This window comes from Arvicanthis niloticus, chromosome 11 (genome assembly GCF_011762505.2).
Source record: "Arvicanthis niloticus isolate mArvNil1 chromosome 11, mArvNil1.pat.X, whole genome shotgun sequence".
Taxonomy (NCBI): domain Eukaryota; kingdom Metazoa; phylum Chordata; class Mammalia; order Rodentia; family Muridae; genus Arvicanthis; species Arvicanthis niloticus.
This window is the reverse complement of record NC_047668.1, coordinates 48,898,004-48,970,092: the sequence shown is the minus strand read 5'-3', so window position 1 is coordinate 48,970,092 and position 72,089 is coordinate 48,898,004.

Sequence of the window (72,089 nt, the reverse complement as noted above, 5' to 3'; positions counted from 1 at the left end):
GGTACACGAGACAGGATGGTGCTAGGGCTTTCTAGCCAGCCAGTTTAGCTGAATTAGTGAACTCCAGGTTCAGTGAGAGAACTTGTCTCAAAAACATAAGGCAAAAAGGGCTGCTAATACAGTGCTGTGAGTAAAAGAACTTGACTTCAGTCCATGGATCCCATAGTTGAATGAGAAAATTGACTCCTTAAATTGACCACCATTTTCTTGGCATGGTATGCACACATGCATGTAGTCTCTCTCACACACATGCATGTACAATCATGAATCACAGTCTTGGGCACATACAATAATAACCAAATATAAGAAAAGCAACAAGGAAAATACCCAAACACTAAACTTCTAACCTCTAAACACACACACACACACACACACACACACACACACACACACACAAGGAAAATACCTAAACACTAAACTTCTAACCTCTAAACACACACACACACACACACACACACACACACACACACACACACACACAGAAGATACTTAACCACTAAACCTCTAGCCTCTACACACACACCACACTTTATTTATAGTCACAGGATATGACTATAGGAACAACAGTGTTCTAGACTGCTCTAGTTCTTTCCTTTGTGTTTGTACACTTATTTTCCATTGGAAAACATACTATTTAGTTTCCTCTTCCAAAAAAGAAGACAGAGAGTGATGTGAGGTACCAGGAAGAAAAAGCTTTGAGAGTCACAGTGTTGAAATTGTTGTTAGCACTCCAAGAAGTTTTCTCTTCAGGTTGCTTCTTTGGGTTTTTCTTCCTTTATCAGTGGTTTCTCCCCATGATTCATTTCTTGTCAATCCCTCAAGACCTCTGTCTTACACTTCACCTCCACATGGCCCAGTGGAGCAGGACTCTGTATATGTGTAGTCTTGTCCTGGATAGCTTACTTCTCACCTGCCTATTGAGTGTCTTCTTAAGGCTTCATTTCTTTCTTTTTTAAATTTACTTTCCTCAAGGACTAAACAGAAGCTAGGTATCATCATAACACTTTAATCTTAGCTCAGTTCACCATTGCCTACTGATTTTTAGCTTACAAAGTAGTTTTGAAAGTCATATGCACAGAGTAAAAGGAGCAATGATATTGCAAAGATATAACTGAACAGGAATATAAATTTGATTTTTGGGGATATTAGACATGACTGACACTGTAGAGGTTGTGCCAGATAGCTCCAGGGTTCCCTGAGACTTTTTGCTTACTTTAAAGTACATAAAAGCTGATCAAAGCCCTTCCTTAACCATATATATGGAAGCTGGTTCTCCTTCCTTCTCTCGTGTGTGTGTGTGTGTGTGTGTGTGTGTGTCTGCAAAATAAATGACATATTGACATTAAATAATTAAATACAAAATCATTGACAATTTGAAAATAAATTTAGCAGTTCAAATAAAAGCCAAAGAATCTTAAGAATAATTGTGCCAACAAGGTTGCTAGATAAGAAATTCAGATATCCCTAATTTGCTGAATAAGTCTTCAATTACAGAAAATGAAGGTTTATAAAAACAGGAGTAAATAAGAACCTCTATTCTAAAATATTTTTCTGTCTTTTATGAAAGTTTGCTTGTTGAATGTTTTCTTCACCTACAGATATATAAATAGCCACAAAACTTTATTCTACATATATTTCATAGTAGAGAAATTGTTTCTACAATCTTATGATTCTATTCTATATCATGGTTCTAAATTTCTCAGAATCATGTTATGGTTCTTTATAATAGGGGCCAGGCCATTGTTTTCAAATCACTACTGTAAAAGTCCAAATTAGAAGTACTTCTTATGTAATGCATAAAAATGTTCAACCTTGTTTGAAGTTTTAAATTTTTAAATGTTTTTTCCTCTTTTGCTCTCTTTCTTATTGTGTGTGTGTGTGTATGTGTGTGCATGTGTGTATGCATGCATTCATCCATGTGTGCATATGTGCATGTATGTAAGCACGTTGCAATATGGGTGGAGATCAAAGACAACTCCTGCAATCTGGTTCTCTACTTCCACTGTGTTGAGGTGACTTTTCTCCTGTTTCTCCCACTCAGGATCCTCTAGACAGGATTAGGAGTTTCAGGGTATTTCTCCCACTTCACTGTAGGATTGCTGGCATTACAGGAAGTCACAGATGTCTTTTAACTTTTAGTTGCTTCTTTGTGAATTTCACATCATGTGCCCTAATCCCACTCATCTTCCTGTGCCCTACTTCCTGTCCTCTGACCTCAAAAACTTCCAACCCCTCCCCCCAAAAAAAAGTCTCATCAGAGAAGCTGTAGTGTGTCAGTGTGTCCCACAGTATACCATTTTGTTTAAATTGCTTGCAAATGTTGATTGCAAAGAGTCATTGTTCTGGTTCAATTCCTTTGGCTTCTGTAACACTATGAATATAGTAACCTCATTGGGACTCCTCTGGGATATCCTGCTGTCCTTTGTCATGGAGAGCCTGTAGTGTTTTATCTGTAGGACTGACCCCATTCACCAGCTCCAGCAGCAGAAAATTTTTAAGCCTTCTCTTCCAGGGATCAAATTTAGGTTTTTCAGGCTTGCCCAGCAGGTGCTCTGACCCCTTGAGCCATCTCCCAGGCCCTGCTGTTCCTTGCATGAGTTCACAGATTTACATAGTTTGGATTCTAAAATATTATTATGAACTAAAAATAATTATTCCGTATATGAGGAATGGACTATTAAAAGAATAAATATTTGCTCAGTGTCATACTGTAAATAGGAAAGATATGCATGCACATCCTTCATCAATAATATGCTATCTTGGGCAATGTGGTAAGATACCACAAATAAAAATGTTCCTGTCAATTATCTATTGATTTTCACTATCATGCATGCAGCCAGACATTTTTCACTTCCACTAATTAGAGCTGAAACTGCCAACTGAAGCCAATGCTTCGTCTATAGCATGCTACATCTGTCTGTTTCCTTTCTAAAATTGTGCACATTTTTAAACTCAATTTTTACATAATCTGAAAATTGCATACAATAAGAAATGTATAAATCTGGCTGCCACTTATTTCTAATCTCTTCCCTCTCACTTCCTCTTTTAAACAGCCAACAGCTTGAACCACAAGACAGAATGAATTAAAAATCCAATGTAAGTACTTTTTGTTTATATCAGTTTCAGTACTGGCCCCCAAAATACTAACTAGTATCAACAACTTGAAATTACTGTGTTGACATTTTCTGTTTTTAAGCTAAACTAAACACCCAGAGAAAATTGTATTGCAACACACACTTGTTTTAACTCCAACACAACTGAGATTCTTATCTAAGACATGTTAACAAGCTTTTCCATAGTTAGCCATATAATAAGGAAATGGAGTTTTATGGAGCATTGTTGTTTACAATTTGGAGTTAGAAAGAGAATTTTTTATAATTTTTAAGTAAAAAATTGTGGTTTCTTTTTATTATTAAATAAATGGGCTGTGCCTCAGATATAAACAGGACTGCCTGAACATGAGCTGAACAAGGACAACAATGGGATAGTCATGATAACATGGAAACTACTGGAAAGTCCAGGAGCCCTAGCCCTACATAAGGAATTACAAGTGACTAAAGATTGCTGAAGCTGGGAAAACAGTCTTCCCCAAGGAAGAGCACATCAATTAGTTATCCTTATACCAAATGGTCAGCCCTGAAAATATATATACAAGTAATACTATACAGATCGACTGGAATATGTATTGTCTATGACTATGTCTACATCTGTCTGTCTGTCTGTCTATCATCTGTACACACACACACACATACACACACAGACACAGACACAGACACAGACACAGACACAGACACAGACACAGACACAGACACAGACACACACATACACACGCATCTTAATGGCTAGTTGGGCACAGGAGAGAACCTAGCACCATTAATCTGCTAAATTGACTACATAACAACAACAAAAAAACTACTGCTCCAATAAAGTCTTATCTTTATACTCACAGATTATTGTATTTCTCAACTCTTAGTAGAGAGTTTTTTTAATTTTTATTTTTGTACAGTGTATGATAATTAGTACAAAGATTCATAACTAGTCAACTTACAAAGACTGAGAGTTTGAGGAGTACTCATCTCTAAATAATTAAACACCTATATCACTCATACAAGGCTTCAGAATCATCAAGGAAGAGAGATAAGAAAGATTATAACAGACAGAGGCGATAGCTCTCTGTGGCAAAACATATTTTCCAGACCTAACAGGGCTAACGTACTCATGAACACACAAGAGCTTTATTTCCAGGTACAATATTAGCATTCAATTAAGTCAGATAAAATATTAGTATAGCTGGGTGAAATACTCATGAAGCCCCATTGCTCTAGAATAAGAACTATTGGCAATTGAAATTTTTGGGGTGATAAAGAGTTATGTTTCTTCAGAGAGATGGCCCCTAAGAAGCTACTCATGGACCAGTAGATTGTTTTAGATTCAAGCACATACAAGTACCTCTAAGTAACCACAGGTTAAAATTTTAAATTATATTTTTTGTTTTCACAGAATACTTAATCAAATTAGCCACAAATATATTTTAAGTTCACAGCAAAAATCAAATTTTTAGACAAGAGCAGAAGTAAATATCTGGAAAGTGTGGGATCGAGTAAAAATAGATATAATATAAAAAGAAAATCAGTAAAATGATTATTCAAATTGAAATTTATCAAACTAAAACACTTATTATGCAAAACCTATTAGAAGTATAAAGAACAGGCTGTCAATTGGTATAAATATTTAACAATCATGCATCTAGCCAAAGACTTATAAACATAATATAAAAAGAGCTCTCAAATCCCAATATGTGCTGCCTTCAAGATGTGCAAGGACAAAGATAGATGAGAGACAGAAGGAATGGCCAACCAATGGCTGCCCCAAATTGATCAAGAACCAATCCCATGATCAAGAACCAATCCCTGACACTATTAGTGATATTCTGTTATGTTCTCAGACAGGAACCTAGCATAACTGTCCTCTGAGAGGCTCTATTCAGCAGTCAATAAAAATAGTTGCAGACCCTCACACCCAAACATTAGATGGAGTACAGGGAGCACACTTGGGAGAACACTTGAGACGAGCAGCTTGGACTTCATGCAGGTCCTCCAACAACTAGAGGAAGGGTTGTCACTGAACCTGTTGCCTGCCTATCTGTGGACCACCTTGTCTGGCCTTAGTGGGAAAAAAATGTGTCTAGTTCCTCAGCAACTTGATATACAGGAGTAGAGGATAGGGGATGGGGCTGATTAGTGGAGGGTGACACCCAGAGGGGGTGCTTTATCTTCTCAAAAGCAGAATGTAGAATTGAGGGAGGAATTTCATGAGGGGGTACTGGGATGAGAGGAAGGACTGATAATAGGATTATAAAGTGAATAAATACATAAATTTTGGGTGGCTTTGAATGTCTTTTTTAAAAATTGGATATTTTATTTATTTACAATACATATGTCATCCCCTTTTTCCATTTTCCCTCCCTAGAACAACTTATCCCATCCCTCCTCCTCCTTTATGAGTTTATACCATCTAAATTACATGCATGTATTAAGGTCACCTCTAGGTTGAGGGTCTAGCAATACAATAGATGCAAATAGTCAAGTAACAAACAAGATAATAAACACAAATAGCCAAAGAAAAAGCAAGGCATTAAACCCAATTAAGTGAACACTCCTGTGATCACCTTTTCTAAAGACTTATCAGAATGACCAAAGTATCTGAGCCCACTTCCTTGTCCTAGACCAAGTCATTTTCATGTTTGAAGCCTACTTTCTTGTTCTAGCCTAAAATTTATATTCCTGTCTGAAATTATTTCTTTGTTCTAGCCTAATATTGAGGTTCTTGCCTGAGATTACTTCTTTGTTTTAGCCTAAGATTTAGATTTCTACCTGAAATTACTTCTTTGTTCTAGCCTAATGTCAGATTCCTGCGTGAAGTCAACTTCCTTCTACTTGAATGTCATATTCCTGCCAAGCAGCCATTTCCTTGTCTTTGGCCCATGTCAGATTCTTGCCAAGTAGCTCCAAAGGCTTTCTGCCTCTATCCCTTTTTTATTTCATTAACAAGACTAAGCCTGCTTTAGGTCATTCTGAAAAAAAAAAAAAAATGCCTTTCTTACCCATCATGGAATATGTATTATCAAAAGTAATGCATTTCTGTCTTAGGTTGGTAAGGCTCTTTGCAGAATCTTACCTGTCCTTGGCTTGCCAGCCTGTTAATTCAATAACTCTGTCTGGGGGTCCATTTGGAAATAACAGTCTTCATTTGGAAGTCTGGTTTAAGGCATTTTCAGAGACATATATGGAAATTAGCTGCAGTTCTCTAATGATGTTGTGTTAGCAAGAGATAAAGTTGGGGCAGGATCTGGATTTCAAACAAGTGTTAGTACACATGTTAAGGCTCTTTTAATTGTCAAGTTAAAAATACTTTTGTTTCTTCTACAGTATTTAATGTAAATTGCATTGATTTTACACCTTCTAATTGTATTTGTGTTTTGAAATTCAGCATGTAAATTATGGAGGTCTATCAGCCAGCTTTTGTTTTTAGTGCCCTGAGTACCATAGAACCTTGGTATTCTAAAAATTGCTTGCAAGTACTAGAAGAAATGAGTCAGGCTTTAAGCAAAGCAAGAGGGTAGTGGGCTTGATTATTGCTGGTATAATAGATTTAATTACATTAGCCATTAAAAAATCTAAAATAAAGATAAAGTTTAAATATACCTATGAAAATATCTGAATTAATAATAATAATAACAAACTTGATACACAAATTTGACAATATCAGGTGCTAATATATTTGAGGAGCTACTGGAACTCGAATATCTTGATGATATAAATGAACTTATGCATGAATTCCAGAATACATGTTGTTTATTTTTTATGAACTGCCATTTTCCAGGCGAACTGGAATTTTCACTTTAGAATATTTATCCTAGATAAGTATTCCTTGAACTTTTTCTACTCCTGATTCATTTATGCCTAAGAACATTTAATCCAATCCCATATGTTTAATTATTTAAGTATATAAAATAAATATACAAATTCAACATTTACTAGTAGTAAATTGCAAAGAAAGTTGTTTTAAAATAATTCATCATAATAGTACATTTTTAGTGTTTATTTAGGAGAAAAGAAAGTTTACATGCTGATATGATGGATATGATGATTTATTTTACACAAAGAATCTTGGGTGAATGCTTGATACTGTAAAGTGTTAAGCATCTACAATAATTTTCAGAATGACCAAGATTTTGGGTTTGTAATTGTCATTGTAAAAAATATTTTTTTCTTATAAAATTTCAGAGGATAGAATGACAGAAGCTTGTTTGAGGTTAATTTTAGAAAATGTTGGAAATTGTCTTCTAACCTTAAATCAATTTTTAATTAATGATTGCAGCGATTTGAATGAGAAATGTCCGTCATATGGTAGGATGTTTGAATGTTTGGTCCCCAGTAGCTGGTGTTTTTGGTGATTGGTGTTTTAGGAGATGCAGGCTTGCTGGAGGAAATGTGTCACTGAGGGTTGGCTTTGAGAGTAGGAATCTTCATGTTATTCTAGTTTATTTTGCTTTGTTTCTGTAGCTAATATGTGCCTTCTTAGCTTCTCACTTCTGCTGCCATGCTTTCTACTTGCTGCCATGCCTCCCCATTATGAACATGATCATCTTTCTTGTAGTATGAGCAATGTAAACTCTTCTATAAGTCCCTATGGTCATAGCGTTTTGTTGCAGAAGAAAATTAATATAGTTTTTTAAAAATGAAATACAGGTCAACAATTTAAATTTTGAGCCTATATTTTTATATCAAATATTCTAACAATATTATATAAAGAAACACCTTTGATAGTTGTATCCTGGGAAATGATGGTAGGAAAATAATAAAAGTGTGTGTTTTCTACAGTTAAACATATTTTATAAGAACAAAAAGTTTTGTGTATACAGAAGAGTATAGTTTATGATATAGTAGTCTCAAATCTAAAGTTATGTTCATTGGAGTTGCATGGTATGAAGTCATTCACAGTCAAATGTATGTATGTGTTCAAAACAAAGACTACATGAAAAAAGTCACGTGATACAGCATAGCACTGCCAGAAGAAACATTTATTATTGTTTGGGTAAAACTCATATTTGGTCGTTACACAATCAGAAACACTTTGCTCTTCCTAAATATGTCAAGGCTCCTACACTCAATTACATAAGCCAATTAAGAGCCATGACTCTTAATTTTAAAAGCTGGGCCCCAGAGGGATGAATAATTAAATTTACATAAAAATCTGAACATAAATATTTGTATCTTCTTTCTTTATCATCACACACAGTCAGGAAAACCCTTAAATACCTTTCATGATGAATGGTTTTACAAACTTTCTACATATACAGAATATAGTGTTACTCAAGATGTAAAGGAATAGCAGTAATACATAGAACAGGAATCAATTCAATTCCAAGGCTGTATGATGAGTTATAGTCAAAAAGATGTCAGAGTTTAAGACTGCATACTTTAACAATTGTATTCTGATGACATTCTTATGACTACAAAGGAATAACAACAGATGACAAATCTGTGGTTATCAGAGCCTTGATATGAGAGAGGTTGCATTTGAAAAGTGTGAGGTGGCAGCCATGAGGCATTCTTTGGGAGGTGGACTTGTGGTGGTTCTACAAACCACAGAAGCATATATTCTCCAAAGATCAATTTTATTTTATATTATTTTAAAGTAACAAAACTATCCAATCTACATCTCTAGGATGGTACAATGAAATGAAAGGCAATTTCTTTTCAAAAAAACACCATCTCATATGTTTTATTGATGGCATATGATCTTTAAAATCCCATTAATGTATACTAATCACATTGCTGATTGTGACAAATGACTCTTATTATTTCTTTGGTAGTGGGCCTTCTTGGTGCCTTGAGTATAAAATTTCTTTCATTAGCCTTAGTGCCAATGAACTCTCAGCTATACCTTTCTCCAGTATCATTTCCTTGTTGTTTTCCAAGCATGAGCATAATATGGAAATGAACATTGGTTATGAGAGATACTCAGGATTTTATTACTTGCTGTATGGAAATATATAAGGAAAACCAATATAGAGTGAGAGTTCGCTGAAGAACATGATGCCCATATGCCAGTCAATGCAAAGTACCTTTTCCCAGCTGTTCAGAAGAAGAGAAAGAACTTAGTGTCTGACACTGTGACATCCTTGTCATCCACTAGTGAGTTTTGTGTAATTATTCAAACATTTCTCAAGCCAATTGTGGTTTAGGCTTTATACATTAACAGTGGATAGTCATACAACTATTCTGGTTATTACTTATCTGGTTATCTAGAATTCAGTAAATTACATAACCTATTCATTAATAAAAAAAAAAACAACCTTTAATTTAATGAATTATGTCTATATGCATCATCATTAAAATGTCCATATAGACAAAAATATTATTTGAAGTGACAATAGTGGTTGTTTAAATTGTGTGATATACATTATTTTAAATATGTTTAAAGATATTTTTTGTTTTTTTTTTTTGACAATTCATAAGAATTCCTCTTAAGATGTGAAAAATAATGACAAAATAAATTCCTGAGGAAGTAAGAAGAACAAAGATTTATGAAAGTGAGCTCTGCTTGTTCTGATTTTTCAAACAGTGTCTCATCCATGATGAGGTGATTGGTTGAACTTGGAGCTCCCTGAAGACAAATTTAGTTCTTATTACTCACACCTATCCTATCAGCAGATAATTCTTCAAGATACTAGACATCAGGAACAATCTGCAAAGCAATAATCAACTTGGAATTATTTTTGGCAATGGTGAGTGTGTTATAGTTGGAGAACCATCCACAAAAGTTTTACTCTTTTGTTTTAAAAAGAATTGTTATCTTTATTGGGAAACAGAGTACTGCCCATGGATGCTTTCTTTTTCTTTCTTTCTTTCTTTCTTTCTTTCTTTCTTTCTTTCTTTCTTTCTTTTTTTTTAAAACAATTCTTTCAAATTGTGGGATGTGATGAGAAATTCAATTCTTGAGGAAATGTGTGAGGATGTGGACAGTAGATGCCCATTCGTTTTCTATCTGTCCCTCATCTATTCCCATTGCCACGTGTTGGCTCTGAAACCAAAGGCGACCCTCCTCTCTCTGAACTCTGTCGGTAATGACTCCAGTAACAATAACTGTCAGGGGCTGGAATAGTAAACATTTTCTAAAGGCAAATGGCTTCCAAATGTGGACTTTTGCTCTATAAGCACATCTCTCATGGGCCTGACAGGGAATGCTGTTGAAATGAATCAAAACTCCCAGCCTCAAGCTTAAGGATAGAGACAGGCTACTGGAATGTGTGACTGCGACCCTGGCTTACCTGTGGTTTCCTCTTCCTATTCTCAGGTGGCCCGACTTTGCCTGTGGATCCGAGAACTAAAAGTGAGACTCTACTAACATGGTGTCATGATTCCTACAGATACTGTTTTTAAAGCCACTCAGTATTTAAGCACAACTTTACCAACAGCTCAAAGGTAAATCAGTAGGGGTCAGTAACAGATCCACCCCTATGATCTGGAACCTTGTCTACAAGAAAGTATTTTAGCTGTTTCAAGACTAAATATCTCTTGTTGAGAACAGATAATAACTCTGAAAATGTGCCCTTTGACTAATGACCACTGACTCAGACTTGTCCAAGCCGTCTGTCTATTTCTGCATTTCAGGGAACTCATAATATTGTAGAATATTTATAAAATGCAATACATTTTAATAAAATTAAAAGACTTCTCTGCAAAAATTTCACAGCTAAGGAATTAGTCAGTGACAAAGGACTTATATATAGCCTCAAAACACACCATATAATTAATTCTGATGTCTATACTAAACAAAAGTCAGAAGAGCAATGACTATTTTGCTGCTTTGTCTAAGGACTTTTATATTTTATACTGCTTATGAACTCTCAATTCATTGAGAATAATTTTTATCATTAAATTTCCCTAAAGTGCTTAAAATGTAATGTTAATGTTATCTCTATATTTTGGAATTAGACTGTATCTTTATACATTTTATAGTGGGATTAGTTCATCTTCCACTGGTATGTTATTTTAAAAGTGTACATGATATCAGGATAAAAACGTTCACCCTTCCTTAATATTAAGACGGAAATGTTTTTATCGGCATCTCAGTGAAAGAGAAAAACAACTCATTTGTATCTTCTAGTCATTTTTAAGGTGCCCAGAGAGTACCTTTCTTTCAAATTCTTGCAGTGTATTCCGGGACCTGTGTGAGACAGCGTGTTCCAAAGATTTTGGAGTTCCTAGGGAATTTTCAAGTTGTTCCCTGCTGGCCAAAAGCTTTTTGTGTCAATATAGGACCAGCTCTTGTTACCAAAGCGGAGGAATTGTTTTTAAGAGAAAATAATCTCTAGTTTCCAGCACAGCTTCTGGGCACCAGAGTGACTGAATGAAGTTTGGAAAACTCCCAGCTATTTGAAGGTGCTTGCAAGAATCAATGCAATACTGAAAGTTCTTGAGCCAGGGGGCTTAGTGTCCCAAACAAACAGCTTCCCCCAGGCCTGCAACATCTGGCTGAGCTGTGTTAGGCGAAAACAAGAAGCAGCACTGAACTTGAACCTTTGAGTAATTCACGTGGTTGCTGACACTTCTGCTGACTCTGCTAGCCTCATAGAGTCTTCAAAGTACCCCTGCTGCATACATCCCTTTGAAGAGCCTACTTTACTAACAACCAAATATCAAAATTCTTGCTGTTTAATTGTTCACAGGAAGCCAAGGGTCTGATAAATGAGAGCTTATCCATACATGTTTTTACTCTGTTACCTAAGAAACTGACTTCAAAACAGAAGTCCTCATAAATACTCTGGTGATGCATCAGCTTCTCTCCGGTGCTGCGCGACACTGTGTATATTGTTTGGCAGCAGTTCATGGGGGGAAGATAAACTAGCAGGTTCTGCCAGGATTCTATTACTCTTGACCCTGACCTTGACTGTACGCTGTTTCCAGTTATACTCGTCTTAGGGAAAGAGAGTACTAGTTCCATTCCGGTTGCTTTCCTTCTTTTCTCTCCTGTGTCCACTGCCCAAGCACAAGCTGTGTTCTGCCACATATGATAGGACTGCACAAAATTGCAAATACCAACTGTCAATTATCATTTGAGGAAGGACCCAGGAGATTCCTCCCTGCCAAACCATTGGCTACTGACAGATTTGGGAGCAGAGGAGACCATTGTTGGTAGTGTACTCACTGAAAAACCCACCGGAAAACCTTGGGTCTTAGTGGATCACCAAACAAAAGACAGAAGAGTGGAAAAGGCAGTGTAAGGGGTAGTTTATAATGCTGACGAGAGAGAGAGAGAGAGAGAGAGAGAGAGAGAGAGAGAGAGAGAGAGAGAGAGAGAGAGAGAGAGAGAAAGTTTTGGTGGGAAAGTTACAGGGATCAGAATGTATTATCTAAATATATGAAATTTTCAAAGAAGGAATTCCTGTAAAAACTGTTTTTAAAAGAGAAACCTGTTCTGCTTCTCACCCATAAGTTTCTCATTTTAACACAGCAGAATAAATGAATCCAAAAAAAGTCTTACTGGTAGCAACAAATATTCTCTCTCAGTGGGGCTTACCTTTGCTTGCTGTGATTTTTTTCCGTTAGAGCAGTTCCTCTATTCATGATGACCTCCTGTTTAACATGACTTTTCTCAGCTTCTAGAGTGTGCTCTAATTAGGGTGGAGTGACAATGCTGATTCAGAGCCACCCTTTCTACCTAATTAATTTGCACAGCTTCTCAAGTGTATGGGCCTGCATAAGACTCCTGCTGCTAACAGTCAGAGACCTGGAAAAGGCTTCTGAGTCCTATCTGTGATAGCTAAACTACTGGCTACTGATCGAATCTAGGAGATGCACAGCCATTTTTTTTCAGTGTATACTCACTAGGCTCCAAAAGAAAGTTCCAAACCTATGGCTAAGCACAGGATCCCAGTTAAAGTCAGTGGTTCACAAATCAAAACAAAACAAACAAACAAAACAAACAAGCAAACAAAGAGATATGAACTTAAGAGGTAGATAAGAGGGATTGAAGCGGAAATAATTAAAATGCATTAGACAAAGAACAAATTTAATTCAAAATAAAATAATCCAGGATGGTAGGTATTGTACCAATTTTATGCAGAAGAAAACAAAAGTTTTGTAAGTAAAACCAGTCTTCCTATCAACACTCAAAGGGTGTCAGAAAAGGGTGGCAGAAAAAGGCTTTCAACACATTATTTCATTCCAAGCAAGTCTCTGGTTTTGCTTCACCAATTTTTGGTATGACACTCAGAGAATTCTGAAGCAGTCTTTTGTTTTTTAAGATATATGAGTATGCACATATATGTGTAGGTGTTCAGAGAGGCCAGGAGAGGACATCAGACCCCTAGAGTAGTGTTACAAGCAGTTGTGAATCATTCAACATGGGTGTGGCAAGCTGAATTTGGGTCTTCTGCAAAGAGTTTTAAACATTCAACTGCTTACCCATGTTTCCATCCCTAAAACAAGAAGGAAATCACTATGCATAAATTATCTTAATATTATTAAATAGTGTATAAAATAAGCAATTTAAAAATATCATGTGTGTGTATTTGTGTGTGTATATGTGTGTGTATGTGTGTATGCATACAAAATGAAATGGCAAAGTATACGCCAAAAGCAGTTAGTAACTATTTAAATTTAATTATGAGAACACTTATCATGCATAGGGACTCTACTCTTCAAGTATACAGTAGAAATTCAATCCACATCTAAAAGATACTGGTAATAGTATTATCTTAGTATGGTAGATACAAATGCAGTTATATATGAAATGAAATTTTATGAGAAAAATTATTATCATTTATTTCTTTAATCTTATGCTATGTCCTTTTTGGCTGTCACTTTGCATTATTTACCTCAAGATTAGGAATTTGTTTTTTTTTTGTCATTGTTTTCTTTTTCTATATTTAAATTCATATCACCATAGAATTATTAGTGATATATAAAATGTGTTAAGATTTATAGTTCTATATATAGTTATATATAAATATAATTATATATATATAAATATAGTTATATTTTTATAGTCTTCTCTCCAAATTAGTTGTGACACTTATTTATTATCACTGGTGAATAAACACTAATCTGATAATTAAGGGCATCTATAAAACTCAAGCTCCTCACTTAGAAGCAAGTTCAAAATATTTAATCCAACAATATAGCTGCTCTGGCTAGGAACCACATCCAAAAACCTTCTAGATCTGTGTGCACTAGTTGGCCATTTGGCTGGAATGACACATCCTTAACTCTTCTGGCTGGAATACACACACTCTCTTAGTTGGTAGGTGGAAACAGTTATGTTTGAAAGTGATGCCTAATTAAGGGGCAGACAAAGTGATGAATCAGAAAAAATATTTGACAAAATGAATCAAAAATATGATATGCTCAACACTTCCAAGAATAGCACAGGAAAGAGAGACAACTTAAAAGAGTACCTCAGAACCTTAGAGAGGGAGAGAGGAAAAGAGAGAGAGAGAGAGAGAGAGAGAGAGAGAGAGAGAGAGAGAGCACTTTTGCTGGACAGTTTCACAGAGACATGCTGCAGGTGAAGACAGAATGAGTCAGAGAGTGAGAAGGAGCCTGAAGATTACTGGAGTTAGTTTAAGGTCAAGCAGAACAATTCAATGAAAAGCCAAAAGAAGCCAGTTTGAGTCAGTCAGGTTGGAGAAGAGTTTGAACTAGAAACAGCTAAGTTGAGCCAACCAGGCAGAGTTCAGAAAAAGCTTGAAAGGATGGATTTATTTAGCAATAAGCCTCTGAGACTACAATTATATCTGACAAATACAAGTTATTTTTACAGGAACAGAATGTGTCTTTACTGTTTTTCTGTCTTAAAATTATTTTATTATAGTTTTATTGTATTTTAAAGCTTATGGGCATGTTTCTGTCAGAATGGGTATTTTGTGTTTTTCCTCTTGGTATGAATAGATTACTTGCTAAATTCTTCTAACTCATTTGCATATTTCCATAGAAATAGATCATTTTATTTATGTTGTTTCACTAATTAAATTTTAAGCTATAAATAATTACAAGAATATTTATTTTATTAACTATAACTTTCATTATTTTACTGGAGTTTTACAAAAATTATTATTGATAAATATCTATATGTTTTATTTCATTGAATAAATTTTAGTATGTGCTATCTTTATTATCATCAAAGTTATACCTATTATAGACAGTATTGTCTGTCTACTCTTCTAACATTGTGATACTACATTGTCGTTGTCATCCAGAGTTCACACCTGAGAACCACATAACTGAGTTATGAAAAATTCACAAACACAATATTTTAAGTACTTCCAATTTTGTGTTTGGTTTCATTTAGAATTTTCTTCAACTAGGGATTAAATATGTCTGGAGACTTTTTTTTTTCTTTCAGTACCTAATATGACCAAAACAATACTGTATTGGTTTTTAATTTTTAAAAAATATTTAATTGTAATGATATTTTGAGCATTTTTCAAAGACGAATATTTTAGAGGTATATGTGCCAAGTCTTGATATATCATGGATATAGAGATTTTTTAGGATTGGGCCTATGCAAGTAACATAGATAAATACTACTTCCGTATCATTCTTCTATAATCCTTGATCCATGTACACTGGAGACTAATTCAAAACAGAAGAAACAAAAAGCTGGTTCTATTTAAGAAGAGACATTTTGAGGATAATCAGCATACCAAAAGTATTCACTACACAAAAGTATAAGTGCAGCTTTTCCTTTCTTATCTAGTAAGTAAATCCAGTAGATTTTTCACAATGGCTGCTGCTGTACAGCCATTTGAAGCAGCAGGCAGTGGCATTACCAGCTAAATCTTGGAAAATCTTCTGATTCCTTGTTTTCTGAAATTGGCTAACCCCTCACTGCGCATGTCCCCAAGGACTTGTCAATCTAATACTTTAATAATAGTGGCATTCTTGCCCACAGTCAGAAGCCAGAGATTTCCTTTCAGACAGGATAGATTCCCAGAAGCTGATAATTTATACATATAGTTGAATTTCCTCATGTTTTCAAAAGACAAACTATAAATATTTTTATTTGTAAAGGAGTCCCATGTTTTAAGAGCTTCATGATCTATTGTGAGGAGTTAGACATGACTTTTGAAGTCAGAAGCATTTTTAGATTTATCTTGAATGGATTTGTGCCACCTTCTAAATAGAAAGGGCATCTGCCAAAATCTCATTCCCTTGGTACTAAAATGGGAGCTTCCATGAATCAACATATTCCTATAAGAGGAAGAAACTGAAGAACTTCAAAAAAGCTGCAAAGGAAGTACTAGGTTCTGCTTTCACCCAACAAAGCACTTCTGTAATTCTTTATCTGTCTTGTAGAAAGCATTGTGGAGAGGATAAGGACTATGGAAAGATACACAGTCAGAGAGCCAGGGATTTCCTGTCCTTAAGAGAAATGTCATTAAGTGTTGGCAGGAAAAAAATTAGTCAAATGTATTTATCTTCCAACTGGTCTTAAAAAAAAAAGGAATATCTATGACCACATCTTCAATATGCTTCTATGTTCAATACAGAATATATTAGGAGGGATCTCATTAAATAAAATAATAGATCTGGGTGGTAGTGGTGGCTCACACCTTTAATCCCAGTACTTAGGAGGCAGAGGCAGATGGGGGTGAATCTCCGTGAGTTTGAGGCTAGCCTGGTCTACAGAGTGAGTTCCAGAACAGCCAAGGTTACACAAAGAAACAAAACAAAACAAATCAGAGTCTGGGTCACACTTTGATTTTCAGTAAAGGAATAATAAAGAAATTGGATGTTCTCTTGACATATAGATGCCAAAGCAGTCTATGTAACATTTAAAAAAAAATAAGTTAGTCTAAGTATACTTAGGACATTCGATAAATGATAGTGATTACCCTGATTATTTATTAGAAGATAATAAAACTATTATATAAAGTGTATCAAGATTGACAACCTTTAAGAAAAACTTTAAGAATTGTCTTGCCTTTTTGGTTGTGAGTAGCTGAGCCATCCTAATGAGGACAACTTTAGGTAAATTTTTAATTCATTACTGAAATCAATAATAACTCAAGAAAGTCAAAATAGTGAAACTACAGTGAGTGTGCAGTAACTCTTCAGGAAAAATCTAGTGTAGTCAATACAACCTTAAATGTGGCACAGAATCCTACACCTGAATATGAAATTGAAAAATTGATTGCTTAAGCCACGCAAAACACCACTAAGACACCAAAAAGACAAACAGAAAAAATGTGTATACAGCTAATAATCAAACACTGAGCCTATAATACAAATGTGAACAGTTATTACAAAGTAAAATAGCAAAGAATCCAGAAGATCAACTGAGATGTGATATTAGCAGAAAGTTAGTAGATAGTACCACATAGCCAGTAATCACCTAGAACTGATGTCAAAATCTTAATATCAAAGCACATATGGCTTATGGTAGAAAATTAGATATCATGTGGATCTATTGGTTTGACAAAAATAATAAAATTGCTAACATCTGATGATACTTGTATTTGTGACCAGCAGGATCTTAATGGACATGGCACTTTCCATGGTGAACTCATCCCCCGAAACTGTGGAACTGCTTCTTCTGTTGCTCATTGTGTCACAGTGATGAGAAGAGTAGCTTGTAAGAATTGGGATTTGGTGTTCATCCTAACTCCTTTGTCTCTTGTATTATTGTTACAGTAGAGATTGAAAACTAAAACAACACCCCCAAGTTCCAAGACTGGTAGGGTTTGAGGTATGATCAGTGTCTGCCTGCAGTGCTTTTTTATGTAAGAAACATGGCTATCAACGCATTACTACAAGCATTGCAGGTTCTGACAGTATGACAATGATGGCAGTACAGACAGTGAAGGTCGACAGTAGAGGAGCTAGCTGACTTTCTGAGAACTACCATGAACGAATAGCTGAGTATCCTTGTGGCTGACTCAGGAATTGGCAATGATACCAGCAGCTTCTCACTTCAACCAATGGGTCTCTGATAACACAGTCTCTGGAATAGCCCTGTTCTGTTGAAGTCTATGTCTTTTCCTCCAAAACATCCCTCTCTCCTAGGTGATATTCAAATCCTGATCAATTCTCCATAAACTTGATGAAGTTGGTTTTCAGTACTAATTGAGCCTGGTATATAACGAAGCAGGGAGACAGATGTGAAGCATAAACACAAACAAACTATGAAGTAAATGGATAGAAGTTAGCTATCATAAAGTTCTCACTATAAACTTCTATGGTTTGATAAACAGTATGAGTGTGCCATTGCTGATTACCCCTAAAGAGGTTACTAAATTGCAGATTTGGGCTGATATTTGAACATTCCCATATATTAAAGCTTTGGTGGTCAATGAATATGTAACCAGAGGACAACTGCATAATAAATAATAGTCTGAAACATCCGTAAGTTATATTATTTTCCAGTGGTTCTAGAAATGTGTTCATTGCATATTAATTTCTCATAGAAATAATACATGTGATAAACTTTGTTTTGTTTTTTATTTCGTTGCACTATTCTATAATCTATGCCATTCTGAAAAAAAAGCCTTTGCATCTGAGGGATTATAAGATGTGTATTGATCACAAGAAGTTCATCATGAAAAAAATTAGAGGTTTGAGCAGGTCTGCTCAGCTTGCCTGATGAGTAGATACACCAAGGCTATGTATTCTGCATATACAATTCTCAAATCAAATTTTAGTATCATGGTAATTTTTTTTAAAGAGGGCTGACATTTTATTAAAAATGTTGATTCTAACAACTTTTTTTTTACCTTCTTTTTTTACTGGATATTATATTTACATTTCAAAATTTCTCCCCTTACCCCATTCCCCCACCACCCAGGAGCTCCTTATCTCACCCCCCTCCTCCTGCTTCTATGAGGGTGTGCCCCCACCTACTCCCCACTCCCACCTCCCAACCCTCAAATTCCCCCCCCCCACTCAGTGTTCATCCTTCATGGGACCAAAGATCTCCTCTCCCACCTATGCCCAACAAGGCCATCCTCCCCTACATATATAGCTAGAGTCATGTGTTCCTCCCTATGTGCACCTAGGCTGGTGGTTTAGACCCTGGGGAGCTCTGGCTGGTTGGTATTGTTGCTCTCCTCATGGGACCACCAACCCTTCCAGCTAATTCAGTCTTCTCTCTAACTTCTCCATTGGGAACCCTTGATCAGATCGATGGTTAGCTGTGAATATGTGCCTCTGGGTATGTCAGAATCTGGAGGACCTCTAAGGAGACAGCACTATCAGGCTTCTGTCAGCATGTACTTCCTGTCATCCATATCAGCATCTATTTTGAGTGACTGCACATGGGATGAATACCCAGGTGGGATGGTCTCCAGACAGCCTCCCCTAAAGTTTCTGACCCATACTTTGTCTCCATATTTGCTCCATTGGGTATTTTGTTACCCCTTCTAAGTAAGACCTAGGCATCTGTACTTGTTCTTCCTTCTTCATGAGCTTCATGTGGTCTGTTAGTTGAATCTTTGTAGTTTCAAACTTTTGGACTAATATCTGCTAATCAGTGAGTAAATAGCATGTGTGTTCTTTTGTGATTGGGTTACCTCACTCAGGATGATATTTTCTAGTTCCATCCATTTACCTAAGAATTTCTTGAATTCATTATTTTTAATAGCTGAGTAATATTCCATTGTGTAAATGTACCACATTTTTTGTATCCATTCCTCTGTTGAAGGGCATCTGGGTTCTTTCCAGCTTCTGGGTATTATAAATAAGGCTGCTATGAACATAGTGGAACATGTGTCCTTGTTATATGTTGGAGCATTTTCTGGGTATATGCCCAGGAATGGTATAGCTGGGTCCTCAATAGTGCCATGTCCAGTTTTCTGAGGAACCACCAGACTGATTTCCAGAGTGGTTGTACCAGCTTGCAACCCCACCAACAATGGAGGAGTGTTCCTCTTTCTCCACATCCTCACCAGCATCTACTATCACCTGAGTATTTGATCTTAGCCATTCTGACTGGTGTGAGGTGGTATCTCAGGGTTGTTTTGATTTGCATTTCCCTGATGACTAAGAATGTTGAGCATTTCTTAAGGTGCTTCTTGGCCACTCGAGTTTCCTCAGTTGAGAATTTTTTGTTTAGCTCTGTACCCCCTATTTAATGGGGTTCTTTTATTGTCTGGCATCTAATTTCGTGAGTTCTTTGTATATATTCCATATTAGCCCTCTATTGGATGAAGACACAGCGTCAGAGGCTTATCAATTTACTCTTCCTCCAGTCCCTCTTCTAATATCTCAATGCCCATAATCAGGTTGAAGAAGTTAATGAAGAGTCAGCACCCCTATGCCCTGGGCTTGGGTCTAAGGTGGTTAATATTGAGCTGTCTTTCTAGGGGAAAGTAGTGGTTTTGTTGGAACAGGGAGGATTAGCTAGGATTTATTTCATAGCCATAACATAGTGGTATAAATTTGTATAATTGTTATCAAGATAAAGTTATAATTTCTTAAATGGTACAAAATTTTCTTTGATTTCAAATTTAAGGTTTCCATTGTTACGAGCTTCTTATTGATATAAAAGTGGGATGAATATTGTTAGTCTCATAGGCATTATGCCTGTATAATACATTTAGGAATACAAGGCTTAGACCCAGTCCTTCTTTAATGTTCTTAACTAATTTGAGATGGCTAGTCTGTGAGTTAAGGACCTATAGCAAATTCATAGCTTGGAGTTTACTGCTAGGGTGTTTTCCATATTTTAGTTAGAAATAGCTGAGAGTAGTTAACAGACAACAGTCCAGATTACCTTACATGGATAGTTGGTTTTCAAAACGTCAGAAGTCCACAGAATTGACGTTACAAACATTTTTGTATTAATGTTCATTTTGATTAGAGACCTGTCTGCTCCTGACAGCTTCCTGTCTTGGATTCTAAAAAGAAATTGAGCATCTTTGGAGTTACTCCAGTTGTGGTGAGACAGCCACTAGTCAAGAATTGCCTCTTTCCATCGACTGACAAATTACTGTCCAGAAAAGGACACACTTGCAGAATAGTTGACTGATTATATCTGCCTAGACAGAGTAATCAGCTCTTAATAATCCTGCATCACTAAGGTCTGTCAGATGATCCTGGGCCAGAAGGCTGAAGATCAGATGTTCCAACGTTTTGTAGTATAGGGACTGTCCAGGTGTTCAGCAGTATCTATAAATTGGCTAAGTTTTAGAAGCTATGCTTTGTGCTTCCCATAATTTCAGTTAATTCAGTCATTGTGGATTTCTGACGGGGTTGAAAACATATAGTCTCATAGCCAATCCTGGCTATTTACTTTGAGAGAAAAGATTTGAATGGATAGTTTTCAGCTGACATTCATTCGAAAGCCAAGAAAAAAGCCAGGTTCAGAACTAAGTGTTTTAGTTAGGAGAGATGACAGAGGTTCTGGTTAGTCAACAAAATGATGGACTGTGTATTAGGACTATCTTGTACCTCACTGGTACAAATTAGTATAATTATCCTCTAATTGTATTTTGAGAGAAAAGTTTTATTTTAACAGGAAGGGTGATATGTAGGAGGAGCTAAGGTGAGAGGAAGAGAAGGAGTAAAGAGAGAAGGAGAAGAAGGAGAGGAGAAGCTAGGTGATGAGAGAGAGAAAGAGAGGGGGGGGGCATGGAGGCAGATGTTCACATGTCTCCACCAGTCAAAGATAGTTGATATATCTAGGTTGGGTATTGGGTTACACTTCTGATTGAGCATTATCAAAGTTATAAAGCCTTTGATTAACATTTTTTTAAAAAATATATAAAAGCAAAAAAGGAAAAGGGGGTATGGGATAGGGGTTTTCTAGGGAAGGGAATGGGGGAAAGGGAATGGCATCTGAAATGTAAATAAAATATCCAATAAAAAAAGAAATAAGAATGGGTGGAAGAATGGATGTTATATGGAAAAATAAATAAATGAATAAATAAATAAATAAAATAGTAACAATGAAAAAGGAAAAAAGAAAAAAATTAGATTTATGGATTTACTTTCAGACCAAAATAATGTGAACTATGTATTATAGAACTTCTTATTGTTATTGTTAACTTTTTATATCAAGCCCACAGTTTCTTTTCCTTCTCTACTCCAAGTCCTACCTCCCACCTTGCCTCTGACTGGCCCCCATCCACTCCTCCTTAGTTTCCCTTCAAAAAAGGGCAGGCCTCCTACAGATATCAACAAAAACAGGGTATATCAAGTTATGTTAAGACTAGGCACCTCTCCGCATATAAAGGCTGAACAAGACAAATGGATGGAAGTTGGCTTTCATCAATTTCTCACTATAAATTTCTATGGTTTGATAAAGAGCATGAATGAACCTTTACTGATTATCTTTAAGAGGATACTAAATTGCAGATTTAGGGATATATTTGAACATCCAGTATGAGAAAAGGGTTCCAAAAGCCAGAAAAAACAGTTATAGACAGCTCTTGCTTCTCACTGTTAGGAATCCTATCAGAAAAATCAACCTGCACAACTAGAACATATTCAGAGGTCAGTTCCATATTTTCTTGTTTGTAATTAATGATGAGAAAATGAAGACTCCTCTTTCTCACGGAAACTGTTATGTCTTGAATATGGTGCTCAGAAGTCTTGATATGTTTTATAATCATAAAGGATGTCATTGAGGAAGGGCAAAACCCCAAACTCCTTAGATTCCAACAATTAGATAGCTTTTATTGAAGCACAAACAAGAAAAATGATATATGTGATTTTTAAATTCTTGTAAGCATGTAGTAAACACTGCTATTATAGAGTAAATGCATTGCCAGTAACAAGTGACTTGGAGCACATAGGGATCTCTAGGGATCCTGTGGTGAGAGGCTATATGTGGAATGGGATAATGGTATCCACTGTATTATTCTGGATTCCCTCCCTTGAGAAATAGTATACTTCCTTATTGTTTAAGATGATTGGAGGTGAAGTTTTCTTTAACTTGCAGCTGAAAGCAATTTAATTTATACACATTAGTATGTAACAGCAAATTTCAGTTTACCTTGTAGCCTGGTCGCTGATAGACAGGGGCAAGAACTGTAAACTGAGTAAGTACTTACAGGCAGAAGTTAAGTTTGCTTTCCCGAATTAATAGGTCTGCTGGAAGCACCTTTAAAAGAGTGAATATATATATATATATATATATATATATATATATATATATATATATATATATATGGTTTCACTAAGAACCTGGGAGTTTGAACATTTTATCATTGGGAAAATCAAAATGAGAATTCCTTGAGCCCATTTAAGATAAACTGTTGGCATTTAGTTATTTAATCTCTAGCAATGAGGATAATATGGCTCCCCAAATTGCTGCTTGTTGACAGGGAGTGTCATGGTTTATGCACTGGTTGACAGTCATTTAGAAATGTAAATATGAGGTGGACAGCTCATTTAAGGTGTCCTAGGTGTCTACAGTGCAGACAAGGGCAGGATTCTCTCAGCAAAGTCTCTAGTGAGCCTTGTTATTGTGACCTATGACAAATTGTTCCCTATGATGTGCCTCAGGGGCATGCTGAGAAGGCAATTTGTATTTTAGGTACAAATAGTTTTTAAAGATTCATTTAAATAAATATTGCACATAATCCTGTTTCAATTTTACTGGGGGGTTTATGGATTTTATTTCATATACCAACATTTGATTGCAAAGAGAAGTGATGCTTTGTTTCAGTGCAGAGTACAGACAAAAATCCTGCGCTGACAGAAAAAGATGGCCACAGACTCCTCGCTCTATCGTTGCGTCCATTCTCAGCCTTTCAATGGTGCCATAGCCTTCAAGGAACAGTTTCCTAGGTAATGAAGACAAGCTGAGTACATTCATCCAACAATGTGCCTATGCAACGCAAACACCTCTTTACCTTCAACCTGATTGCAATATGAGCACGTTCACTTCTAAATAAAGCTAGTATAAATAGTTTTAGGGGAATCATTAGAGCATAATGACATTGTGACTGAAAGTCTAGTAACGTGTGCTACAGATGGCTCAGCAACACAGCCGTCTATGTACTGTGATCACTCCACCATGAAGCTTGGATTTAAATAGATTTGCCTTTAGCTTTTGTTTTACAAATGCTATGGACTATGCTGCTTATCTGTGTTTTATGGATTGGATTATAAGACTCCCCTCATAAAGACCTTATGTCATAGGATTTTTTTTGGTTATTTTATTTATTTACATTTCAAATGTTATCCCCCTTCCCAGTTTCCCTTTCACAAGCCCCCTATACCCTGTCCCCTGCCCCTGCCCCCTGCCCCCTGCCCCCTGCCCCTGCCCCTGCCCCTGCCCCCTGCCCACTGCCTTTATGAGGGTGCTCCCCATCTGCTTATCCACTCCTGTCTCAGCAGCCTAGCATTCCCTTATCCTGGGTCATAAAGCCTCCACAGGACCAAGGGCCTCCCATCCCAGAGATGCCAGATAAGGCAATCCTCTCTTATATGTGCAGCTGGAGCTATAGGTGCCCCCTGTGTACTCTTTGATTGGTGGTTTAGTCCCTGGGAGCTTTGGAGGTGTCTGGTTAGTTGATATTGTTTTTCTTTTTATGAGGTTGCAAACCACTTCAGCTCCTATAGTCCTTGCCCTAACTTCCCCATTGGGGTCCCCATGCTCAGTTCAATGTTTGGCTGTGTACACTGTCATCTGTATTGGTCTGTCTCTGGCAGAGCCTCTCAGGGGACAGCTATACCGGGCTCCTTGTCAGTAAGCAGCAATAGTGTCTGGGTTTGGTGTCAGCAGATGGGTGGATTCGTAGGTGGAGTAGTCTCTGGATGGCCTTTCCTTAAGTTTCTGCTCCATTCTTTGTTCCTGCATTTCCTTTTGATAGGATAAATTTTGGATTAATATTTTTGAGGTGGGTGTGTGGCCCCATCCCTCAACTCGGGGCCATGCCTATCCACTGGACAAAGTGTCTACAGGTTCTATCCCCCCTTTGTTGGATATTTCAGCTAAAGTCCTCACTGTTGGGTCCTGGAAAGCTCTTGGGTCCCTGGCATCTGGGACTTTTTAGTGGCTACCCCCACTTCCCCCTCCCCCACTGCTAGACACCTACTTTCAATTATTTTAGAAGGTTCTGAAAGTTTAAAGGGGTGAACTGAAAATGTGAGGGGGCATGTATGTTGCCAAGCCCCACCCACTTTTCTGCTTCCTGTCTGCTATGAGATGAGCAGCCTCTGCCCATGCTTCTGTTACCCCAGTGTTCTGCCTTTTCATGAGGCCAGAAGCAACAGAAATAGTACCTATGGACTAAAGCCTTTGAAAATGTGAGGCAAATGTATTGTTTTTCTCTTAATTTGGTTTTCTCAAGAATTTGTCACAGTGGTAGGAAGTCTGATAAATATAGTCTCTCAACAACTTACTTCCTTATTTATAAATCAGGGACAGCAGCAGAAGTATCCATCTATTTACTATACATTTTAGAGTGCCATGTAACTTTGAGCACCATATTGAATAACAGGCATGAGAGGCCATATTATGCAGCAGTTCTTAGATATGGAATAAGATAACACGCAATGGTTACCTAATGGAATACTTACATCAGAAATAGGCACACAAAGGTAGCTGTTAAGTGCAAATTGCTGGTAAAATTCAGAGTCTGTGTTATGGAGTGAATGCTTAGAGGCATGACTCAAGAGGCCACATGGCAGCTTAGGTGATAGGCTCCCTGTGTTAGCCCTCTGTTTTTTCAGACATTAGTCACTTTATACTACACTATGCTAAAACCTCTACAGAGCTAATCTAAGCAAAGAAAATGGGGTAAGGGCACTCATTATTAAATTCATAAGATTTACATGACACAAATTTTATTTGCAAATATATAAAATGTGCAATGAAATATATAAAAACTAAGCTGTTAGCATAAACATGCTCGTGAAGTTGCAGAACAAGGGGACCACATCTTCACCAGAACTGCTTAATAAGCCGTATCTATTTCTCTCTATTTAAACCTAAACTTCATAATAGTAATCTGAAGATAGACTTTGGGAGCCATGGCTACTAGATCTCTTTGTGATTATATTCAGTATGTTTGTAGACACAGAAAAATATACTCAATATCATTAATCATTTAATTATAAAAATATTTAAAACTACCTATTAGGATAAATAAAATGAAAAACACCAATAAACTAAAACCCGGGACTAGATATAGGTAAAGTCTCATACAATGCAGTGTTGAGTGTCAAATGGGAGCACTACACTGTAGAACGTTTTGGTTAGTGTCTTAGATCATGCAATCATTACTGGGCTCAGTTTTTCTTGCCTTATGTGTTGATGAAGGACACATAAAAATGCATTTCTATAAACATTGTGCTAAAACTTGTATCTTCATCCTATGAAATATTACTCACATTAAAGAAATAAACTGTTGATATATTTGATAGCACAGACGTTTCAAAAGATGTATGCTAATTTGGAAAGGACATGGAAAGAATATAAACTTCATTATTTAATAAATAAAAAATTTAAAAATATGTGAAGATTTCCCTGAGGACATATAAAGGAATCAAGAGAGACAGAATCCACTGGTTATGGAATACAAGGAATTATTTATGATTGGTAGATATGCTTATTGCCTGGAAAGAAAAGACAAATAGATAAAGGTGTTAAAATGTATCAAATTATATTATTCATTTGGTCAATTTTCCCTCAGAGAACCTGTTAGAATAGTTTGAAGGTGTGATGTATTTTTACCAGAAGGAAACCTAGACGGTTATGCAAACACTGGCAGCTTTCTCTATTCTCCTTCCAAGAACATATGTCCAGATTAATAAGAGGTCACATAAAGTCTTGGGAACTTTAGGGAATACTAAGAAGGACTCCCCACTGAGGAATCTGAAATCTGAACGACAAGACAATTACTGAGAATAGCTGAACACCCCCCCTCCCCCGGGAAAGCAGGAAAGCATAGGTGTACCATGTCCAAAGAATGGATTCAGCAGGACACTCATTGGTCAGGAACTGAGATGTGATTGATCTAGTTTCCCCTTTACAAGAACTTACTACATGCTAGATAATATCATAAATTCACACTGAAAATGGAAATTTCAGAGTGGACTAAAATGCTTATGCTACCAGGTAAAGCATGGACCCTCGCATACCAGGAAAACAAAACAAACCTGAAAGTGATTCCAACATTATACTTTGTAAAGATGGTTTTACATTTGGGTGAGGGGATAGATGTGTCTTTATCTCTGCAAAGGAATAGAGTTGTCAACACTAAGTCCACTCCATCTGAGAGCTTTCCAAGGGTCACATGGGAGTCATAAACATGTCCATTCCTTCCTCTTCCTTTACACTGTCCAAGTGAACCATCTTTCCTCTGTAAGTACGTATTAAATATGAATTTAATAAAACCATTTTATTCCAAAACTCTGGCAATGCCTCAGAATTTCACCTTATTGACAAGTGGAGTCTTTTTAGGTGATCAAATTAAGATTACTGAGAAAGACCTTTATCCAGAATGGCATACCTGCAGAAATAACACCATTCAGAGATGAAGGCAGGAATTTAGGAATTCTAAAGACATCCAGTAAATTCTTATTCCACTTTGTCTACCTCATTTTCCCAATTTGCCAAATACTTCTAAAGCTGCCCTGTGTTTTCTGAGCCTTCTAAGACTGAATCTCCACAGATCAGTAGCAGTGCAAGGGAAGGGCTGTCCTTGATGGCTCTGAACATGGAGTTGTTGAAAGAAGAGATAACAATAACTAAGAAATGTCTAAAGATATGTTTCACATTCTTAAAATTGGGTACAATTAAAACTTCTCTGAGATTCCAGCTTCTCCCAGTCAAAATGGCTAAGATTAATAAATAATAGTAATAATAACAACAACAAAAACAAAAATAACCAACAACAAATGCTGGCCAAGATATGGGAAAGGAGAACCTGTATCCATTGCTGGGATCACAGGTTGGTACAGTCATTATGGAAGTCAATGTGGTAAATTACCCAAAAAGTGTAGTGACCATAGGGTCCACCAAGTACACTAATTTTAAAAAATATACCCAAAGGGCCTGACAGCCTACTTGACAAATTCTTGTTCAGTCACTTTTTATTGCCACTCTATTCACAACAGCTAGGAAATGAAATGGCATAATTCCATTTACCTAATGAATTTATCATAAAAATATGGTATATATGCACAATGGAATTTTATTCATCAATAAAGAAAAAGTGAGGTTTGCAGATTAAGTAGACAGAATTAAAAATAGTATATTGAGTGGGATATTCCAGACCCATAGACAAATACTACATCCTTTCCCTTCTTTATGGATCCCAGCTCTCAATTGTTAGATGCAAGTATGTCACCAAGAACAACAGACACCAAAATAAGGGAAAATGGACCATGTGTGGGAAGAATGGGGTTTCTCCAGAGGAGCTCTACAGGTGCTAATTCAGGTTCCTTACTGGGAAAAGTCCCCAAGAAACATTTACAATTGGTTCAGCATGGGTGCTGATTCAGAGTAAAGGATTTCAATTGCAAAATCAAAGCATAAACCAAGTTATTCAGAAGTAGGGACTATTAAGAAAAACTACACATAAACTTAAGCAACTTTCACTTAAGTATTTACTTTAACAAGCTAAGTGACAGATGTGAACAAATAAAAAGGGGTGGACTAAATAGTTCATGCCATATGTCCTTTGTTCAGGGATTGAACAGTCTCATTGCTTTGGCTTCTATTGGGACTTTGGTGTTGTTTCCTGGTCTTTACAGTCTTAACACAAATGTGCCAATCAGCAAACAGCCTTGTAGCAATGCAGAGGTTAACTTTCCCAATGCTGTGACTGAGACTGAGCATTCGTATTAAGGACAATCTTAGGAACCCAGAGTCTGTTGATTGGCATCCACACCATCTTCTGACTTCTGACAGCCAATAATGCATTTGTAACTACATAATTGTCTATCTACACTGTATTTCTCTTTTGAATGTTGCTGTGAGATGTAAAATGTCACTCATAGACTCATACATTTGATCACCTTGTCTTCAGCTGGTGTCAATATTTGGAAAGGCTTTAGGATATTTAGGAAATGAAACCTCACTGGAAGAAGTAGGTCATTGTGAGTGAGCCTTGAGACTTTGGAGCCTTACCCCACTTCCTATTAACCCACTGATTCCTTAATACAAATGGAAGACCAGTTTTCTGCTCCTTGTCACCATGCCTTTTTCTACCTGCCTCTATGTCTTTTCTGGAGCCATAGACTATGTTTCCTTTGAAATCTAAGTTAAAAACAATTCTTCCCTAAATTGCCTTTGCCAGAGTACTTTTTATATTTCCTTTTATAATTTAATCTTTTTTTTTACACTCTAGATTTTATTTTCCTCCTGGTCCACCCTTGAACTGTTCCACATCCTGTACCTCCTTCATGCCTTCTGTCTCTACAAGGATGTCCCCACTCCCCCCCCCACCCCATCCCATCAGACCTCTAAACTCCCAGGGGCCCCTGGTCTCTTGAGGATTAGGTGCATCTTCTCTGACTGAAGCCAGAACCAGCCTTTGCTATACATGTGTTGGGGGCCTCATATCAGCTGGAGTATGCTGCCTGGTTGGCGATCCAGTGTCTGAGAGATCTCAAGAGTTCAGGTTGGTTGAGACTGCTGTTGCCAGAGTCTTTTATCAAAACAACAGGAAAAGAAACTAAGATAAATTCATATCAGTTATAGTTCCTATGAAGGAAATAGGCAAACACACAGACACAAACACACAGACACACACAGACACACACAGACACACACACACACACACACACACACACACACACACATATTTGATATAGTTCCTTTGAATGTTAGTGAAGACTTGTTTATAGTAGGTACAAGCCCATACCAGGCAGGGAAGCATACTGATGACTATTAAGCTGAGCAAACAGGTTTTTATTTACTCTCATTATAATGTTGGATTTCAACTACTGGGGAAAAAAAGCAACAAATGTAATAGGACAATTAATGGCAATTCAGTGTGCTGAATGGGATTCTGAAAAACAAAAGGAACATCAGAGGACTCTAAAAACATGTAGATACACTATGGATACTAGTTCAGACGGATATATCAATATTATTCATTAAGTAACACAAGTGTAGCCCCAACAGTATACAACATTATAAAAAGGAACACTGAGCATAGATGTGTACCATGTGTAATAAGTGGGTTGTACTTACATATTTAGTAATATATACATGTGTGTGTGTGTGTGTGTGTGTGTGTGTGTGTGTATAAAAACAAAGAAAAGGAGGCCATGAATTTGAAAAAGAGTGGTGAAGCACACAAGAGAGTTAGGAGAGAAGACATGGAAGGTAGAAATAACACAATAGTAATCTCAAAAAAATTAAAGTGTATTTGATACAATCTAGAAGTTATTCTTCAAAAAAATTTAATTTTGTACAACCAGGTGAACCAGGTGACATTTTTGCCCAATCACCAAAGTCAGGATTGTGGATTCTGATTAAGAAGTGGCAAAAAAAAAAAAAAAAAAAGATATTCTTGGTTCTACAAAAGAATAAAAACAACATATGAAGTGACAGCATCAAATGTAGCCAGGATATACTGATCAATGATCAGTGATATAATGATCAATGATACACAGGAGAACCAAAATGCCTCAGTGATAAACTGATAACAAATCTGAGAGAGCAAACACTGGTTTGGGGATTGCAGAATTGCTTTCCTCACATGAAAGCTGAATGTTGACCTTGTGGTTCTGAGATTCCTTTCTCACCTCATTTTGTCCCCTTCTGCTTAGCTCTTCCATTAGTATCTCTTGAGCCTTTGCTCTGATCCACACAGCCTGCTTTGTCACCCTCAAGAAACCCAGCATACAGAAATGGATCTTTATCATGTCAGCCTGAAAATATCATTAGAGACACTCTCTTTTGAAAAATGTTTTTACAAGTATGCCTTCCTAAAATTTAACTTTTCAATGGAAGTAGATTGAGATGAAATAGCAAACTTCGGCTGTCATTGAGAAAGCTTGGTATGGGATGGAGCAACGTAGAAGCCCCATAGTATCCATGTGGGCATGACCAGCCCCAGGAATCCATTTTCTCTCATGGCTTGTTTCTCATGGGCTCATAGGATAGAGATGTTTCAAATCTAGCCTCTTAGAATGTAAGTGCCAGTGGCCCTTTAAAAGACATTTTCTCCATATAACATTTAAAGCCTTTTAATTCCCCAAGGACTGGCCAAGGAGGGCTTTTCCTGTTTTTCCAAGCTGCCCTGCAGAACATATTATAATGTCCAGAAATGATGTTTAAAGTTTCAATAGCTTCTGGTTCTCTGGGCCACATCACCTTGCAGTTGCCCTCAAATTGTTTCTGAATCACGCTTCCTCTGGCACGAAGCAGAAGCCCTCGGTTCACATTATGCCTTACAATGCACAGCGCTCTCACCCGCTGCAGAGAAGCTCTTATGTCAGAATGAAAAATGATAAAGCATAAATGAAATCGCAACCACATGTGCTCAGCAGTGTGGCCCTGGTCTGAGTGGCTTTTCAAAGCAGAGAGTAAGCCATCTTTGCAGCTGTCTGGAACAGAGATAGGGGCTGCTAGAAGGAAGGCTCTGTGGTCAGGGTCCAAAATCTGGGGGATCTGAGCATGAGGTTGGAAGCCCTGCTGATCAGATTCACACCAGAAGGGATCCCTGTATGCATCTGGAAGTACAGTGAGCTAGGGAAAGGAGGTATACAGAATATACAGGATAGACAGGACAGGGGACCAGATTTAAGCCTCTATGCCCAGTCAATTTAGTGGCAGGTTGCCCGACTCTTCATTCTCATTCCTAGCTCTCTTTGTCCTCAACCAGATTACTACACATCTTTTGACCGTGTTCTTATTATATGAGTCTTATAGTTTTAGATTCACTCCCCTCCCCACTGGTAAATATGAATTTGTTTAAATTCCTTCATGTTAAAGTAGCCAGATTTCTTAACAAGACTTTGTTTCCTTGTGATTATACCTTCTAGCTCTGAGAAAATTTCTAGATTTTCTTGCTCACAGTTCTCATTACATACATGCCATGCTCTTGGGGACTCACCCATACTCATGTCTGTTCTTCAGCCTTTGAAGTTCTGGCCTCATGTTGACTGACTGGAGATGTAATAATTCTTCTTCAGTGCTCAACTGAAATGTTTTCTCCTGTGTGAAGTCTATCTGGTAATGATCCTAGGAAAATGAGTAGTTTTCCCCATAGACCTCTGGATTTGCATTTAGTGTATAGTTTATTAGGAGATTATAGCATGGATTTTTATTTACATATAATTGTTCACCTTGCCTAACACTCTGGGCAAACCAAACACGGACGATCTTCTTTATACCCTGTCAACTATGGGGATGACAGGGATCATTGTATACTTCTATCCTATCTTTTTGACTTCTAAGTTCAGGAGTAGTTACAAATTTGCCACTGTGAGACACTATGTACCATGGTAATTAGCTAACATTAGAAATCTGGCTTTAGCAACTTCAAAACCATCTGTTAAATGTGTGTGTGTGTGTGTGTGTGTGTGTGTGTGTGTGTGTGTGTGTGTACACATATCTATACATATATACTTCTTTACATATTATCTATGAAATACTTTCTACAAAAATCTGAATGAACACATTTATGAATGAACACTAAAGATAATGAATCAGTAAATCAAAGAACAAATATCAGTAAATCAAATCAGTAGACCCTGTCATCTTTTCAATGCTTTCATCCTATATCCCACTCATACAAGAAGGATATTGTACCTACAAATGAGAAAAAGAAGTTGATAAAGATAAGAAATATTAAAATTCACATATCATAATACAGTGGATTAAAAATTGCTAGAAAAACTGCCAAGTGAATGTTACTGGAAAGCCAATGGCCAGTGATTTACACAAAGCCATCCTTGACCAATTATCAACATGGTGTAGTTTCAGTACTTGCCTTTAAGAGCTACTACTGGTCAGAAGATGGGGACAGGTGTGGAATGGTGCTTATCCTTAATGAGTTCCAACTCATTTTTATATCATAACCTATCTAGCATGATAAGAAGCAAGGTAAACATATTTTTTCTAAGAATATGGTGAAAACTTCCAAAGTTGGTGAGAAATTCCCCAGATGCTGAGCAAATTCACTCCTATGGAAGACTCAAGTTTTCAAAACTTTTATTTTTTTCATAGGAAATGTAGTTGCATTGTACATCCTTTATGCAGCATATACACTGCTGGATGAAAGCAGGGCACAGTTTCTCATAACACTGTATTACATAACTTCTCATGATGCTGTGTTTTGTGAACCACTGGCTTGTTTAGGTGGCTATGGAAAGCAACTGTTACATGAAAGTCTGTTTCAGGCATAACATGAAAGGGAAAACAGCCAAACATTGGGAAATTTCATAGAATTTATCAAGAACAGATGTCTTGTGAAAAATTATATTTTCTGAAAAATAAAAATCATATACTTTATATATGATAAAATAAATATGATAAAAATCATATATAAAGTATATGATTTTTAAAGAACTTCCAAATTGTTAAGTGTAGATATTTATGAAGTTTTCAAACCTATTTAACAAATGAATAATTAGTATTTCTTTCAGTTAAGGGTTACCAGGAATAAATTTACTGAACCATTGAAAGTCATTGTGGTTGAAGTATTGGGACCTTCTGCACTAGACAAAAAATGGTTGATGTTGTTGAAAAGGGCTGACAGGGAGAGAGAACACTCCAAATGCTATGAGGTGGTGCAGAGAGCTGGGTAACATAGTTTCTCATTTGATATCACAACTTATAAATTACTCTTGTTATTAAAACTGAATAAATAAGCAAAGACTGCCTAGTATATCTCCATTTAATTCTATATGTGTATATATTTTTATGCTTCTGAACACTGTAGGAGAACCATGTTCTGTTTTGCCCACAGTCAGGGCCTAAGGAACTACAGTCACAACCCAATCGAAACTCAGGAATGATTCATTCAGCTCTGTATTGCTATCACCTAATGTATCCATAAACCGCTAGCACAAATGCCTGGCATTCTTAAGATATTTCTGCTTCAATCAAGCATAACTATTTACATAAAATATTTAGATATTACATTTCTAATGCTTTTAAAGAGAAAAAAATGTTCAGGGAAGTATGCCTTTCTTAACCTCATTTGTTTAGAGAGAGAGAGAGAGAGAGAGAGAGAGAGAGAGAGAGAGAGAGAATGAGAAAGAAAAGCATCATGTTTTACATAAAGAGAAACAGCCCCAGGCAAACCTTGCTAAATATTTTAATGGTTTAAACATTCATTTTAGCAAGTTTTCTTGAATTTTCTTAACTTTGTTCCTTTTGAACTGGCTCAACCTTCATGTTTAATCCTTAGAGCTTTCAAGGAACAGCTCACAGAAAGTTATATACACAAATACAGCAAACATTTCAAATAAAGCACAACGCATGAAACAGAGAACAGGGGAACTCTGACAACAGCTGCTAGATTTAACACTAATAGTTTTGAAAGATTTTGGCTGAAGGTTAAGAGAATCTTAGGACAATAAGCAGGCTTTGTATATAATGTCAACAGTCCTGTTGCAAAATGTCGGGGTTTAATTTATTCCTTTTCATTTGTATAAGACAAATAATATAATTATGAATGTCTGGTTCATGACATTCAATTTTTAAAAAAATCTCCAAAATCAATCACATTTTAAAGAAATAACAACCTTTAGAAACCTCTAGCCTGCATTTCTGGTAATAGCTAAGATTTGGTCTAAATGTGATAATAAAGTTCAAGCCTTTATACATTTATTTTATTCAAATGACTGTTGGTTCATTGGTGCTTCTGCATATCTGCAAGAGGCTGAATTTTCCACTCAATTTGTTACTTCATATAAGGTGTTGTGACTGATATAATCTGTGTTTGTAGATTGGGGATTGGGTACCCTGATCCACCCTGCAATGAGGCACACACAGAAATTTCCTACTCTCTGCCTTGTTTCAGCAAAGATTCTGAAACCACCCTGGGTAGATCAGACAGGGGATTATAAATATGTGAGCACAAAGCAGAAAAGTACATGTATGTATACACACAAACTTATAAAGGATGCCCTTTGTCAGTGTTGGTTTAAATACAGATAAGAAACCTGGTTATCCCATGGTAAGATAATCAAAACAAGTGCATGCCAGGTTGGTGCATGGAGAAAGATGAGGTTGTAGTATGGCTTTTCAAAGGAAGAAGGATCCTATCACGTAATAGATAAGATGCTCTCAAGAATGCACATGGGAGTAAACATGGAAGCAAGATGATAAAATGATTAGTGGTGATACTGTTTTTCATATGTTCTTGTATTAAGGGGCAATAGGAATTTTTCTACATTCAGGTAGACAGTACAACAATTACAGTTCAGTGTTCACAATTAGGCACCATGCTTTAGAAGAAATTGCCATATTAAGACATGGACAGCATTAATCATTTTTCTGAGTATACAACAGACTGCAATGGGTAGCTCACTCATGTTGCAATCACTAATTTAGCCCCAATGTCCTGTGGATGGATCACTGCCAATTTGCACATACGAATTAAGGATTTTCCCTAAATAAGAGACAAATAGTGAACTCACACTTAGCACTTTCTCCTTTAAGATGAACAATAGTTTGCAGTACTTCTTTTTATCACTGCAAATGTTAGCCACTGGACAAAGGATATCCAAATATATGATGTGATATTCTTTTTTTTCACATGGAGATTCAAGAGCTTATCTTGTAACTATCTCTATTCTCTGAGGTTTTCTTAGATGTGATCTAGAAAAACTCTGTTAACTTAATTTTGGAGCAGACGTCACTGTCATAAGAAACTGAGTTAATTGAGCCTGCCAGGAACACATACAAGCACAAAGGTCTACAGGCACATACACATAGGCTCATGTGTCTACATGGACAGACACATAGGCATGTACACATAGGTCATGTACACATAGAAACATGTACCAAAATCATAGAAACTTTGATATCTCATTTAATATCAACAGTAGATGGGAGAGCTTATATCCTATAAAATGGTCACTCACTCATTTACTGGTATTTTTATGTCCATTGATTGGAAAATAAAAAGAAGGTCTAAAAACCTCATCTCTTTTCTTCTATCAGGCCTTTCGGGCATTTTGTTATATGTATAGGACTGTGTTTGGTTCAGGAAATAAAAGGGTTGAGTACAAATTTAGACACTCTTGTGCTGACAGTGATGGGCAGGTCAATGGTAAATCAGTATCAGTGCTACACAGAGTACAATTCTTCCTAGGAGAAGCACCCATGCTAAGACATGAGGGAAATGGCCAGTGGGTCAGTTCAAATCTAAACCTCCTGCTTTCCAGTTTTATAACTGGGTAAAAATAAGTTATAACATGACTTAGTGACATTGTCAAGACTTATAGAAATTGATACTCTGGGGATTTTATTTCTCCAACAACAGTAAGAGTAAAAACTTATCTACCATCCATACTAGAGAAGAGTACATATTCATTTTCTACAGTATGAATGGACTTACATAGTCCTTACCATATGTCATTAGAAGATAAGATTCATGAGGACAGTAGTTGTTTCCTTTGTATTAAATTTAGAATGTTTGCATGGGTTTGGTACCAAGAAAGTGTCAGTAAAAATGTGTTGAATGAATGGAGGCCACAATTAGAAAGTCAGCATCAAAGCACATTGTGACATCAGTCTGGGGTGGCCTGTCCTGCACTGCATGCAGATTCAGCACCAAACACACACCTATAGAGTTGTAGTCTTTGCCCCTGCTAGGACTCTGTGGTCTCTGACACAATGATCTCACTAAACTTCCCTTATTATCCAAATTTCCAAACAGGACAATCCCTACCCAGTCTTCATGCAGGGGACATGTCTCTGGGCTGTGTGTTGTATGACACAGTGACAGAAGAGCAACTGTCACCGTAGGACACAGTGAGATAACTGTTAAGTCCTATAAGAAAGGTAAATGTTGGGCACACTTCCCTTGATGCCCCAGAGCAAAACAATGGAGAAAGTAGTTGGAAGATGTTTTCTATAGCCTCCCCTTACACTGACATCTTGTGGCTCCATTGTATACACAGTGAGCTATAGCAGAATACAGGAGCTTCTCTGCACCATGAAGTTAAATAACACTCTGAAAACCCACAAGAAGACTAAAGTATTTTATCCTGAGATCCTTACCATATATCATTAGACTATAAATTTCATGAGAACAATAATCATTTCTTTTGTATTAAATCAGAGAGAGAGAGAGAGAGAGAGAGAGAGAGAGAGAGAGAGAGAGACTCTGCTCATCTCATGAAAAACCATATTGGCTGAGATGTAAAAGGCCAAATATTTTGAGATCCAGAATGAGAATGTAAGAGCTGCCAACACTTTCTTAAGGTCAACAGAAAGAGCATACATAAGTCAAGTACAAAGTCTGCCTAAACCTTCTTTGCTTAGATTCTGACCAATCACTCCAGACTCTAGGAAACTTGTGGTGTTTCCTGTAGTCAGGCAACTTATTCCCCCAAATTGTCAACGATACCCATTTCCCAAGCTTCTTCCACCAAAACTACAATAATGAAAGGTTCAAGGGCCTATTATTTGAAGTTGGAGAGCAATCCCAGGAAATTTGATGTCTTATAGAAGCACACATAGCCAGAAAAGAATATAACTCATGGTGACTGTTTATTCTAAAGTTTTCTCGGGGATCAAAGAATGAGGGGTATGTTTGATGAGACAATCTCCAGTAAGTATTGGAGAGAATATGGGAATCTTATGTTAGTCAGATATGTTCACTTAGTTTCTAAACTTTCACTTTTTCTGGACCATGGTACTTAATTTTATCTTTTATTCCTTTTTACATGAATATAATCAAGTTCATAATATACTATATAAGTTTATCTATTATTGGTGGCTTCTATGGTTTGGGTATAATTTTATCTTGGAAAGGTTTTATGGGTTGGAGGCTTGGTCCCTAAGGCAGTGGTCACTTTTAAGATATGGAAGATTTTTTACACTGAGACCATTTCCCTTGAGCAAGGATTAAGAGAATTCCAATGAAATCCATCAATGTTTCTAGAGAAAAGTTTGTTGTAATAGCTGGAGTCAGGATGCAGAAGCTTACCTGCTTCTTATCTTGCTCCTATGTTATACTTTTGCCCCTTTTTTTCTGCCATGATATGACTCAGTAAAGAAGTCACACCAGAAAACAACCAATTAAGGCACCAAGCCCTTGAGTCTCCATCATTATAAGCTAAAGAAACCTTTTTGTTCTTCATATGCTCCTAGCCTTGGCTATTTCGTTATAACAAAGAAAACCAGACTAATCTAATTGCATGCTTATATAGAATTAAAACAGCTCAGACTAGAAAAAATGCACTCAAAAATCCAGAGAAATATTTGGCACAAAACTCAAAATTATATCTCAGTTTTTATGTAATCTTCTTTTTGAGTGATAGGATAGACTGACCATTTATTAAATGTAATCATTTAATATACTGGATTACAATTCTGATGCATATGAAAATAAGGACATGTCTGAATGAGAGAAATGGGACTCATGAACACTTACACCTATTAAATAGAAGTAAGCCAAGGATAGTTGTAAAAGATTTTGGTGCATGTCAAATTGTAAGTTGTTAGGTTCCAACAGACAAAATTCCTTGAGTGACTGGATTCTTCTAGTTTTCAAATTTTACCATATGCTGGCAATTATGTTCTTTGGAACAATTCAAACTTATGAAGAAACACTTGAACACCACTAGAAAACAATGTGTGAGAGCAGGAAAACATTGTGGCAATTCACAGAGGTTCTAAAGGATTAAAATAGCTTGAAGACTGTTGTTGACACCGATTTCCTGTTGGAAGCCTGGCTTCATACATCTCCTAATGCAGTAGGGAGATTTTCGTGTCTAAAATCCTGCTGATGCCAGCATGGTTACTCGAGATGGATCCTCCCTGCTGCATGTTTTTACAGCATTTTTCTTTTTCACACATTCTGATATGCTGGTCAGTCAAGTTTTAGAGTGATGTGACAAAATGTGGACCCAGATTTGTTTTAACATATATTCATGGTAAGGATTGATGGAATCTCACAGATTCAAATCAAGAGTTGCAGTAACAGGAAAACTCTTCTGGGCTGATGGCTCTGTGTCTTCCTTCAGCATCATCCTGTGCAGAGTCAGTTGCATCCTTATCAAGGTCTCTATTATATAAGGGTGTGGTTGCAGCTGTCACACAATATGTAGTGAATAAGGACTACTCTGCTAAGTGATCAAAAATTAAAGGGATTAATTTTTTAATTTTTTACTTAATCCTTTTAAGAGTCCTAGGAATCCTAAGAAATCCTAGGAGAACACTGATTACTTTAGCAGGGTGGTATCCTTATTCATATACCAATCACTCTCATGAAAGGGATGTAATTGTTTAGATCTCAAAATTAATAGATGAATTAATGCTATAAATTAATACTATATCTTGGGAATGTAGCATAAAGAATCTTTCTTTAGGGACTTGAGATTCTGTCTGTCTTAGGGGCTTCTATCTGTCTTAGTTAGCATTATTATTGCTATGATGAAAAGCCATGAACAAAGCTACTTGGGACTGAAAGGATTTATTCAGTTCTGCTTCCATGCTACAGTTCATCATCAAAGGAATTCAGGACAGGAACTTAAGCTGGGCAGGACCTGGAGGCAGAAGCTAATGCAGAAACTATGGAGGACTGACTCTTGTTGGCTTGTTCCTCATGGCATTCTCAACCTGCTTTTTTTCAGAATCTAGGACTACCAACACATGGATAGCTTCACCCATAATGGGCTGGACCCTACTTCATCAATCACTAATTAAGGAAATGCCCTATAGCCTTGCCTACAGCCTGATCTTATGGAGTCATTTCCTTAATTGATGCTACCTTCTCTGTGATGAATCTAGCTTGTGTCAAGTTGTCATTAAACTAATCAGTACACTACTTTCAAACTGAGAGAGTAAAGTTATTGAGTATAAGAAACAACAAACTCATATTGTCAACAATGCTTTCAGCATTGCATGCAATGTAACTTAGATACCTTTCTAGCCAATACATTAAAGAAGGATTTATAAGAGTAGCTTAGTCTGTGGCCCAGTTAGTCACCCAATAACATTAAACTAATCAGTACACTACTTTCAAACTGAGAGAGTAAAGTTATTGAGTATAAGAAACAACAAACTCATATTGTCAACAATGCTTTCAGTATTGCATGCAATGTAATTTAGATACCTTTCTAGACAATACATTAAAGAAGGATTTATAAGAGTAGCTTAGTCTGTGGCCTAGTTAGTCACCCAATAATGGCTGTCCCCAAATTGAAAATCCAGTTGTCCAGTAGTTTTTCACTCCATGAGACTGGATGTCTTAGCTAGCTTGTCTTTAGTTTACACTGGAAGTTTGTAGCAGTAGGTTCTAACACCAGGGGCGAAATGCCTCAGCAACAGGAGAGATAAACTTGGCAGTGAAGGTTGTGGAAAGCATGCAAAAGCTTTCTTCTTCCATATCCTTTTATGTGGGCTGCCACCAGAAGGCATGGCCAAGATTTAGGGTAGGTCTTCCCACTTCAAATGGTCCAATCAAGAAAATACCTCATACTCATATGCAGCTACATGGGATTTTGTTGATTCCAGATGTAGTCAAATTGGCATCTAAGATTATCCATCACACTGTAAATTAATGAAGAGACAAAGGATAAAGAAAATAAAGTACTTTAAAACCCAGAGCTTCATTTTAAGTTAAATAATAAGTTGTTTAATAGTTCATTGTGTGAACCACAGTTTAGAGATAAAATGTAAAAGGGATACAAAACTTATGTGAATTTTAAAACTTAAAGAAGTATTAACAAATTTCTGTAGAATAATAGTAATCAAAACAGAGCAATATAATGTTCATAAACTAATCCAAGAATTCATGCTTAAGGTCAATAACTATGTACATATAATGTTAATATTTGAGACAGAGATATTTGAGCTGAGTTGCTAAATCAAACTTTATACATTGCAAAGAATATAAGAAAATATTAATCCCATTAATGATAGAATTGACATGAATGATTAGAGATATGGCTCAGTGCTAACATGTACAGCATTCTTGGTCTATTCTCTATATTGCAGAAAACAAACAAACAAAATAACCTGATGTTAAAATATATTATATTCCTTATTGAATTCATGACACAGTTAATTAAAGGTTATCAGAAATGTGTGTCTATGCCAATGACAAAGCAAATCGGCTAAGAAATATTATTTAGAAATCTTCAAAAGAATGGTTATATGAGAGAGAATGAGCCCGAAATTTTAAAAGTTTAGATGAATGTCAAACAATGATTCATAGGGGTACAGGGTGAAGTTAGATTTGTTTAGTGTGTGCTGTATGCATGATTCTGAAACATCAGAATCAAAGCCACTAATAAAAATAATTAAAGATCAATAAAAGTTAAATTAAAAAATTATAATAAAATGTCTCAACATCAGTATGACTTATATAGCTTTAAATGACTGTAAAATAACCTGTACATCAATTGTACATCACTTGGCATACTATGATATATTTAAAGAAGTTTATTTACAGGATAAAAATATCTTGAAGGCTTTTTTTCATATATTTGTTTGTCCCTAATGGTAGTGAAGTAATTTACTATCTGTGTATTTCTGGACAAGGATTTAAGAGGTCATAAAGAATATTCTCTAGCTAGAGACATGTTGAAATGTTAGTCTGTAGAAGGGATAATTCAAGTGGTGAGAAAGTGGAAAATTCCAGTAGACAAAAATCAATAAGAATAAGAATATATATTAGATATAAAAAAACACCATTAATAATGACTATGTCAACTGTTTGATGGTTATCTCTAGGCTTAATGAGTTTTAATACAAAACATAAATATTATAATCAAGAAAGAAAGCTTCATGAGGAAGTTAGGGGCCTTATTATTAGGCCCTTAATAGTCACTTGCAACCAATAGATCCATCTTGCTTTTGTTCATTATTGATTGTTTAATTTTAGCAGAATACTACATTGAGACCTTAATTTCTGTATCAGTACAAAGAGATAAATAATTTCTTAAAAGTTACATTAGCACTAAATGCATGAACGAACCTCACACAGAGCTTTGCCTTTGGCAAATGGATTTTAAAAACTAATTTTTGGCCTATGAAAGTAACCCATCTAGATAGAAAGCATAAGTCTCTTTCCAAGATTACTAGAGACACTAAAACAAAGAGTTCATGATTAATAGGAAAAAATTTCTAAAGAGCATAAACCTACCTTTAATCTGTTCAATAAACTATTATTTTGCCCTAAAAAGAACAGTAATAAAGGAATCCCTCCAAACTCGATAAGATTGACTTGCATGAGCACAAATGACCCAGTTGCCCTCCTTCATTATGACACGCCATATATAGTTTTGCTTCCATGTGTAGTCACAATGTTGTGCTGAGCTTCAGAAGACTGCATTGGTTGTATATTTTTTGGCTCACATGAAACCAAAGGTAATGAGCTTTAACACTACAAAGGCTCTGGAATGCTTTAAAAAACATTTGCTTCCCACAAGACAAATTAGTTGAACCAAGCAATAAAATGTGACATTAAGCATTCAATACTCCCATTTTTATGTAGTCCCAGGTCAGCAAAAAATGACCCCATTGGGGGCATTTCTCTAATGCTCTTGTTCAGAGTTCTACTAAAATTCTGTCTGTATGAAGCTAATCAATAGTTATTTATGCCCCACAGACCTCCAAAGAAAGCTTACCTCATAAATTGCACTCAGGGCATTTTGGAAGCTTCTGGATCTAATGCAGTTTATAAGGACCTTCTGTCAAGTGGACCACCCTGTATGCACACACATGTCTATATATGTATATGTGTTCTTTTATAGTTCATCACTTTTACTTTTTCAAATTATATCCTAAAGCTTTTAGAACAATTTCAAAGTTAGATGACATTTTATTGTGACATTATTAGCCATTTTTGTTTAGGCTGCCGGTTTGTTAAGAGTCCCACTTTTAGAATGAAGGATATGTCTGTCTCATCTGGACTATCATGTTCTAATATGGAGAAGTTATCTAAATAAACTATTAGAGGGATCTAAAGAACAGAGTCCAGGAGAGTAAATAAAAATCAAAACAAGGTCTTAGTCAATTTTCTGCTGTTATATCGTAATAATCCAGATAAGATAATTCAGAAATAATAGTTTGTTTCATCATTTTTGGAGGCTGAAGGATCTAAGATCATGGTTCCAGTTTCTTCTGGGGCCTTTATGACTGTGGCATAACATGAAAGAATGACAACATCATGTGATGAGTGACATGTGACTCCAGCCTCTCAATTTCTGCTATGTTGGCAGTATTGTCACGACTTAAACGTGTTGTAATCTTACTACCTCTGAGTGAGAGACCAGATCTTTGGTTCAGACTTCATCTTAAAGAACCAGACCTAAGGTTACCCCCCAACAGGACCTACATCTAACACCAATTTCTAGGTTAGCCCCCAACAAGACATACATCTAACACCAGTTTCCAGGTTATTCCCCAACAAATCTGTACCTCCACTTTACAAGCCAACCCCTGACACTTCACTTCCTAACAACCACCAATCAGGAGAAAAGCAGAAGTTAAGTTTATGGTTTTACGCATAACACCAGCCAATTATGTTAAAGGACAACAGTAGCTTCCCAATTAGATGTTTGGAAGGCTAGAAACCCCCACCTCTTGCTTGCTGTCTCCTGTAAAATCTTTTCCCGATGAGAGTTCAGGGCTGCTTCTCTGAGCCATCCCATGGGTTGGCAGTGAGCAAGCCCAAACTTGAGTTGTAATAAAGAGACCCTAATATTATTACATTGGAGTGGGCTCCTGGTTGGTCTTTTGGGTTCTTGAACACTTCTTGGTACCAAATGAGTACATTTACAGTAGCAATTAAATTTTAATATGATCAATCATAGCAACCATTTTTATACTTAAGAGTTGTCGAGTGTGTGTAGAAACAGAAGAATTGAGGGCTGGAGGGCATGGGCATACTATGCAAGAGTAGACATTTCTGTCTTTCTGCAAAGAAAAGTTATTAAATAACATTAAATTCACAAGCTAAATTGGGTTCAGTAATTAAAATTTGTCAAGTAGTCCTGATTGCCCTTGATATCAGACCAATGAGACATTTTTCTTCTTTTCTTACCTTAAACACTATTATTAATTTTCAGATTACACATTATACTTCATCTAGTACTTTTCTCTATATGTGTACATAGATGCACATTGCAGAATGGCAAAATGAGACTTATAAAGATCTCATGATTCACAGAGTTCAAAGAGATCTTACAGATGGAGGGCTAATAAAAATGCAAAAATCACTGCATCCATTTAGATCATAAAGAACCCAATTGGAAAACTGCAGAAAGTGTGCATAGGAGATTAGCAGGGTCCCACAGTTAAGATTTAGGATAACAAGACATGACCTGACTGAGGAAGAGATGGATGATAATGCAAGAAGATGATATAAAGTGGTGAAGAATCAGCTGACCTGCAGCCATGGGAAGAATAAGGAGTTCTGTATTAGTCCTTATATAAAAATAGCAGATAGATAGATGCTCGGTTAGTAGGTCCATCATCACAGTTTAACACACCTTCTGTTGAGTGGGTCCAGGTGAAAAACTTGCATCCTTCCTCAGTCTGGTGTATTTAACAAGGCTTCTGTCCTGTTTTATTTTTACTTTGTTTCTTTTTCTATTATAGTGTTTTTGTTTTTTAAGTGGAATGAGCATGTCCATGAACCCATCCACTACCAATCTTTATGGTATATAAATGTGGCACTTTTTTACTTTTCCGATTGATTTTTTTTTTTTTTTTAGTCTGTGCCTCATAGTTTACGCCAGACATCTACATGTGTAAACAAACACATATAAAAACAATTTCCTCTGCATTTGTCATCAAAATGGAGTGAACTGATACTTTATAAAATGGACTCACTCAGGGTACAACTGCAGACCCTGTTTTACACTATATGGAACAACTTGGAGCAAGGTCCCAAATAACAAGCCCAGAAAAGAAGAAAGGGCTGCATCTTCATGTCTTCATGGTAGCTGTTAGCTTGAAGTAACTCTCCAGTCAGTAAATGAGAAGGAATCAGCAAGATTAGCCAAGGTAAGAATGTTCTAAAATAATGTATTGAAGTGGAATTAACAACTTCAATAGAAATTAGACAGCAAAGGAGAGAAGTGGGGATGTTTCATGTCCTTTCTGCCCTGGGATAAAATATCTCATGAAAGTCCACCCTACAGCTCTGTTCTGCCTACGAGATAGGAGGATATCCTGACCGAACATGTGGTTCTCACATCAAGTTTACCTTGCCTCAGGTAGTGTTTGCTCTAAGGATTCTAAAAATGCTTTTATTCCAAGGTAAACTTAAAATGTTTTTATAAGACAAAGTAGAAAATGAGGACATTTACTTTTGGAAATTTTACTTATTTTGAAGAAATGTTATGTTAAGTGATTTTGAGACTCAAAAAAAAAATTTTACTAGAAAAACTGAAAAAATTACTCAATTAGGTTGGTGACCCTGATAATTAGAATCCCTTCCAACTGCTGCCTGCTTCATGATCTATCACAATTCCAAGACTTCCTCCCCTCAGGCTACTCCATACCTGACTCATTAACAACAAGGAGATCTGAATACACCAAGGGCTGGGCTGGCCTATCAGCTTTATGTGTCATTTGTTCCTTCTGAAATGTAATAGCCTAATACTTTACAGATGCGCTCTCTCAGCTATTCTCAGCTACTGCTCAGAAAGATGCAACAAGTCCTCATCAAAACCAGAGAGGTTTTTATAACTTTAGCCAAGTTGTTCTAGAAAATGCTGAAGTTGCTGCTACGTCAAGGTGCCCTTTATCCTCTATTATAGCTACAAATTAACTGCTTCTCCTGGCTAAATGTTGGTAGCATCTCTTCATTTTGCAAATTTCTTATCCTATGGATTTTCTATTTGCATAGGTTTTCCTCCCCCTCTCTGTATAGTGTATATATGTGTTGTGTTTCTCTCTCTCTCTCTCTCTCTCTCTCTCTCTCTCTCTCTCTCTCTCTCTCTCTCTCTCTGTCTCTCTCTCTCTTTCTCTCTTGGGAACCACACTAGCCCCACGTTCGGGCGGCCAAAAATGTTGTGGCCCAAGCAAAATGTTGAGGCCCAGGCTGCCCCGCGTTTGGCGGCCACTGTATCCCGGTCCAAGCTGCTGCTCCGGTCCACGGGTCGGGGTTCAGCAAGAGAGAGAGTGAAGACAGTCGCGAGGAATGGAGACCAGAGTGTGTTTCAATCCCATTTATTCTTCAGTCTCTCTTTCTCTAAGTGTCTCCTAAAAGTGTCTCTTCTGTCTGATTCTCTCCCTCCTGTCTGATTCTCAGTTCTGTTCTGTCTCTGCCTTTTATATGTCTCACTTCTAAGCCATGCCTCTAAGTCACACCTATAATCATGCCCTTAGGTCTTGTCTCTAAATATGATCTCTAGGTCACTCTTAAGTCACACACCTTTAATCTCACACACCTAAGGTATCTAAACCAAGATTTTCGGAGTGTGCTCAGCTGTTGTAGGCTATTGTAATCCAAGTCTCATGTCAGGGTATATGGCTCAAGATGGCTGCAAAACTGATAGCCGCTTTCTGCTAAAAGTCGGCCCCCAACATCTCTCCCTGTGTTCGCGTGTGTAAAGGCCAGAGTTTCTCCCCCTCTCTGTATGGTGTGTATATGTGTTGTGTGTTTGAGTCTCTCTCTCTCTCTCTCTCTCTCTCTCTCTCTCTCTCTCTCTCTCTCTCTCTCTCTCTCTCTCTCTCTCTTTGTGTGTGTGTGTTTGTGTGTGTTTGTGTGTATAAAGGCCAGAGTTTGATATTGCATATTTTCCTCAACTGCTTTCCTCATTATTTTTTGAGACAGGGATTCTTGTTAACTTTAAGTTCACTGACTTGGCTAGACTAGCTATTGAGCTAGCTACAAGGATTCTCCAGGTTCTGTCTCCCTGGTGCTGTGCTGTGATTACCAGAGTGCAATATTGCCCTACATTTTTACAAGAATACTTGGATCTAAACTGAGATCCTCATGTTTGGAAGTCAAGCACTTTACCAACTGAACTATTTCCCCATAGTTTTCTGAGAACATTTAGGGGACATGTTTCCCTCATGTGTTTGAGCATCTAAGAGGACTTTCACAATCTGGTTACAAGTCCTCTTCAAGACTTCATTTGGTGGGAAGGGAAATAGTAGCTCCGACAATGGTAGAGAGACTGAGACCTCTTTTATATAGATCTAAAGATTCTGGAAGAACACCATGAGTCCAAAATTCTACTTCTAGTCAAGAAGTTGTCTAGAAAGATAGCTATTGGAGAATGGAAAATCAGTTTCCTTCAATGCACTGGCAATCAGTATATCAAGCTCATTTCAAGACAGGTCCCATACTCAGGGGTAGATGGCCAATACAAATAAAATGCCATTTTTTAGCTGCTTTTTTATTTCTCTCTCTTTTTTTTAAATTTTAAGATAGTGGAGGAACATGAAGTTGGGTGGATAGGAGATAAGAGAGTATCTGAAAGTAGTTGAGGAACAGGAAAAGTTATGATAAAGTATACTTTATAAAAGTTTCCAGGAACAAAGTATTGTTCTTGTTAAGTTAATAGTTTTAAAAAGAATTAAAGATGAAACAAGGGAGGAGTTATCAAAATTCTGGTGAAGCTGTTAAGAGAGCAGAAACTATCCAGGAGGAAATGATCATGTATGACCTCACTTCTTAGCTGTGATTCCCAGTCATTTTGGTGTAAGTTGCCAAAGTTTTGACTCTGAAATCCTCAGGACTCCTTCCAAATCAAGACATCTTTAAGGGTCCAGTTTCATTCTACTCTTCTCTTTGCTCAATATCTTTAGGTTTAGCTTACAACAATCCTCAATTTAAAAATCAATGCATCAATCAACCAGCTAAAGCTTGGTCTCTGCTTGTTCATACTTGGAGAAAGTCGGGAAGGACTACTTTCAATCTTGGCTTAATCTAAAATAAGAGGCAAACTGATTGAAAAAAAAATTTGGAGTCTGTTTGTAGGCACCCTGGTTGCCTAAAGAACAAAACTAAAGACTGTAGATAGGCAGTGTGTGTCCTCATTTTAAGCACATCTTTAAAGAACTTTTGCTTGGGGAGACAAAGAAGTCTTTGAAAGAACAAATATTTGAAACAGGGTTCAATGAATCCAGTAGATCTAACATTTGTTTGGCTGACATAGTTCCTCATTATTCTATAACTTCTGTGAAATACAAATAGGATTTTTATGTGTGTGAATGCATAGAAATGTGTTATTTTGTAATATATGCTATAGTAGAACATATATGTATATATTATATCATCTTAATAGAATATTCTTTCAGTGGTAGCTCTTTCAATTGTGAAATAAAAAATATATAAATAAACATAAAACAATAATTATGAAGTAAGTCCCAGTCATTTAAAGGTAGCACAATAAGAACTGATGTTAGTTTTCTGAAGTCAGATGTTATTAAAGCAAGAACTAATGTAAATGCTGACAATTGGTGTACCATTGTACATATAATAACATGTAGTGACTTTGCTAGAGCCAGCAATATTGGAAGAGTTAAAAAATATATGAAATACTTCTTCACCTCATTCTTGCTTATGTGAGAGTATAAAGGATAGGTTAGAGTAATTGTGTGTGATTTGCCTGCATGCAGATATAATTTTTATGCCATGCCCTGCTCTCTCACCCTGATCAAGAGGCAAAGTACCATCTCTGTTCCATGTAGAACCTAAATTGGAAAGTAAGAACCTATTTACTCATCCTGTAACTTTCACCTGTTTGAAGGTCATCCAAATGAAAGATGGGGTAAAGAATTTGCTATATACATGGTAAGCAGGCGTAAGAAGGGTGTCAAAGGCATGTGGACTTGTGCTAACACATTCATCTATCTTGTTTCAAGAACTTCAAGTGGCCTTGCTATGACTGCTGTTGTCACAGGTGATACGTTATATGTTACCTAGCCTCCAGCTGTTGTACTCAACAACACCCTGGTCCATTATTCATATTCATCATACTTTCCCCTCATTTAGTTTCCTTCATGACTTTACTCCTACCAATACACAGCCACACACTATATCAGGCTCCAAAAATGTCGGTTGATTTGGTCTACTGAGCACTTAACCAACCTCAAGTTATTCTTACTGCATTAGCAAGACTACTTCCGATATATTTTCCACATGTAATAGTGTGCAGAACATGCAATGGGCTGAGTCTTTAAGCCTCAGTGCTAGCTGATCTTGGGCTCCCAGTCAAGTACTGTGATAAATAAACTGTTATTTATAAGCAATATAGTTTGTGAGTTTTTACAGATACCTGAATGGACTAAATGTTAAGATAAGACTGATTTCAAACACGATCAATATTGGTATTAAACATAAGTCTTGCTGTTCAAAGAACAGTAAGTTTTTATAGTCTATAAAATATAATCATACACTATTTAAAATTCATATAATATATGTTAATTATATTTCTAAATTTTAAATATATTTATGGTTCTTTCTTTTTTTGATCCTATTATTATAATTGGAATGTACTAAGTACTTACATGAATACCCTACTCATCTGCAAATCACCTATCTAAAATGCCATGGTATTCTGGAAGAATATACAATTCCCACTTTTGATAATGTAGCTATAGGATACATTTCCTTTAAAAACAATTTAATTATATGCTTGCTCATCTAAGGCATTCAGTATTTTATAATAGACTTAATTGTTCTGTTAAAGTGCAAAGGACTAACTGCAAAATTCATCTGAGCTTCTTTGTTCCCTCTTTTAGACTTTTGCTTGCCTATCACATAATAATAATCATGCTTTTTCTGAGAGACAAAATATATCTCAAAAGCACTTAGGATAACCCTGAATATACAGTCATTATCAAATATTCTGAAGAACCAACACATCCCACCATCAACAATCAACAAAAGGCATACTCTTAGTATTTTCCTCTTGGAAGCTCAGGCTCTCCATCACAAAATGAAAGCCTTCAAAAATATAATCTTAAATTCATTTTTAGTGCTAGAAATCTGGTAAGAACGGGGAGTGGAGAAGGAAAGGGAAAGTGAGAGGAGGAGACAGAGAGACTGGCCTAGCAGGGGATTTTGAAACCTCAAAATCTACTTCCAGTGGCATACTTCTCCAACAAGACTAACCCTAATTCTTCTCTAATAGTGCCACTCCTTGGTGCTGAGGTTTCGGGAAACCTCCACTAGCAAAGCTTCCTATTCCTGCCAAGCTCTGTACATAAAAGATAAGGGAGTTAGCTATTTGCAAAGATAGAGAGCTCCAAGTATGATTCTGTCAAAGTCACCAGAGATTCTGGGGCTCAGACAGAGGAAGCCAGAGTTTGTTTCTCCACCACTTTAACTATGCTCAGTTAACAATCTGCCTATAGGTCCTGAAACAGCACCAGTTGGAAGGTCTTTTCTGTGGACAATTCCTCCTCTTTGTCCCTGACTTTCATCTCATAGTTGCTATTTTGTGTTCAGTTTGTGCTTTCATGCATCCCCTGAAATTCCAACTCATCCATGGAAGCCGTTGGATTCTGTCATGCACCACCTGACTGTTAAAAGCATGGGACATATATAGCCTAAGCAGATTTTGTACTCCAGTCTAAAAGAAGGATGTATACCCCTGCAGTGCTCAGAAGGAGAGACTAAAATTTCCTGTTCCCCTGCTCTGACACATAATACAAAACAAGCAGTTTCCTTACCATCAGACCACAAGGTGGATTTACTGATACTCCCCCTGCAACTCTGCCTTGCCTTGTAGGATCCACTACTCTGCAGCAGAGGGTTTGCTGGTCTGCATTCCACATGTGCCCTCTATCAAGGAGGTAGGGCTCATAACACTCAGCAATGTCTTATGAGGCTTTTTCTAAAGACCTTGCACATCCCAAAATTAGCAGAGGCAAATCTGCTTCTCATTATCCCGATAGTCAATGATTTATACTCTCCTACTGGGGGAGGGGAAAGTTCTAAAGAAGGCCAGCCATGTGGCATGTTATTAACCCTTCTCAGAGAATGTGCTTCCAGCCATCCTCTGGAGTCACTTAGGTTACCCTTCTGAGCCTCCCATCCTAGTGAACTGCTCCCTCTCTTGGGTAAACACACATTTGTTTCATTTTCTTGAACTCCTGACATTGTAACTATAGGTATAGATGGAAACAAAATCCTTAGCCCACCCCTTGGCAACCTAAAACATGTTCCTCTAGTGAAGCCCATTATGTGAGCTTTACTTTCCTCCCATTACTTGAAAACATGTAGGGCTTTCTCTTATTCATCCACACATTCAAGAACAAGTCATCTGGAGCTAAAGAGATAGCTCAATTAGCAGTGAAAACCTGAGTTCTGATCCTCCAAGACTCATATAAAAGGCTGTGTGTTATAGACTACTGTAATCTCAGCAAAGGGAGATAAGACAGAATACCTACTGAGTCATATAGGTTAAACAGATGAACTGAATTAATAAACTTCAGACTAATGATAGATTTTTATCTCAAATATTAAGGTAGAAAGAGACTAAGAAAAATGCTATGTTAATCTCTGGTCTTCATATGCACATAAACTCCCATATGTATGCATACCACACACAGGAGAATGTATATGCAAACATAAATGCAAATACATATACTCAAAATTAGTTGAGTGAAATATAGGTAACTTTTTGATGGAAAAGAATTTCTAATAAAAAGAATCTATCATTTAAAAATCTCACCTATTCTACATGTCAGAAGGTATTTAATTTTAGAAAGTATCTTCTTTGAGGTTTTACAGATACCAGGAAGCATATTTGTGATGGATCAATATGAATGAGAGAGAGAGAGAGAGAGAGAGGGAGAGAGAGAGAGAGAGAGAGAGAGAGAGAGAGAGAGAGGTAATTAGAAGGAAGCCAAGGAAATATTATTTTCTTCAATGTACATTAACCATAACATAGAACATAGAGGAATTGTGTAAGTTCAAAGTCTTGTAGAGACACAGATATGAAAATTCTTGTTCATTTTAGATTCGAACTTAATGTGGTATGCTGTAGAGCATTAACAGTGAGATAGTTGGAAAAATTAAGGGTTTTTTGATGATGTACAACTATGTCTTGCTCATACAGTGAGAGATATAAGAGGAGTATGATCTGGAATATTGGGTCTGGGAACACGTCAGATACTAGAAGCCATCACGATGTGGCTTCTATGTTGTCTTGGATCCAGGGAAAAATGGCTGTGCTAGTGAAACCTCTAGAACCTGCTGGGTTATGATTCAGTGATTAGCCAAACTCGCTCAACTCTTGGGTTGTTAACCCTAACCCCATACACTTTGGAGACTCAATACAATAAGACCAGGGATGCCTGAAAGCCTTGCCCATATCAGCAGCCTCAGCCCCATGTTTTCTAAGGTGACCATTACTGTTCTGTAGCTACAGCATGAGGGACCACACCATGTCTATATGAAATAAGATACAGTATTGCTTTGTGTGAGCACCAGATTTAGGCTACATGGGAGCCTAAAAAGAAACAAAGCCTTTAAAGAATTACAGTAACCCAGGGAATTGTTCACTTGGACATCTATAGGAGTATTATGGGCAAATGTCAGTCTGTCCATACTACTGCAGATATGGCTCTACCCTCTATCCTAGGATCTACAGAACAGTCATTATTAAGGTCATTCAGAAACAAACAGGTAAAAACTTGGATGATCTCCCTTATAGCAGTGATACTGGTAATACAGAAGTGATCTCATCTTCCAGTATAAGTGTGAATAATTAACTTACAAGAAAAGGCAAAGATGAAGCAGTGCTTACTAATCAGATGGAAAGTAGTCACCAGTGAAATCCTAGACAAAGAAATAAAGGTAGGAGGTTGAGAAAACAGATCCTATGCTTACCTTGGCACCTTAGCGCCTGGGTTTGCTCTTTGGAGTACTATTGCCTGGATATGGAATGACTACCAATTATTAGCTAGAGTGGTAAACCGAGAGATTCTAGTTGCACTTTATTTCTTCTATTAATATCATAATGTACTACGGATTAGTGCCTTAACATTACAAATATTTGTTTTCTTGTGATGCTATAAGTCAGAAACTTTAGCTCAAAGCAATGAGAAGGATGATGATTAATTCCTTCCTGAAAGTCCCACGGACACTTCTTTGCCATCTCCATTGTTCTAGTTCATAAAGATTGCATGCTTCTTGGCCTTTAGCTTCATTCCTCCATATTCACTGCAGGCCATGGAAGGTGGAGCCCCTGACACATAGCAAGTAGGAGCTTTTATGTTTCCTTTTACAATTAAAAACCTTTGTGGTTATACTGGACCTGTCTAAATAAGCAGAATAACCTCACCAGACTAAGGTCAGATGATTAACAATATTAACTCATTCTGACCTTCTTTGCCAGACATCCTAACATATCCATGGCTTTCAAGAATGAGGACATGAGCATCTTTGAGGGTGAAAGACTCCTTTGATTCCATCTAAGCACTTACATCACAAGGTTAAACATTAGATTTGCAAAATAAATAAACAAATAAATCTCAAAGCCTTCCTCAGTCTAGCAGACAGGGAAAACATAATAAAACATAATAAAACATAATAAAAACAGTTTGGGACAGTAAAAGAAGCAGATTAAAATTAGATTACTCATTACAACCACTGTTGGGCTGATGGGATCTGATAATTACAAGACTGTTAGTAGCAGAACAGGGAACTTCTATTCATTTGTAGAATCTTGTCAACAGGCTAGGAGATGTGCAAGTATTGATGGCCACCAAAACTGCAGCGATGTGTGAAATGCATAAACCTCCTATCATTTCGGTGCTTACAGGTCTCTAGGCTAAGCAGGGAAGCACTCATGTGTAAAACTACTTCATGTACATGAGACTTTTGAAATTGTCCAGAAAGATGATACTTTTCAGATCCTGAAGCCTACAGGAAGAGAACAAATCTTCCATCTCCCCAAATTTCTGATGAACAACAGACACTCCTGAATACTGTCATCACAGACCAACGTGATGGAAAATCTGCAGTTCAACAACTTGGGTGTAGTTCTGGCAGAAGAGAATCAAGCCATGACAGAGCTGCTAGAATTGACAGAGACCACTGTCATACCCTGCCTGTGACCTCAGATTCTGACTTGGCACTTCCCCATGAAATGGCTATTTGGCCCTGGTCCTGATGCCAGTACTATTCCCTTTCATGGCTATGAAGTGTTATAGACTCTCATGAGTTATCCCCAAAGGCATTTTTTTCTGTCACTTTTCTTGGAAAAGATTCTGTAAATGGCTTTTTAACCCAATTCTAGTTGTTTTATAATATGAGCATCTGCAATTAAGAAAACTCTGTTGGGGTTGAAAGCATATTCCTACAAGGAAAAGAAAAAGAAACACATTCCAAAAATGAGAAGCAAATAATAAGAATGACAATTACTTTAGACTAATGAATAAGATGACTGTAATAAATCTTTCAAGGTAGGTGTTATGTGTATGTATATTTAAAATGTGAGAATACAGAGGCATAATGAAATGGACACTGTGGACAGACAATGCTCCTGGGAGGCAGGTATTTAACACTCTCAAAACCTACAGTAACATCTCAGCTCTGAACGACTCCTACTACAGTACCGATGCCTTTTCCCACTCCAGGCTTTCTAGGGACTATTAAAGTAATGGAGATTTGTATAAATCATACATAATTTTATGTACCATCCTAGAATTGGGATTCTTCAAGTATCAGCTTTATGTTTTGTTCCTAGATAGTGAATTCTTCTAAGCCTGGAGAAAGAACATATTGGGCTCTTTGTCACAGACTGTCACCACTGTCGATATCTCTGTCTGTGTTGCTGCTCTGCCTAGATCTTTTTAGGGGTGGGAGAAGCTTGCTTTCCAGTTGGGGTTTCTCCATGAAGATAGTGATTGCATTTGACTCTTTCATCCTGGGACATTTCCAAGCTATAGAAAAAGGTAGGTGCTTCATAAAAATTAATGCACATATACATGACTCACCTGAAGACAACATTCATACCTTACACGTATTGGTAATCTGGTACTATTCACACTCAGAATCTGCTTTGTATGTTTTGAATGAGTAAATTAATTAGCAAGTCAATGAATGAGCAAGTGAGTGAATGAACATGCATGCAAATGAGCAAATGTCTAATCTAAGGAGTGGCAAGATAAATAAATGTGGCAGGCAGATGTTCCTGAGATTGAGGATTCAGCCAGGAGTAGTTTCTGTGATCAAAACCAATTTGATACCCTTACACTCAAAGGCTCTGACTACTGAGTTCACTAGAATACAATCCTGAGCATACTCTTCTATTTGAGACATTTACTTGTCATTATTCTGGACTTCTGAAATTCACACTTGCATTTTAGAAATTCTGTGTATAAATGGAAGATATTTACATTTCATGAGAGCCTACAATTGTTTTCATTGATAACAGTACTTAATTAAGCTGTTGTTAATTAGATCCAAATACTACTCATTGTAACTGTACAATATTGTGATTGTACAGCATCTATTAATGTATACTCAATAACCAGGTATATTTGTAGCAATGAAAATGGAAAATAGAAATAATATGTGCTTTGAAGTCCATGAATGTCTGCTCAAATAGGCTCATTTGACCGTTTACTAACAGGATGATCATATGTGTGTGACTTAAACTCACTAGATACCTTGAAAGGATCACCATGCCAGTCTTAGTTTTAGGATTATTATAGAGACTAACAGTGGCACATAGACCCATGGGCACAATGCCTGGAAAAGAGGAGATACAGAAGAAGCTTTTAAGTCAGCATCCTTCAAGATTATATCATTATACCACCACTGATTTGATAATTACTTCATTACTGAACAGGGACCTGTTTCCTAATATCAGCTTTAAACATCCTTTTGTAATGCTAATGGCACTTAAATGTACATATGAATGTCATATAAATATACTTTGCACTCTAGTATATAGAAAATAACTGGTATTCAGAACCTCCATTGAATTTGTGAGAAGAGAGTTGGGTAGAGAGAGAACTTCAGAAACCTTCTTTGGGAAGCTTGTTTCTCCTAATCAATAGAAGCCCCAATGTGAGGAAAGCAGATGCTTTTTCACAGTAGTGGTGTACAGTTGTGTTGATTACAATGAACTATTCAGGAATATGTGTTACTATGTGTTATAACCATAAACTATAGGACATTCATACTGATGGGTCAGTCTCTGATAAACAGAAATAAATGTTTCTCCAACACAGGCCCTTACATTACTCTAACATAGAAAAAAAATGCAATTCTTTGGAAAATATGGAGAAATTAATATTCTATTTTTATCCTGGTTGATGAAAACAAGACCCTTTCCCTCAGAGAATAAGGGGTGCTTGCCCATAGAATGTGAATCTTTTTCTAGGTCTTGTTTTGTGCCAGTGTAATGCCTCAGGTCTCTGCTGCTCTGCTTTCTGTTCTTGGCTCCTCACATGCTTCGAGAGTAAAATAACTAGGTTGGCACAAAAGGGCTTCTTTGGCATCAAATGTCTCTTACGAAACAGCACACTGATGAGTTAAATGAAACGATTCAGAAAAATACCTATTAAATTTCCCTTTAAATACTCAGGGGTTTAGAAATTAAACAAAACTGTGTTGGCATGATGCAGTCTGGATTTCAGCAAGCCCAAAATGTTTGAAAAAAAAAATTGTTCAAGATGTTTTGACAAACAGAAAATGCCACTAGGTCCTCTCCTTTCTCTGGACTTCTTCCTTCCTCTCTAAGAGGAAGGGTGTAGGGTGTAGAGTGAATAGCTAATGTTGCCGGAAGTTCTCTTTCCCACAAAATATAATAATCCATGGCCACCAATTTAATGATCACCAGCTTCTTTGTTTGGCTGAAAAGCGATGGCACTAGCTTGCTTTATTTTTTAAAATGACATAAAATTAGACTGAATGACTCTGGATAGTTCAAAGTAAGGGCCTTAAGTGCTGAAGACTTATTTTTAAACAAACCCAATTATAGTTATGTAACTGGATTCTGCAATGATTCCTGATCTATGCAGAAAATGTGGTAATCATGAAATTTCCCTTTTGCTTTGGGTCTAGCCCATTCCCTTGAGCCCCAACTAGTCACCACCACTAGTGATCTAGATCCCTGAGCTCACTTGTCTCTTCAAAGAAGCCATCATGTTAGGTAGTAAATACAAAGACTCAAGAGAAAACACACCAGTAGTAAGAAAAGTAATGGAGCACAACAGAGGGTTTTCCTGCATTACCAAACCGCTTCCTCCTAGTTATGTTATCAGTAGAAGTCAGATGGAAATAGGAAGTAACTTCTCTCAGTGATCCCTGTGACAAAGAGAGTCCTTGGGCTAAGCTCAGTTCTGAGCTTTCTATGATACACACTCAGGGGGTTCAGTACACATTCCTGTACCATATATGTTATGAGTTTTTATTGAAAATTTTAAAGGTTTGCCTGCTTTAATTCTTTGATAGTTTTGCACATGGAAGTAAAGCATTTTAATGATTTCCATGCCACTCTTACCCCCCTTTCATGCCCTTCCTTCTCCCAATGAAATCCTGTTTTATTTTTCAAAAATCCTCCTTATATTTCATGTGTATTATATAGGTAGCTATGTGCATACCAATGCAGGAGCCTACAGGGGCCAGAAGAGGACATCCAATCCTTTGGAGCTTCAGTTACAGGTGGTTGTGAGATGCTGATGTGGGTGCTACGAACCAAACTCAGGTCTTCTGCAAGAGCACTGTGAGCTCTTAATGGCTGAGTTAGCTCTCTGGCTCCTGATTGCAAGTCTTCCTTTACTATATGAGTCACTGAATTTACTTATAGTTGTTTAAATGAGCATGTGTGGGAGATTATCTACTGGAACACAGAGTGATGTATCAGTGGCTATATCACTGGTAAAAATGGTTTCTCCTTATCTAGTAACCATTAAATGGCAAGAGGTCTTCATGGAAGATTGAGAGCTCATAGCCTCTACCCCACCATAATTAAGTATTGAAGATCCCATTTTTGTATGAGTTTTGTACAAATAATTATAGTCACAGTATGGTGATGAGAGCAGTGGCCATGTCATATCCATAAGATATCATATTTTGGAACATTTCTTCCGATTCTTCATCTGGTTCATTCTTTCTGTCTCCTTTTCATGGTGTTTTCTAAGTCTTAGAGGATATGATACAGATATCCTATTTAGATATGAACACTCCGCCGGAAGACTATGACTTTAAACATGCATTGGTAATTTAACTCACAGATTTCCACCCCCACTGCTTTTCTTAAGAAAGGAATATACATACATACATACATACATACATACATACATACATATCTGTATGTACATGTATATCTGTATGTACATGTATGTACATATGTGTGTGAATACATATACAAATACATGTATTGTTCATGTCCATATTTATATAAAATTATATATGCACAGTAAATTTACTTATCTAATTTTCTCAGCATCTTGTAACTTGCAGTGTAAATTTATGTATTAGTACTTATGATCTCACTTTCTTCCAGAACTCAATCATCCAATAAATCTGAAGAAAGTAAAAATTGTCTTAGGTAAATCCCTGCAGGTTACACCATTGGTAAGAAGTATGGCTAAGGTTGAATCCTCCAAAATGTTTCTTCATAACACAGGCTGAGATTATGTAACTTTCATTCAACTCTCTAAAACTACCAAATAATAGATAGATAGATAGATAGATAGATAGATAGATAGATAGATAGAGATAGATAGATAGATAGATGATAGATATAGATAGATAGATAGATAGATAGATAGATAGATAGATAGATAGACAGACAGATAGATTTTTTTTAAAAAGGACATAGTTGTGGAGTCATGCTGGAGCAACCAGCCAGTGGGCTCTTTCCTTCAGTTTTGATGGCCTTAAGCTATTTAAATAATTTGGAGACTAGTAAGACCAAGCCATTTTTTGGCAACTCAGTAGAACAATTCAGGAGAAAGTTTCCATTGTCTAGTCCCAATTACCCAAGCTTTTCAGCAACCAAGCTGGGCTGGTTCAGTTTTTCTCATGGTAATTCTGAATAGACTTCAAGATTTAAAAGCCAAATTCACATTGGTAAACAAGAAACCATACCTTTCCCCTTGCCATGTTTGGTTATGTTCTGTTAACTCTTGAGCCATGAAATCAGGAAGGCGTGAGGCACCAAGAAACAGCAAAGAAGAGCTAGGGTTGACTTTTACCATATGCTGATGAATACTTCACAACATTGCAAATAGAGTCATGAAGAATCATCTTAACAGACCTGATACTTACTATGCTTCATAGTCTAGACACAGACTTGCATGTTTTATACCATTTAGTCCTCAAAAATGCTCTATAAAGGAAGAAGGATGGAAAATGCATTCACACTTTAAAGATGAGGAAGGTAAGTGCTCCACACTTGGCAATGGCCTCCATCCCATTGCCTGGCATGGGAAGCTGGGGGGAACCATCCACAGTCATGGCTCATCCATCACAAGTGCACTAAAGCCAAATCAAATCCACCCCTTGTTCTACACATTCTTGCCACAACTATAGTAAAAACATTATCTTTTTTTCTGAATATTTGTGCCAGTGTTTAAACTGATCTTTCTGACACTTCCCTACTGTCTGAGACTTGAATTGGACTTTGTATCGCTGAGCAACATGGCATGGCTCTTTAACTGAATACAAGCTCTTCCCTGTGGCTCTCTCTCCATCTCACTCTGCTGCCCATCCTACAATCTTTTTCTTACCATAGCCTGTGCTTTCTCTTCTGTCCTAGGACCCTCTTCACCAGACCATATTTGCAGACATTCTTTCTTGAGTATTTCATTTGTTGTATCTGTGTTCAATTAATTTTAATATCCCTTTCCCTCTGAATACCCTTTTACAAGAATGAAGTTTTGCATAGTTCAACCTTTATTCAATACTTGAATAAAGACTCAAGTAATTGTGTGTATCACCTCTTGCTGTATAAATTTCAGTTCACATGGTGGTAGGTAAGCATAGATAACCTTTCCATTGAATTCCTGAGTCCTCTTCTAGCCCCAATAAGTATTTTCTACAATCTAAAAAAGAAATACTTAGTTTCCATTTTTTTATTAGTGAACCAGAAGCAGTCTAAAGGAGTTGGCTCTGTGTTTTCCCTCAAGCCAGACTTTCCTTTAGAGAATGGCTCCTTGAATTCAAGGAATATTGCCATTGTCAATGTTGTCTAAGCAATGGATGCTTTCTGATTTACCTTTGATGCAAAATGTGGGAATCCAAAGTAGCATCAGGGCTTTAGGCCATGACCATTCTAGATCTCTGCCTGAGAGGATGTGAGGACCCCAACTTCCACACTGCTCTGTAACACTGAAGAGTTGACTTTTACAGCAAAGCATCCTGAAGTTCTGACTCAAAGCTGACAATCTAAGAACATATTTGTCATTGTCTAGAGGCCACATCACAGCATCCAGGAATAGCTCTCTATTTAATTCAGAGTGTTCCACCTTTAGCACCAGTTACATTTCTGACTAGACTACTGGTTGTTGTGGAAGGCTGTCTCATGCATTGAGGATTTTAAATAACATCTTCAGTGTTTCTCCAATAGGTACCAGTAGAAACTCTTTATTAAGCCTCTCCAGGTGGGACAACACAAAGTGTTTTAACCATTGCTGAAATCCATTGGAAAAGGGGGATTTAAAAAAAATCTTTCCTCATTGAAAATCATCAGTTTAAAAGGACTTTACAATAGGTAAAATGGTTAATTCTTTAGGTGTAATTTTCTTTATTTGGCCAAAGCAAACATAATAAAATTTAACATTTTAAAGAGAATCCATGGGAATACTATGTGTTCTAATTAGCCCAGTGCTGGTGTACAGTAGATGATCAAAAAATAAAGCCACCTTTACAAATCATTGTCCAGGAAGGACAAAGAGCCTTTAAGAGGAGAAAGGCTTTTGAGTCTTTTCCTCTGACCTCATATTGAGAACTCCCAACACACACCAAGTAATATATGGAGATGCAGTGACAGACAAGAACCCCATGGAAGTCAGGGCAATGAAGATATCTTGCTAATGAACTTGGCAGAGGCGAATTATTTTATAGATAAACCAAATCTCTTCTGAGGTATTTCTTGCTCCTGGCTTCTGGACATGCGCATGTGTGCATGTGGGTATATGTTAATGGAGGAGCTGTGTTGGACTGGAGAAGATCTTAGTACTATCTAAGATAGGTCTTACCTGAGATAGGTAGAATAAGATAAGGAGGCAACATATGTAGCATAGAAAAGCTGAGTGTAGATGCAGAGGAGAGCAAAAACCCTCATCCCTGGTACTTGTTGCATGACCTCTGACACTGCAACATGTTTCACCTGATTCATCATAAGAATGTGGAGAGACCAAGCAGAATCATGCTGCCAGGCATCCTAGCATGGTGCAAACACCTCACTGGTATCAGCATGTCGATTACGTTATGCTAATGTCTACTATTGCTCTTCTCTGCATTATCATTAACATTACTGCTGACTAGAGGAGTTTACTAACTTTGATTTTCCCTTTCCTGGAGGCATTGGGGTTCACCTCCTGGTTCCTTCACTGAATATGAAGCCAACAGGCTGATGCAGCCTGCTTCTCTCTTAGAAAGCCTTGAGGCCCATTTGAAGAAAAATAAAATAAAATAAAATAAAATAAAATAAAATAAAATAAAATCTGTGTAGTCTTGTCCCTGTACTTCAAAGTGGCTTTTATCTCTCTTGGCAGGTTAGGCTTCTAGGAATACTCAACATTTTTCTGTCACACCCACTGCCAAGGTTGCAATTTGGGAAAACAAATAGGGATTTACAGATAAAAAAGTTCTTCTATTGATAGCCTGAGATAATTCATGGGTAGATTTGGACAGATGCAAAAATGTGCACTTACTTTGAATTTGGATCCATTCCTCATGTATATTAGTCATTTCATGCCTAAACATAAGCACTTTCCTGTTCAACAGATGGAAGGGTATGCCATGAAATCATACTACCCGCACATGGAGGACATGAGAGGATTAAGGTTAAGTCAATAGTCATGGAAAAGTAGGATGACATGTGTACTGCTGTATATTTTCCAAAAGTCCATGGAGTATAATTTTAGGTGTGGCTTGCATTCCTGCAGAAACAAGTGGGGTGGGATATTTGTAAACTGTGTTTGCTCCTCAGCTTTAATTCATGGTTGGAGCCCTTTTTTTCTCAAATAATTCTTCATGTAAAATTACTTTTTACTGAAGGTGTAAACCACAGCCATGAGAATGAGGAAAATATGATTTAGGGCTCTGATACTTCCATGTCCTTTGCTTCTGCGAGCATTTGACAGGCCACGATGGGTGGTTTTATTGTTGTGGTAGTGTGGGCCAGCTGCTGACACTTGGTAGTAAAGTTAGTGGGAAAGCATCAGTAGGCGAAGAAAACTGCAAAAGAAGGAAACAGTCAATGAAAGAGAATGTCAGACTCATCCATTTTATTTTATCATCTTAATTAATGGAATTCAAGCAAAAATACATCTGTAAACTACTATAAAAGTTTCTGCTAAATGGTTACCCTTTATCAGATACTGTGATAGATATTGGAACGAAACCAAAGCATGATGATGAACCCAGAATCCACCTAAAATCGAATGGATATATATATAATTCAATATATAATTTCAATTCTCACATTTTTTTCATTTACTATTGTGTTATCATACCAACAGCATGATTCTTGTCTTAAAGAAATTTATAAAAAAAGAAAAAATAGGATTCACTGAATGCAAACGAATTTTCTGGAGAACATTTAACAAATTTCTGAGGATAATGATGTTCCCACAAAAGTTACAGTGATAAATTTAGTTTCATTCTGGGTAACTAGAGAGGGAATATTCTTAGAGTAACAAAAGTACAGGACTTAATTTATGAAGTGATCTGGAGATGATCTTTGGACATGCCAACACAGAGAAGATAACAAGGAAGTAAAAAGACATCACAAAAAACAATTCATGGCAAATGGTTCTAAAGAGGTGATGAGACACAGTTAGACTTTGCTCTGTTTTTTCCATGGTTCTGAATCATTCTGATATTCACTCATAAGGTAATCAAGATAATAAGAAACAGACATAATGGTCCCACTTAACAGATGAGAGAACAGAATCTTAGATAAGATAAACACATCTTGGGTAGCACACAGATAATCTCTAGACTTCTACATATGTGCCTCACTTTCTATTACCATATTTACTGAAGAAGTAAGAATTTGCACAGTTCAATTTCTTCAAATTTCTCTTATAAAACTATATTGAAATTGCTAAAATAAGATTTATGAAGGCTTGCTATTCAGGTGATATTCTAAGCGTGAAATTAAAATATCACGTTATGTTCACTTACTCTGTTGGCAACATGTGTGGCAAAACATTTCTTATTATTTCATAACATTTTCAATTTCTTCTTAAAAATTATTTTTAACTTGTTAAAAGCAAATAAAGGGCAGAAATGAAAAAAATGAATGAAAGAAAATGAACAAGCAATAAAGCACCAGAGAAAATTGGTTCCCTTTTATTGCCTATTAAAGTGGAAGCTCCAAGTTTCTATAGCCCTGGATTAGCTCTAATTGGGAGTGGAATTAACATCGCTAGCCCTGCGTCCCTGTACATGTACCTCTGTGGAATAAAACAGTTGTAACCAGAAGACTTCTGTGTTCCATAAAAACTGTCTCAATTTGCCTATTTTGTATTTTAAATAGATATTTTACTGCCTTTGCTAGGGGATTTTATTTATTTATCTATGTTGCTTGATTTGCTTTTTTTGCTTTTTTGATATAGGGTTTCTCTGTTTAGCCTTGGCTGTCCTGAACTCAATTTGTAGAGCAAGTTGTACTTGAACTTACAAAGATCTGCCTGACTCTGCTTCATGCTGGTACTCAAGGTATCTGCCACCACACTCAGTCTCCTAAAGAATTTTTAATTCATTAGTCTTTGAAAGGTTTAAAATCATTATTTTCTTATAAATATCTCCTCTATTGTTCTATTGTCCAGAATAATCAATCATGTTTAGAACATTCTATTAGTAGCAAGTATTTGTTCTGGACTTTGAGTTAGCATTAGTTACAGGATTATAGGCAAATCATATTAGATTTCTGAGCTTCAAAGTGTATGTTATAGATCAAAGAGAAACAAAATTTCAGAGAAGACCACGGGCAGGACCATGCTTCAGAAGGGAGCATAGTCATGAAAATGTTTAAAATCTGTAAGATGTTTGTTCTATATCTGATTCTTCAATGGACAGCTCAAAAGGTAGGAAAGATTCTGAGGGTCTATAACTGGCACTCTTCTTGATACTTTACCTAGATACTTGAACCATTCAGTTATCAAACTTGGTCTTATTTCATCTGTCAATTGCCCAAGGCCCTTCCTAAACATATTACTTTTAATTTTCTGTTCTTATGGGCTAATTCTAGAATCAGTTTCTTTGAATGTGCCAGCCTCATTGGGCATGGCATTTTCATTGGCCAATGGTTTATAACATCATGTGTTATCTTTCTTCAGAGCCTTCCGTATCCTAGAATCCCAATTTTGCCATTGGTCCTAACATTCTCTTTTGGAGAATGAGCATTTAGGAAATTATGAGAATTAAAATGTATCTTTAAAAAAAAAAAAAAAAACATCAGAAAATGACATTTGTTGATAATCCAAACTTCACATCAGTGTTTAGCGGCTCTGGAAATTGTAGACAGGAAGCATATCTTAAATGTTCTCCCTGAGCTATTCTAGCTCCCAAGTGTTCCTAGAAATGAGCTGAGAAACTTCCTTGATTCTGTATTTTGCCAGGCACACTGTTTCACTTCAGTCTGCCTAGACTGCCCTTGAGAGCCTAGTGTCATTCTGAAATATACTTCTGGCTGCTGAAGTAATTATAAATCTCATTTCATATCATTCTTCTGAGAGACAAAACCCATTTTTTTTGATAACTATATCCACTGATAACCATAGAGTTTGCAACATATGACTGTGCTAGACCATTTTTGAGTAAATAATCAACACTTTAATTTCCTATCAGTAGTGTATTCTCAGGCCTTGGCTCTCAAGGGAAATCATTTTATTTGTTTCTTTGTTTGTTTCTCAGAAATAGTCTGTGAAGAGTTGCTGATGAGATGTGTTTGGTGCATGCCAGGTAAGAACATTTTCAACATAATATCTTGTGGTAGGAGACATAATACATAATATGATTGAGACACTGCTTGGGGCAGACTGAAGACTGAGGCCAGAGTATTAAAAAAAAAAGTATATTGGTTTTTATTTGATAGACGGCTGGAATCTGTATGTTTAGGAATCAAACTGAATGATTTTCACCCCCTAGGAGAATATTCTTTCCTTGGCTGAGCAAAACTGGCTTAGCTATACATGAATTTTTCCTACTTTTAAAAGGCTTCCATGTTTCTTTTGACTCTTAAATTTTCAAAGGGTTGGAAAAGCATGTTCAGTTGCTTAATATTTCTGTATATCTTAAAGAACCCTTCATATTTATCATCAGAGACACACCAAAGCACATCACAAGTAATGTAAGCCAGCTGGTACTTTGCAGGCCAAAATCAGTTGATGGTTTAATAGTAAAAACCATCTCTTTGTTAACATTTTTTTGGAGCACATCACCGTGGAATGCATGGCCCCTTTCTGCATGTTTTAGGAAAGAGCTGTCTCATTAGCTATTTCCTCACATTTCTAGATACTTCTAGGATACACAAGATCAATCTGTTTTCCTTTGGTAGGGTTTCCACTGCCTCAACATACTGTAGCATCAGTGAGGACCTTAGCTCCTTTGGATGGGTGGATTCTCCACATCTGCCCACTTAGATCCCATCTCATAACATGGCCTGATGTTGAGAAACTCTCTTGCTTGGGACACAACCTAACCCGAGGACGAGCAGCTGTAATGAAAAGAAACACTTTAGAGTGGCTAATAAGGATCTGACCTTTTATATGGTTTCCTTCTCTATCAAAATTCTGATAAAGAAACAGTTCATGGAGTCATTCATCATGAAAAGCCATTGTGGACGACTCTCTCTTGGACCCTGTCCCAGTCTTAGACATCTTTTCTCACTTTCCCGTAATAAATCTATGTTCCCAATGCTAAAAAGGAAAAGGAAAGCCACTGTAAGTCACAGAATAAGCTCAAAGGGAAATATATTGACTGGTACTCCATGTTTTTTTCCTATTTATGCTTCATTATACATCATGTCAAGATTCAATTTCAGGGCCAAGCATAAAAATTGGGTTTTTTTCCAAGAAAATTTAATCTACTCAGTATTATCCCTTTGTCTACCCTGTATGTTTGTAGGGAATTACACGTAGTTTTATTGCTAGCACATAACCAGGATGTACTAAGATATAATGATTGTGATATTATACGTGTGTAGTGTGTGTGTGTGTTATCCAGCCCATTGGTTATTATATTGACTGAAGCATAATTCTGAAATGCCCTTATACTCATGTCTACAACACTGTGAGGAATGATTTCATGCTTTCAAAAGAAAACAATCATTAAATATAAAAAGGTTAATGTTCAGTTTTATTAGATACATGGAAAAATTTTGGTGCTTTTTATTATATAAAATAAAATATTAATATCAGAAGTATCAGAAGCACAGCAGTCAAACAGTGAATGTAAAAATTTCCCAGGGAAGTTGTTTTCCAAAGGTAACTCTTACACTGAAAATCTTGGATTGAAAACTGTTTACCTCCAGAAGAAGTTTGGTGGGAAAATTTCGTAAGTGCCAAACTCAATTATCCAATTTCATCTTCTCAACCTCCCCAAGGAAGTGGTTACTGTTCATTTTTAACTGAGGTGTCATGTGAAGCACAAAGTAGGTAAGATACAAATGAAGAAGCCTATCAGACGACTAAACATTCTGCCTTTCTGTCTTCTCCAAGGAGAAAGCTGAGGTGGGGCATGAATAATATCTGGCAAATATGCCAAAGCAGTGAATCTGTATGATTACCTCCTGCTCCACCATCCTGCTATTGCAGTGAGAAAACTCTTTTAAGGAAAAAAAATCTTAGCATCTAACCCAACACTGACGGGTTTATTGTTTACATTTAGACCCTTCTGCTAAGAAAAAGGCTTTAAGGTCCCAGAGTCCAAGAATCTCTCCAGTTCCTGATGACCAAGAATGTCCGAACAGGGAAGATGAGCAAAATCCCAGCAGCAAAGGAAAAAGATGATCATGGTAACGTGACGATTTCCATTGCTGCAGCTGGAGAGAGGCATAGCTCTTGCCAACATCCGCTGACGTCTCCCTTTGCCAACGCCTAAAATAGAAACCCCTGAGAAAAAACAGGAGCATCCCTCAGAAACACAAGAAGTCTGTCTGAGATTCGGTTACATGTAAAAAGATTGGCTTCTGCTGGCTTTGCTCTTACAGAATTCCCACCGAGCCGCTTGCCTGCCTCTGAGTCTCTCAGCAGCCAGCCTCCCTCTTTGGGTGAGTTTTCTTTTTGAAGGACTTTTCTTACAGCTTTTTTTTTTTTTTTCATTGCTCTAAATTTTTTTCTTAGTTTTTAAAAGAATTTGAGATCCATAGTGACTTATCTCTTTATGGGATTCAGTCAGCTACTTCTAAACATACATAGAATGGGTAATAATTAGGCCAGGATTCTTGTCACTTCAGCTCTCCCAACGCTTATCATTTTTTTGTGTTGAAAGTACTGGAATGTTTCTCACTGCTAGTTATTTGGAACATACAATTATTATTTTTTATTCTAGATAAAGAGTTATGAGCCTGGAACTCATATTTGCACAGACAGTACCATTTTCCCTCCTATGCTCCCACATAATTTATTTCCTTTACATGAAGTCATTCAAAGGACTAAGGACTATTCCTTCCCTTAAATCAACTTGTTCACCAAAGTAAAACCCCAAGCAGAGATGATGACATTTCTACCTTGTTTGCTATTTCAAGTGACATTTTTTTCAGTTTCTTGTTCCCTTGCTGTGCAAACATAATTATGCATGAAATAAAGTAAAAAAAAAAATTAAACAGCAGTTAGTGGTTAGATGTTATTTCCAGTTTAGAACCACTGTCCGGGCAACTTTAGCAAACTCTTCCCTCTGTTATTACAAAACAGCATTTTGTGGACGGTGAAAAGAAAACACAGTTACATTCTCTTTTAACTTCAAATACAGAAGCTAGTGTATCTATCATTACCACCGCAGTACAATACATTATGGAGAAGGTCATTGTAACTTTAGATGGGTTATTTCCATTCATGTCTCTCATCCTTTCAAAATTGTTATACTCAGACCAGACTGATGCCAAATGTTCCACTAAAGAAAACACACCAAGTTGAACTGAGTTAATTAGAGAGAATGAGATAAAACTCAAAGGTCACTGTTTAGACCCAAGACCAAAGCAAATTTTGTCATAAGCACCCAGTACAGCAGACCAAACTATCTCTATATCTCCCTTCAATTACATGTTATTTCTTGCTCTGAATTTCCATATGGATTCTCCTTCATGAAAAGCCACATTTGTGGTCCTTGGAATAACCAAGGAATCCATGTAACAACAGAAGGACTAGTCCTACTTCTCTTCCATAGAATTCTGTTACCACCTCTTAGTTCTGATGATCATGATGATGACCATGGTGATGATGATCACGATGATAAATATAATGAGAATAGGAAAGCTAATATTTATTAAAAGCAGGGACTACCTTCTACAGGATGTTATGATTTATAATGTGACATTCTTATGGAGGAATTGCTTGGCATTTTGCATTTTAGTTAAGAGTTTAGCTGAACTAGCATCATACAAGATTTATATTTGAGTAGAACTTGAGCTTATAAATCATTATGCCCCACATAGCTTCTAAGTAAGTCCTTATTCAGAGCACTAAAAAGCTCTCTGTAAGAGATACACATATCCCCCAAAACTTGTAGATAACCACTCTAACAGAACCAATAAAACTACACCAACACAACAAATATGCCCAAAGAGAAATCCAATACACCAGAAAGTTTCTCAAAATTACTTTGTGACTAGGCCTTCAAAAGTAACACAAGCCCATTAAAATTTTCAAATGATGGTGACTTCATAATTTGAAATTAAGTTAAAACTGTACTTTTTCAAATAAAAGCTTAATGAATAATGATGATATGGATGAGGGGCTCAGTTCAAACAGCCCATCTCTGAAACATTGACCTTTCTTTAGCAGTTAGAGGGTGTGTGCTCTTGAATCAGCCTGATAGTTGGAATTGCCCTTTGTACAGGGCCTATATAACATGATGGTTTTCAGTTCTTCATAGACACAGACCATCCATCACCACTCAGAAAGACTCTTGGATTGTTCTGGACATTAGATGTAAAAGGAAATAACTCCCTCCCTCCCTCATTCCCTTCCCCCTCTCTCTGAAGTTAGCTAAAGTTCTTAAAGAGAAAGTAAGACTGAAAGAGGCATGACTTATGCTGAGTTTGTGAAATGCCTATAGCTCTAAATCACATTGTATACAGAGGATCTTCAAAAAAAAAAAAAAAGAAGAAGAAGAAGAAGAGGTATGAAGGATAGGTAAATGAGGACACTAAGAACAACACTTGCCTTTAGAGATCTCGGGCCAGAGTGAGACGAGCCCCATTGTGTTTTGTTTTCTATGGGACAAGAAACATGTGCAAACTTGCTGCACAAGCCTCTCAGAATCCAACTTGACTCTGCAATGCCAGGCAACTGGGGTGAATGACAATGGAATGTCCTCTATGAAAAACCAGATGCCTATGGTGACCAGATGGTGAAAATAAGATTATATTACCTTTTAACTCTCTCTTGTGTGCCTGCTTGCACGCACCCACTCCTCTCTTATATCTGAATCATGAAGCTTCATATTAGTTCACTGGAAGTAGAACACTTCTCTGCTCTTACAGACATTATTTGTATTTTTATAGCAAACAACTGAGGAAGTTTCTACATATGTTTTCAAGCTCCCTACTTGCTACTGAAACTCTTCTATTCTCAGCTCCTTTGTATCAGTCTGTTCTCAACAGAATCTACTTAAAATGTCGTGTGCAGAAAAGCTTTTCTTGTAAAGACAGAAAGATGGTATTTGTACTATCATCCACAATGCATATAGCAACAAAAATAATAAAAGTGAATCAAACCATGAGTATGAGTTTAGATCCCTAGCACCCACACACAAAATTAGGCATGGTAGTGTGCAAGTATGATCATTGTGGTGATGAAGGTTGAGAGATGTGTGGATCTCAGAGCTCAGTTGCCACGTAGAGTAGTCAATTGGTGAACACCAGGTTCAATGAGAACCCCTTTCTCAAATATTATGGAGAGAGAGGGAGAGAGGGGGGGAAGGAGAGAGAGAAAGCAACCTATATTCATTTCCTCAAACACAGGCATGTGCACACCTACACACACACACACACACACACACACACACGCACGCACAGAGTTCACATACAAATATAAAGAGATACGACCCCAACAGACAGAATCAGGAAAGAAAGAGAAAAAGAAAACACTTCTGAGAAAGTAGAAATAAGAACAGTAGGCTAAAGATGAACGAAATAGAAATTTTAAATGAGTTTAAGGAATTAATAGGAGGGTGATACAGTAGAAAATATACAGAGGAGTACAGAAGTTTGCATAGCCGGTGTTCCACAAGAACAGCAATAAAATATTCAATGATGCACTGTAAGAAAGTTTTCCTGAAACTTAGTGAGAGAAAATGAAAACAGATTGACCTCAATAAGCATCCTAGAACAGGAGCAGATTTAGAGTAAAAAGTTCCATAGGCATGTCCTACAGATTACAATGTCTGAGCAGTCTCTGAACTAGAAAAAGTGAACACTGATCATCCAGTTTTCCATTAAGGATGTGCTCCGATGAGTGCTGATATACCTAGGCAACTGCTCCTCATGCTGTTAGTCTTGTTCCCGCAAGTGACCATCCTCAGTGATACTTCTTTTATGATCTTTTCCTTAACTTAGGGCAAAGATCATGATATGGAGTTCCCGAGTCAGCCAATCTTCAGTTTCCCTGGAGGAAGTAGCAGAAGGCTATATTTAGCAGCTGCAATAGGCAAAGGGAGAAAGATCAAGCCTCTGAAACTGATACTTGGTTGAGGTCTAGGAGTAGCGGTGGTGAAAATTGTAGTGTCTAGTACTTGGTAGCAACAACTACAGTTTCTTTTTTGGATTGTCTTAATTTGTTTTTTATTTTGGGTCTTCAGGTGCACAGGGCTGAGTTATAATAATTGTGTGCCTAAGACTATAATGATTGGTTCATATATGGCAACTCTTTTCAAACGTTCATTCTTTATTTCCCAAATTATTTCACTTTCAAGGTATAAGTAAAATTATAAACGTGTCTATATTGGTACACATGAACTCATGAAAAAATTAAATACATAAATCTACATCTATCCAGTTTGCTTACTTTTGCTTTGGGAACATGTAATTTTAATTAGCAAATGGTTTAGAATTGCAGAACTCATCTTGTCTTAATATGCTGTGTCAATATTGAATTCTGCATCTGTCTATGATGCTTTTCATACATCTGCTTTTGGGGTGTTGCCTGTGTTTTTTGGCTTCTGCTTCATGAGATTGCATGCTACCCACACTAGTTTTACAAACCCTTCTCCCTGAGGAATGGACAAGTGAATTTCTTTTTAACTCTATGCAACAAAATAGTGATTTGGTATATGTGCTTCTGCCATTCTTTGTGAATCTGTGTGAGGGTTTCATTGAGATGTGTGCCTGGCCCCATGTTTCTGAGTCGTTGGGTAGACACTGTGTTAATGTAGCTGCGAAGTTGTATTCTCATTCAGAACACATGGAGAATGATGTATAAAAGGTTGACTGCTGCCAAAAACATGGCTGTCAGATTTCCTAGTTCTTACTAATCTGACAGACATGAAGTAGTATTCTATTCCTATTTTAAATTGTGCTTTTTTTTTTTCAAATAAGCAATGCTATTGTGCACCTGTTTGTGAACATATTATGCCCACAGGCCACTTTTCTGTGAAGTATCCTCTTTTACTTATTTGAAGTACCTATCTAAACTCTATCAGTGATGTTTCCCATTAG